The sequence below is a fragment of the Pipistrellus hanaki genome, assembly GCF_964339955.1.
Source record: "Pipistrellus hanaki genome assembly, chromosome: 10".
Classification (NCBI taxonomy): Eukaryota; Metazoa; Chordata; class Mammalia; order Chiroptera; family Vespertilionidae; genus Pipistrellus; species Pipistrellus hanaki.
Window position 1 is genome coordinate 41,871,150 of NC_140512.1, and position 60,873 is coordinate 41,932,022.

The following is a 60,873-nucleotide window of genomic DNA, read 5'->3' on the forward strand; positions in this document are numbered from 1 at the left end:
CCCAATTATAAAAAAAAAAAAAAAAGGTATCATCTCGCCACGTAATATAAATTTATAAGTACATATATATTTACATATATACATATATACATACATACATACATGCAAACATATATACGCATATACATACACATACACGTACGCGTACACGTACACGTACACGTACACATATACATTTCATGGGCCAAGGGAAAAGGACGCGCCCCTTCTAGCCTGCGCCGGCTCCGGGCCGGGACCGCGGCTGCCCAGCGCGCAGGGAAGGACGTGCCGGGCTCGCGGCGCGCCGCCGTGACGCAGCCCCTCCCCCTGCGCCTCCAGAGCGCCCGGCCCTCCGCGCACTGCGCCAGCTCCCTGCCGGCCCGGGCTCTGCTTGGAAGGCGGCCGGTCCCGCGCCGCAGCCTCCCCGGCGCCTCCTGAGCCGGCCTCCAGGCCTCGCGGTGCCGCAGCGGCCGCGCCTCCGCCGCCCGCCCGCGCGCACGGAGCCGGGCGCCGCCGCCGCCGCAGTCCCAGGCGCGGAGCTCGGTGTAAACAGCAGCCCCCGCGCGCCCGGAGCGTGCAGCCCCCCGGCTCGCACCGAGCTGAACCGAGGATGGCAACCTCCGCGGTGGAGAAAAGCTGCAAGAAGAAGACTGAGAAGAAGCTTGCTGCTCGAGAAGAAGCCAAATTGCTGGCGGGCTTCATGGGCGTCATGAATAACATGCGGAAACAGGTACCGCCAGGGAGGGAGTGGCGCACGGCGGGGCGCGGGGAGGGGGCGGCGGGGTCCGGACTCTGATCCCTGGCTCCCTGGGCCGGAATCCGCGCCCTGTGGACCCAGACCCCTCCTCTTCCTCCGTCTCCCCCCCCCCCCCTCCCTCCCATGTTCACGCCAGCCAGCTGCTGTTGGCAGAGGGTCGCTTTACACTGTTGTGGAGCAAGCGTGCCGCCGCCTCCTCGTCTGTCGATGCCCTGGCTCCCAGGTCGGATCCGTGGGAGACTCCCCGGGCTGGCGTTCGGAGTCCCGTGTGGTGGTATAGCAGCTCGGCCCTCGTAGTTATATGGCCTGGGGAGGCGAGGATCCATCCCTCCTCAGCGATGTAAGGTGTCAGGAGATGGGGGGGCTCAGAAGCCCCCCAAAGAGGGGAGAGAAGCATCGCCTGGCCTGAAAATCTAGATCCTCTCAAACAAGCATCCCCGCCCCCTCCCCTACATGTTAATTTCGAGCAGAAACAGTCATGGATCCAAGCCGTGCTGCTGCCTTTTAAAGGCCCCGTGAGCCTCCGCCGTGATGACGGGCTCTTTGTTCTGTCTCGGGTAGTAGGAGGCGCATTGGGGAAAGTCTCCACACGTCGGCGAAAGGTGGGTTGTGAAAAGAACCGATTTTAATACGCCAGAGAATGTAGGCTAGAGAAGTTTTGTGGGGTTTTTTTTTTTTTCTTCATAACATCTTATACCAGTAGAGCATAAAAAGGAAAATCACTTGGTTACTTTTTTATTCTGTAAACTTGATAGAAAATGGGAGTCTAAGGAGAGACGTGTTAAGAATGTTTCGGTGTTGTGAGCCAGGCCCAGTTTTTCAAAAGGACAAAAGCAGGTTGTTAGGGGCACCTGCCAGGTCTGGTTTGCTTAGCTAGTGGTTCTGATGGGAATGGGAATGGCAGTAGAGGAATGTAAGATCCTTATGCAGATATTAGCTTTGGTTTCTGTAAGGGAATTCTGACCGACGGGATCCTGTCTTTGTTCATCCGCTCCCGGTGTGGTGCATGAATGCAGTAGATCCTCTGTGGGAATGCCTTTCCATCTTTCCTAGCCTTTTGTTCTGAAAGAGCTGTGAATGCCTGGATTCAATATTTTATGTAACTTTAGGTTCCTATGTTTGTGTATACATTCATGTTGCTTTCATGGTGACCATACCACCATTTTATGTTTACAGCACCACCGACTTCAAATTCCCGGTGCATTTAACTACGGTGGTTGTACACCACCAGCCTTCCCACGCCTTCAGATAATGCGCTTTCATCCATGGGCTGTAGCGTTATAAAGCATTGCCTCATTTCTTGCATAGACAAGGTGCCCGTGGGTTATAGTATCATGCTTGCTTGAGGAGAGGGGATTGCCTGAGATTGTATAATTTAGCTCCTTGGGTTTTAAAATGGATTTATATACATCATGTAGATTTGGCTTTTGGGCTGTATTAACATCTGTTTGTCTACTGTCAAAATATAAATACAGTTACTGAAAAAAAAGCAGGATTCTGTACTGAGTAGGAAGGGGAAATGGATGCTGGGTGACATTTCTTCTATGGGGGTGAACTCACCTTAATCTGCTGGGTCCTCCTTTTGTCCATGGCTTTGCCTGTAAGTCCAGCAGATCTCCAGTAGCACTTTTCCCAACTTCGTGGAGTCCTGCATCTTTTGTAAGACGTGTAGGTGCGTTTTGCAGTGGGTTTACATTGCCCTTGTGTTGTTCTATTTAATGTCATAACGCAGGAGAGACTCGCCAAGAATGACTGACAAGGGCAGTTGATAGGGATTGGCAGGAATAGAAGCAGGAATGTTTGGGGGGGGACCGATTTCATATGTGTCTTTGTTTTTTTGTGAATATTTTTGTGTGGTGACTATTTTTGCTTACCCTTCTGACCTCAGTACTTTGGGAATCAGGGTAATGAATACCTGTATGACAAGGATTCCTCTAAACATTTTTTAAAAATATATTTTCCTGATTTTTCACAGAGAGGAAGAGAGAGGGATAGGGAATTAGAAACATTGATGAGAGAGAAACATCGATCAGCTGCCTCCTGCACACCCCCCACTGCGGATGTGCAGGAAACCAAGGTACATGCCCTTGACCGGAATCGAACCTGGGACCTTTCAGTCCGCAGGCTGATGCTCTACCACTGAGCCAAGCCGGTTTTGGCAATGAAACACTTCTATAAGAATTTGAGAACACTGAAATTAGAAAACCTGAATTCCAATCCCTGGGCTGCCACTAATTAGTTTTATTATTTTTAGATAATATGATTTAGGTCATTTCACCTCTCTGTAATGTAGTAGCCAATCTTATACATATAAAGGGGGGTTCTGCAGAACCAGCAGCTTCAGTTTTTTTGTTTTTGCTTTCCACTTCTTACGGAGCTTTTTCCTTCATCACCCTCTCAGTCATTCCCGGTCTTTTGTTTTTAAGTGCATTTTCCAATGAAGTAGAGCAGTGTTTCCCAAACTTCTCTCAGAGCACTTAAGTTAAGTATACAATTTTACCTATATGTTCCCAAAAATTCCAGTTTAGCACTTCTTAGTTGGGATTCAGGAATCTGTATTTTAACAACTCCACCAGGTGATTCTCATCATGAGAGAAGTTTGGGAAACACTGAAGTAGAGGATTCACGTAAAAGGATACAAATCACAAAGTGCAGCTCAATGAATTGTTACCAAGTAACCCCACCACCATCACCAAGAAATATAATATGACTAATAAACCAGAGGTCCCTTCTTATGTCCTTCTCAGTCACTACCCCTCAAAGGAACCATTATTCTTCTATCACCATAGATTTTCCTTGAACTTTAAAAAAAAAAAAACTTATATAAATGGAATCATACAGTAAATACTCTTGTCTTAGTTTCTTAAAGACTGTGTTTGTGACTTTTATCTATGTTGTTCTATATAGCTCTAGTTCAGTGGTCGGCAAACTCATTAGTCAGCAGAGCCAAATATCAACAGTACAATGATTGAAATTTCTTTTGATTGTCAAATTTTTTTAAACTTAAACTATATAGGTAGGTACATTGTTAACTTAATTAGGGTCATCCTAAGCTGGCCTTTGCTTAAAAACGTCCTCAATCTGATTGAAGTACATTCGCTGAGATAGACCCCTTCTAACTATCCCATCCACACTGGTCTCCTATACTTGTTTCATCTATCTCCTTTCGTTCATCCTCTCTATATGTCCAAACCTTCTTAACATACCTTTAATTAAACTATAGGTACGTTGAATAAAACTTCATATCATACTTAATAATGATGTTTATTGATAAAATTAAATTCCTTACAATAGCCATAAAATTAAATCATGACAATGACTGACAAACACTAATGTGAACAATGGCCTTGCATCTCCTTGGAAAGTTTGAGGAAGTCAGGTTTGTATGTTGTTTTTAATTTTAGGCATGATTCCAGGTTCTCATCAATAAGATGACTTCTCAATTTACTCTTGATAAGGTTCACGCTTGAAAATGATGATTCGCAAAAATATGTAGACCCGAATAAGTAAAGAACAGCAAACGCTAGTTTTTTCAGTTAATTATATGAATCCAGGTGTTAAAAATCAACATTATCTTCCTTCTCCAGGTCTTTCAAAGCAGACCACTTGTGCTGTGAACTAAGTTCACATTTGTTTTTCTCCAATATTTTCATATCAGCACAAAGACGTTTAAATTTCGAGCTCCACAATTCTTCGTTTTTTTAAATCCAGCAATTGCATTTCAAAGTTGCCAATGTCAATATTAAAGGGAGAAAATTTTAATTCTGTTACAGTAGCATTAAGAGGTTTTTTAGCACAGGCTAACGTCACTTAGCTCTTTCTGAATTTCTGAAATCTGTTGAGAAAAGCATCCCTCATATTTAAATGTGTTGCTTTGAAATAGAAATGTCAATATCAGAATTATTTTCTTGGCGATGTTTTAACAGGCATGGAAAGTGAATCAAAGTTTCTCTTTCAAAATCTTGAGCAAAAAGAGATAATTTGTTTTTGGATGAAATAACTTCTTCTAACATCGAAAAAATTGTGTTTCCTTTTCTTTGTAGTTTACAATTAAGCTGATTTAGATGAGACGTAACGTCTACCACTTCAAGATCCTTAAGGGGCCGAAACCGGTTTGGCTCAGTGGTAGAGCCTCGGTCTGCGGACCGAAGGGTCCCAGGTTCGATTCCGGTCAGGGGCATGTACATTGGTTGTGGGCACATTCCCGGTTGGGGGTGTGCAGGAGGCAGCTGGTTGATGTTTCTCTCTCATCGGCGTTTCTAACTCTCTCTCTCTCTCCCTTCCTCTCTGTAAAAAATCAATAAAATATATTTAAAAAAAAAAAAAAAAAAAAAAAAGATCCTTAAGGGCTAAGTAATGATAGACTTTTTTATACAATTCTGGGTGGAAAAGAAGATAGGAAACTAGTTAAAATTTATATAAATACTAGGAGCTCCGCATGCTATTCGAAATTGCGTGGCCCCTCCCATTCTGGAGTCCCGGGTGCGGCCCGGTACATGAAAATTCATGCATTGGAGGGGGGGTCCCTCAGCCCAACCTGCCACCCCCTCACAGTCTGGGAGCTCTCAGGAGTGGGAGGTGACCCAGGCAATTAGGGGAAGGCAACACCTCATCACACCTCTGCTGCTGCCACTGCCAGCAGTGCAAGCCTTGGCCAGCCCTGGGCAGCTGGGCAGCCTCCATCCAAGGCTTGTCTGCACCTCAGCCAGCCCTGCTTGCCTGAGCCTCAGTCAGTGGGGGGTGCACGAGGACCTGAGGTCCCCAGCGTGGCTGAGGGGACTCCAGCAGCAGGCGCATGGAGCAGCCAGCCCCGGCTGAGGAATAGAGGATACTCTCAAAGACAGGAGTTATAACTTCCAGTTTGTTGGACACCACAGTCAGGCTTCAGCTTCGGGGTAGGGAGGAAGAGAGGGATGGGTAGCTCTTTGGAAGACACTGAGCGAGCTGTCAGTCAGTGGGGGCATGCAGGAGGACCCAAGGCCCCCCGGCGGGGCTGGGGGGACTCCAGTGGCAGGCACACAGAGCAGCTGGCCCCATCCCCACTGTGGGCACCACCATCATCTTGTGATGTTGTGATGGTCAATTTGCATATTACCTCCTTATTATATAGGATGCCCACCTACTTCTACTTAAGCAGGACCATAAGCTGTGTCTTACGGTAGAATCTATAAGCTGGATTGGGGTCCGGCCATCTTCCCCCCGCCCCCCTTGCAGGACATAAAAATATGCAGATTCCAAAATTTAGATTATTGGTTAGCAGAGGTGAGTAGAAAGACCTATCTATATATGGGCTTCTTAAAAAAAAAAAAAAAAAAAGCCCAATTTTTCCACTTTGTTTTATTAGAGAAGCACTGCATATGGGGGATTACTTGACTACCTGTCAATAGTAAGATCTTTTGTATCTCATTTGGACATTGATCCTTATATAAACTTCCTGCATTGGTAGAATTCAGACACCAGACTCCCACCCCACTCCAACAGAAGTTAGCTGGACCTAGTAGCTGTAAGTTCTTATTTCCAAGTTTACTTTGTCTTTTAGGGTTTCTATTTCCTTATTGGCCCACAGAGTGCTTTGTTCTATCTTCAATGCTGACGAGCCATCCTCTGTCAATTACTGTTCTTTTGTGTGTCCTTTGAAGACTAGTTTAGGAAACTATTTAAGTTTTTACTCCAGGAAGCTTTGAAATGGATAAATATCAATTAAGTTCACTTCCATTTCCCATCTCAATTTTTTCTCAAGCTATCATTCATAGTGTTCCAGATAGTCTGCAGTGAACTACATGACTTAAAGCACTGCATCTAATTCTAACTAGCAACATAAAATCCCCCAAATTGGACTCTTATGAGCCCTTTTATTAATTCCCACATCTATGATCTCCTATAAATTAAATTGAATTGCAAATGTCTGCTCTCCCTGGTTTCTTATACTGCTCAGTCTCAGCAATAAAGGCATAGGCCTAAGTGTTTGGGTAATCAGGATAGCTTCCTCAACAGCTGCAGTGTAGGCTGCCTTCCATTGGGATAGATTTCATATACCTCTAAAGCTGAATTTCTCCAATTTCAAGGTAATGCGTGCCATATGCCTCATGTTTTTTTGCAAGTCAAAGGAACCCTAGAACTCTTTTAAGATTAGCACAGCATCTTCCCCATCTCCACAAGCCTGAAATTTCTATCTCTATAATAGTGCAGAGGTTGACATTATTATACAATCCTAACCCACATTATTGTTCCAAGCCAAAAAGAGAACAGAAACTTGCATTTTTGAGGAGGGTTTTCAAAGACAAAATCTTGGCTTTTGTTGTTGAGAGGTTGCCAATCTATCAGCTGTCTGTAATTGATAAACTCTAAGACTAAACTCACTGGGAGGAATCACTTATCAACAGGCTCTCACAGTCTGGGAGCCCTCAGGAGAGGGGGGTGACCCAGGCAATCTGGGGAATGCTACACCCCCATCACACCTCTGCTGCTGCCACTGCCAGCATCGCAAGCATTGGCAGGCCCTGGGCGGCTGGGCAGCATATAGAGAAGGAATTTCATCTATACGTAATGTTTCATTGTTTTTCTTAGACAACATTTTAGACACTTGCCAATGAGATGTACTGGGCTGCTGAGTCTACTAGAGTTCCCCCCTTTTCCCTGTTCACTTTGGGGGCAGAATTATGGAAGAAAAATGAGCCAGGAGGCCTGGCTCCATGTGACACTAACAGACTCTTACCCATCCTATAGTCACGCTTCCACAAGTAACAGTCCAAGAAAAGTACTGGAACTTCCTTCCCAGTGCTTCCGTTCCCCGGGGGAAGAGGGAGTACATTAAGAGCCAGAAATCTAATTTTTCCATAAAAGTGTAATGGTTATCCCAACACCTTTTTTCAATTATCTGATCTCTCACTACATTTTTTAAAAATTATTTTTAGAGCATTTCAGTTTTACAGAAAAATTAAGCAGAACGTGCAGTTTCCATTTACCCCTTCGCCCACAGTTTCCCCTATTATTAACATCTTGCATTCGTGTGATACATTTGTTACAACTGATGAGCCAACATTTTGACTTTATTATTAACCATAGTTTACATTAGGGTTCACTCTTTCTGTTGTACATTGTATGAGTTTTGACAAATATATCGTGACTTGTATCAACTGTTACAGCATCATACAAAATAGTTTTACTGCCCTAAACTTTGTCTGTGCTCCACCCTCTCACCACAGTTTTGAAATGGTATCTTTATCATATATCAAATTTCCACTTGTTTCAAACTTGAATGAGAATGCCTTTCCTGTTTCACCATTAAATTTGATGTTTGCTATGGAATTCTGATATTTGACCTTTAGTATGCAGGCACATTACTTTTTTGAGCCCTATTTGACTAATACCCTGCTGAGTTCAGTTTGCAAATACTTGACATATTTGTAAGTCAGTCTCTAAAGGAAGAAAAAAAAGTGCAGCAAGAAAATGTGTCCAAAATAGCAACTGGCAATTAAAGAAGAAGACAGCAAGAAAGCAAAAATAATTAGCATAAAAGAAGATGGCATTTATAAGGTAAAACGTAAGTTATCAGTAATAAATATGAAGAATTAAACACCACTTAAAAATATGTGCTCGCTTCGGCAGCACATATATAAAATCGGAACGATACAGAGAAGATGAGCATGGCCCCTGCACAAGGATGACTGCAAATTTGTGAAGCGTTCCATATTAAAAAACTAAAATTTAAAAAAATATATATTATTAGATGGTGAGAACTTTTGACTAAGTCACACAAAAATCTGTGCTGTTTATAAGAGACTATTCAAAAACTGAAATTAATACAAAGATAGAACTAATATGAGGGACATAATTAGAGAAATTGCAGGGATTATTTTTCTTGTTTTTATCCAAAAACTTGTATTGTTCAACAGGTACTTTTTGTTTCTCTTCATTCCACCCAAGACTAGTTACCTCTCACATTCTCCAATTTTACTGAGTGTCTTTCTCTTCCAATTTCTTATCTGTGGTTATGCCCCTTCCCCAGATAGCAGGAGGGAACTCTCTCTAGATCAGTCCCATCTCTTATTGAAACCGATCTATTGTAGTACAGTCAAATAAATGTACCCTTTGGGTAGAAAAGATCCCTCCCCTTTCACACACACACACACACACACACACACACACACACACACCCCATCCACACACACAACATTAATATCCAGCCAAAGATTAATTTTAGATTAAGACTAAATTACTCTAAGATCCCTCTGATTTCCCTAATGTCCTCCAGTGCCTATTGATTCGCTTCACTAAAACTCCCTATTGCTGAGTGTGCCTTGCAAAGGTTTTTTGCTACATTTTTGTTTAGCTCTCTACATTTTCTGGAACTTTCCATCAGCAGCCATAGATCCCTCCCTTATCTTATTTGCTGGCTATTCTGTCCATATTCTTTTCCTCCTTCCTTTCCTTCCCTGCTCCCTTTATTTTTCTCTTAAGGAACTTGATCAGCTTGTTTTGGTGGTAACCAAATCATTCGTTTAGTTGTTGGTACCTGGATATTGTTGTTTTTTTTGGTGTGATTTATAGCAAAATTACCTGAGAGTTATGCCTACTCTGAACCTCCTCCCCAAATAAAAGGAAACAACATTTTTAAAATTCAAGGCGTTATTAGAATAACAATAGCTTTAACTTTAAGTAATCTGCATATAATTTCTAAGCAGTAGTCTATAGACTTATAAAAAAATCTTCAAATAAGCCATAAAAGGGAAATTTTGTTCATCCTTTAGCCAACTGTTTAGGGCCCATTTCCTTTCTCAATCTAAGCATTACCGTCTTATTTGGATTTTTATTCCTAGAGTAATAAAATAGGAAATAGCAGTGATTTATCTATCAGAAGCTAGATTAATAGTTACCACAAAATGCCATGTCCTCTGAGCTATTTCTATGAGTGATAGATTTTTTTATTTTTATTTTTTTAGTCTGAAAATACTATTTTCCTCATTTTCCCAGTTCCTAAGAGTGCTTAGCATATCCCAGGCTGCAAATTTTCTCTGATCCTTACCTATAAGTTATATATTTAATTTCAGTAAGAAATTGAAATTTTATTTTACAAAAAGGGCTTTTTTTTCTTCTTGAAATTCATCTCTAATGGTTCTAATAAACCTTACTTTTTTCTTTAATATTCAAATTTTCCAACATTTTTAGTACTTAGTCTAAATCCAGCCTTCTTTGAGCAACCTAGAGTGATGACTGTTTTGGCCTTTGTCAGAAATCACAGTTTAAAAGTGACGGGTATCCAGCTCCTATCAGCAGCACATTTGAGAGGAGTGCTGTTTAAGGAGAGAGTGCTGCATGGACGTTTGGCTCACCCACTCTGAATTCTGAGTTTTTCTATTTCAATTGAGATCTATGAAGGTTAATGTCTTAGGAAATGCAGTGTGTACTCTGGATTTTATCAAGGATACATCATTTTCAACAGCAGATTGCTATGTTTGAAAAGCATACATTTACACAATGGAATGCTATTCTGTAAAGACAAAGGTTTTTATTTTTTAATGAGGCATTTGCATTTCCTTTTTTCTTTCTGTTTTTTGTTAATTCTCATCCAATGATACTTTTCCATTGACTTTTTTTAGGGAGAGTGGGAGAGAGAGGGAAACAGAGAGAAACATCGATGTGAGAGAAACATAAACATTGGTTGCCTTCTGTGAGCCCCAACCAGGGCCTGGCCCGAGAGGAGCCTGCAACCCAAGGCACGTGTTCCCGCCCAGAGCCGAACCCGGGACCCTCTAGTCCCTAGGCAGATGCTCTATTCACTGAGCCAAACCAGCTAGGGCAAAACAAAGAAAGTTTTAAACCTTTTCAACAGCATGGATGGACCTGGAGAACATTGTGCTAAGTGAAATAAGGCAGTCAGAAAAAGACAAATACCATATGATTTCACTCATGTGTGGAATTTAATGAACAAACTGAACTACCAAACAAAACAGAGCAGACTCATAGATAAAGATCAAGCAGCCAGCTCTGTTGGAGGGATAAGAAGTATAAGTGCATAGGAATTAAGCCAGAAAGAAAAGCCATTAAGGGCAATGTCATTATGTCATTTACTGTCCCCATAAAATCTCACTGTGATAAATAGCTTAGAATTTGTCTCAGAAAAAAAAAAAAAAAAAAAATGTCTTCCCTTAAAAAATTAGTTGACTACTTCTTTGCTGATTATAAAGATTTTCCTAACTGTTAGGAAGCTCAGTGCCTGATTTTGGTACAGAAAACTCATGATAGCACTCTGTGAGTTCTTTATAAATAGGTCATATTATAAACAAATTCTGTACTGGAAAAAAAAAACACACAAATTTAAATAGGAAATAGAGATGAAGCATTTGACAAGCACCTGTTTAATATGTTTGCTGAACCAGGCCCAGTGAGCCCCTTTTGATTTTCTTTCTTTCTCTCTCTTGGTTAGAAAACATTGTGTGATGTGATCCTTATGGTCCAGGAAAGAAAAATACCTGCTCATCGTGTTGTCCTTGCAGCAGCCAGTCATTTTTTTAACTTAATGTTCACAAGTAAGTATCTTAAAGTCAAACATATTATTTATTCTATTAGTAGCAATGCTCATGAATCCATGCGCCACTCCCACCCCCTTTACCCCACCCTCCTGCTGATCCATGATCCTGTTGTTATGCAGTCGGTCGTTATGCTTCATGACATAACAACCATTTGCATATTACATTTTTATTATATAGGATGAGAATGAGATGGGTGTAAATGAAAACATGCCTTTTTTTTCTGGTTTATAAAGAAGTTAAGATCATGAAACAGTGAAGAGATTGAAAAGTGGTCATGGTTATGATTAATCAAAGGAGGCATGTCATTTCATTAGCCCTAAAAGCCCCAGTTCTTTATTAATGGGGATACAGCTTCTACTTAAATGGCTACTTTCTGGTAGAAAGGCAAAGGAACAGATAAACCTTATGACATTTTATCCAGCAAGTTTAAGTTAAATAAAAATGAAATATTACATACTAGTGGCCCGGTGCATGAATTGGTGCACATTGAAAGGAAATTAATTAGAAATATTTTAATATCGCTATTTGCCCTTTCTCTGTAATAGAAGTGTCAATCAAACTCATGATCAACAATGACATATTGAAACACACATGTGTGATTGGTGCCAGCAAGAGCTTTATGTGTATCGTACATGTGCGAGTCAACTTAGTCTTTTACATAGATAAAATAAACTTGCTTAATTAGATCTGCTTTCTGATGGAGCTAAACTTTTTCCAGTCCAGTAAAGCACCCCAGCTTCTCTTACAGGTAATTGTCAGCAACACAGCAATAAATATCAACATGAAACATTATTATTGTAGATCACACAGGAGAACAAAGGGTAAAATATTTAACTGCAGCAGTGTTTGACTATATTCTGCACAGTGAGAAAACCTGAAGTCATTTTCAAGGTCTACCATTTCTTACTTTTCAGTTGGGTCAAGTTTCTAAGCTTTCTAATTCTCCATTTTTCCAGCTAATGAAAAGATAATACTATTCTACAGAGACTCCTATCTACCTACTCCAGGACTTCTGTGAGGATCAAGTGAGATGAGGCATGGGAAAATGCTTCACAGACATTTGGTTAAAGTGTAAATGTTTTCACCTGACTATAAAGCAAGTTGGGTTCCTGGGCTAAAGAAACTGCAAGAAGGCTAGTTAGTAGCTAGGGAGAAGAAGCCAGGTGTTGCTACATGAGATCATTACCCAACACCCACAGAAACCATTTCTGGGCTGGCCATGGGTCTGGACAGCATTGGCTGTGATTTAGTGGGCTGTCGCTCCAGGGGGGTGGTGGGGCCTGTGTCCCACTTGGGGGAAGCTGAGTGTTGCTTTGACAGCACCAGGTCCATGCTGCGGTTTCTCTGTAAATGGTCAGTGTGCGTCATAGCGACCAGTCAGGCAGGTGGAAGGACACTTAGCATTTTAGCCTTTTGCATATATACATAATACTAGAAAGAATCCTAGACTTGGAGTTGAGAATTGGGTCCATGTTCTTGTACCTCTACTGAGTACTGTTTCATGAGCTTCATTAAGTTATAAAATGTATCTATCTACCTGCCAGGATTTTGGGAGGAGGAGAGCTTTGCTAGTTGTAGCTGACTATATATATATATAATGGCCATTGTTCTCATAGGTTTGTTCTAGCATCAGAGGCATTTTGCTCATAGCAATTTAAAAGAGTGCTACTAAATTATTTTAGAAGTTGGGAAAATACTAAGTCCAGTTTTATTTCTCTCTGTTCACTTGCCCCCCGCCCCAACCTCACCTGCTTTTAATTTTTTTTAAGAAGTATATTAATTCTTTAATTTCTTAGATAATTTTAATTTCAGGCATATCTCAAGTGTGGAGAATTAATTTGATTTTATTGTAAGAATGTTGGGCTTTCTGGTGTATTTTCCAGAGAAGTGCTGTCCTTTTATTGCTCTCCATATTACATGGCCCGGAATAAGCTGTTTCCGCTGGGGTGGTGCTCATGCCATTTGTGTTTCTCTTCTTCATTTTAGCTAACATGCTTGAATCAAAGTCCTTTGAAGTAGAACTTAAAGATGCTGAACCTGACATTATTGAACAGCTTGTGGAATTTGCTTATACTGCTAGGTAAGTTATGAGGATTATTTCTGAAGTGGAGGGGTAAGGTTGGGATCTATCATGGCAAAGCATTTTAGCAAATCAGTGTGTTCCAGATTCTTCAGAATGAAAAGTTTCAAGGATTTGGCCCTGGTGGTGGGGGAGAAGGGGGAGGTGGAGGGAGGGAGTTGACAGGAGGAGGAAGTTGAAGGTCCTCTGCCATACTAATTCAAGGACTGAAACTTTAATTTTTTGCTTAACTTCAGTGACTAGTGGGATGCATTCTACAATAGCATTATTTAAATAAAAAAGGTAGAGAATTAATATTCACTTTAACTTATTTGCAGAATTTCTGTGAACAGCAACAACGTTCAGTCTTTATTAGATGCAGCAAACCAGTACCAGATTGAACCTGTAAAGAAAATGTGTGTTGATTTTTTGAAAGAACAAGTTGATGCTTCAAATTGTCTTGGTAAGAAATCAGATTCCTATTTAAAAATAAAACTTTTAGTAAAAAAACAAAAAAAAACCTGGTTATAAGTATCCTCGTTTAATCTTAAAGACATGTTCACAAGAAATTTTTCTAGTAATACATTTTAAGAAGAGCTTAGAGAAGTACATGTTAACTTGGGCAGCAATGAGCTCATCAAATATTGTATCAGTATTTTCCAAAATATAAAATAGCTTTCTTAATAATTTTTTTCTTTATCTAGAAAGGAGTATGGATTGCATCTGGAGGTGGTGTGTGATATATGATAACATAAACATGAATGTTTACCTGTGTTGAAGTCCTTATGATTACTGTGATCTGTCACAGATAAGGAAACTGAGTTTATGTAACTTACTGAGGTCATATAGCTGGTATGTGGAGGACCTGAGGTTGGAACTCAAGTAATCTATCCTTGACTGCTGTCCCTCCACAGTCAGATCTGCTAACTGTTGTATACTAGAAGCCTTAAAAAATCCTAGACTGTCCAGGGAGATACTAATTAAGGGGCTGCTATAGCACTCCATTTCAAAGCCATTAATAAAGTAGTTTGTATTTGATACCAGGAGAAGTAGAGAAAGTTGATCAGAGTTTTCCAGAATGCAGTGTGGAATGCTTTCACTCGCTTATCCACAAGAACAAACATCCAGACCCTTGTAATTACATTTCCCTACTCTTGCTGTGATTCACAGAAGAGGATCAGGGTAGGAATCTAGGAAAGAAAGTGGAATCAAGGACAGTAGAGAGAGAGGTCTAGGAATCCAGCCAATGCTGAGATTGTTGACCCACGGGAGAAGATGAGGGGTGCCGATGACAAGAAGCCAAGGGTTGCAGGAGATGCTCAAGAAGTTTGGCAAGCCTCCTCTGTCCCCCCTTTTCTAGGCTCCCTCCTCTGAGACAGTTTCATTACTCCACCTGGCACCCATCCCCCTCACTGTGAGTGCAGAGATAAAGACCTTAGAAGACAGGTAGAAAGGAAGCGGAATAAATTTTGAGGGATCAAAGCCAGGCAAAGGGGATGAGAATGAGATTGTTTCTGGTATCCAGAAAAGGAACTGAACCATATGGGACAGGGCGTGGGGTGGCGGGGGGGGGGGGGGGGGGGGGGGGGGGGGAATAGCTGTGCAGGTGAATATACTAATGGAATTCTTTTTTGAAGGTAGCCATTGGTTTACACAGTGAAAATATTCCTATATTAGGAATAAAAGACCAGCCTTCAACCCCAATAGAGACACTCTTGGATGAGCCCTTTTATCTCTTGGGCCATAAATTGTGGCTCCATATAGCAATAAGATTTATATTCCTGAGATTTATTTTCCCTTATGAAAATAAATTTGCTCAAAATGTATTATTAAAAAAAAGATTTTCAAAGAGGATTTGGAAGATGATGTCTCAAAGTGTGTTTCCCTAACTCACTAAATTTCTTACTGGGGTGATTCATCTATAATATAGGGAGTGGATGTGGCAGTGCAAAGCATAGTGTGGAACTGAAGCAAGTTAGTGCTAACCACATCTTAAGCTTTGGGCTTCTGAGGAGACCATGTAGGAGTTTGACCTCTGGATGCCTTCTGTCAACAGTTGATTACATAGCTGGGGGGAAGGGCAGCCTAGCAGCCTAGAAGGGAGCCTGATAATCTGGCTGAGCCTGCGGCAAAGACAGCGGCCTCCCAGATGAGCCAAGTGCAGCTACTCAGTACCCCAGCGAAGTACTTCAGCCTGTTTTCTTTTTAGCCCTGAGCATATCTCCCCCTCAGGGCTGATTGGAGAACCCCTGTCTTATTTTTCATCAGTTGTCAATTTCTGCTACCCAGAAGATCCCAACAATCTGACTTCTGTGAGTGCTAAAGGGATCAATGACAGCTGATGGAATTAGGCAACGGGCATATGTACAAAGTTAAAAAAAACCTAGTCGTTTGAGGGGCAGGAACTCAAGATAAACAGCCAAAATGAATGGCTCCTATGGCCATTTAACATAAGAAATGGAAGAGAACTTAAAATAGAAAGGATGCATTGGGGGTAAGGGGGGGTTAGGGGGGAAGTATGAAATTCCTTTGAATTTAAAAAATAGAATAGAATACCTAAAAAAAATAAGTAAATAAATACATAAATATCAAACAGGAAATTGCCTCATGATACAAAAGAAAAATGCAAAGAAATGGAAACAATTATTGAAAAGATAAATGACAAGAAAAGAAGATATAGGGACATAATTTGAAGTAGGAATTTCAGAAGGAACGGGTGGAGGAAGAGCAGTAAATTAATGAGAGCCTGAGTACTGTTTTCTAGATTTTATCAATTTCCTTGGTCATGCTTATTTTGAGCTTTTTTCAAATCTGTCTTAAACCTTAAGATTACTTTTCAGCCCTAGTAGGTTTGGCTCAGTGGATAGGGTATTGGCCTGAAGACTGAAGGGTCCCAATTCCAGTCAAGGGCACATGCCCTGGTTGCAGGCTCAATCCCTAGTAGGGGGTTTGCAGGAGGCAGCCAACTGATGATTCTCTCTCATCATTGATATTTCTATCTCTCCCTCTCCCTTCCTCTCTGAAATCAATAAAAATATATTTAAGAAAAAAAGATTACTTTTCATAGAAACAACTACTTTTCATATTCATATTTTATTAATTTGTATGGTATTTAAATAAATTGCATAATTGCAAAACACTCAACTATCAAAAACTAGTCAATAAACAAATACTGGTTCTTGGTGAAAATGACATCTTGATGGGAGCCTAAGTGTACAGTTATCTCCGACTGTTCAACATGAAAATCCCATGTGTGGTATCAGTCAGTACATTTATAATGTGACAGGTTTATTAGCAGGCATCAGTTATTAAAACCTTTAGGGTATAAATATTAAAGCTTCAAAACTCATCTGAAGACAACATGAAGTTGAAACATGGAAAATCACGATAATGAATTGAAAATTTGATATCGTGACTTTGAAGGGAGCTTACATGCAATAACCAATGGTTTTATATAGGAGAGAGATTGGCAAGCTTTTTCTGTAAAGAGAGAGATAGTATGTGGCCCTTCTCACTCCTCCTTGTCCTCCTCCTTCTCCCACTTCCTTCCCTTCTCTTCTTTCTCCCTTCACCTTCCCCTCCTTCCCTGGTCATTCATACACACACACACACACACACACACACACACACACACAATGCTTCAAAAACATTAAAAAAATATTCTTAGCTGCTGACTCTACAGTGGAATGTAGCTAAATTTAGCCAATTGACAGTAAGGACTTTGTAGATTCCTGATAATGTAACATTAATAATCAATTAATAATTTCTCTCCCAAACAAAAATTAAATTGCTTAGGAAAAGGCTGAATGGAAAATATAGGGTTTCTGTGAAGAAAATTGTATAATTACATTGATAATCAAAAATCTGAATAAATGAGCTATGTCATGTTCCTAAGTGGAGCGCTTCCTGATTGCAGAGCAGTCACTGTCCCCAAAGTAATTTAAAAATTAAGCCCAAAGCTTAAGATGTGGTTAGCACTAACTTGCTTCAGGTTCCACACTATGCTTTGCACTTCCCAGTTAAAATTATATTAGGATTTTTAAAGTAGGATGTGATAAGCTTATTTTAAAATTAATATGCAAGAGAAAATGTTTAACCTAGCCAAGAAAAGTTTGAAAAAATGTTGAAGGGGGTCTGTCCTACAAAATATCAAAATCAGCCATACATAAGATGGCATAAAATAGACAAATCAATGGAAGAAAAAATAACCCGGGTTTATGAAATTCATGCAGACTTCTTGGAGTCAGATTTTATCTTCAGTGTAGGCTTAGGCTTTTTAAAAGTGATTTTCTATTCGTTTTCTTTCTGTGTTTAGGTATAAGTGTGCTAGCAGAGTGTCTAGACTGTCCGGAATTGAAAGCAACGGCAGATGACTTTATTCATCAGCATTTTACTGAAGTTTACAAAACTGACGAATTTCTACAACTTGATGTCAAGCGAGTTACACATCTCCTCAACCAGGACACTCTGACTGTGAGAGCAGAGGATCAGGTGACTAAACTGCCTTCTCACGTTTATCTTAGTAAGAATGTATGAAATCTTATGCTTCGTGTTGGGATACATGACAAGAAGAAGAATCAATTAGAAAATAATGTATTTTTCATATTAGAGTATCCCAAAGTTTGTTTCATAGGAAAAGTTTGGCCACGTGGTAGAGATAAAGCTATTCGGGACCATGGTAGGCAGAACAGTGCCTCCCCCAAAAATGTCTATATCCTAATCCTTGGAATCTATGAATAGGTTGCCTTACATAGCAAATGGGTCTTTAGAAATGTGGCACGAATAACAAGCATCCTTAAATGCGGAAAAGGAAAACAGAAGGGTCAGTGTCTGAGTGATGCGATGTGAAAAAGACTTAGCTGGCCATTGCTGACTTTGGAGATGGGAAGAAGGGGCTGCAAGCCAAGAAATGTAAGCGGTTGCTAGATGCTGGCAAAGATGGGGAAATGCTCTCTCCTGGATAAAGCATTGGATAAAACCTTAAGGAATTGTCTAAAAGTACAAAGTTCAGTTAATATGTATCAATGGTGGTTCATTAGTTGTAATAGGAGTATCATACTAGCCGAAACCGATACTAGCTGAAACCGGTTTGGCTCAGTGGATAGAGCATTGGCCTGTGGACTGAAGGGTCCCAGGTTCGATTCCAGTCAAGGGCACGTACCTTGGTGTGGCCACATCCCCAGTGGGGGATGTGCAGGAGGCAGCTGATCAATGATTCTCTCTCATCAATGTTTCTAACTCTCTATCTCTCTCTCCCCTTCTCTGTAAAAAATCAATAAAATACATTTAAAAAAAAAAGAATATACTAATGTAGCATTTTAACAACTGGGTGCAGGGTCATTGGGAACTCTGAACTATCTTTGTAACTTTTCTGTAATCTAAAACTATTTCAAAAGAAAAAGTTTATTTTAAAAAATAGACCAATTCCCATAAAAAATGAACTCATAGGGAGATTAGAGCTTAGGCTTTGTTGTGTTTTTTGTTTGTTTGTTTGTTTTGTTTTTAAATTTATTTTATTGATTTTTTACAGAGAGGAAGGGAGAGAGATAGAGAGTTAGAAACATCGATGAGAGTCATCGATCAGCTGCCTCTTGCACGCCCCCTACTGGGGATGTGCCCACAACCAAAGTACATGCCCTTGACCGGAATTGAACCCCGGACCTTTCAGTCTGCAGGCCAACGCTCTATCCACTGAGCCAAACCGGTTTTGGCTAGAGCTTAGGCTTTGTTAATGCCAACCCAAAATTAACAACTTTATGTAGCTCAATGTTTATATGGTAGATGTGAAGGTATATAAAATAATGTTTGTTTTCAGTGTGTTTAAACTGTGATTTGTTAACCAAGTTATATTAATAAACTTGGACTTGTTTGATACAGTGTAATGAATGCCATACTATTATTTTAGAAAATAATTCTTTTTTTTTTTTTTAAATACATTTTATTGATTTTGTACAGAGAGGAAGGGAGAGAGATAGAGAGCTAGAAACATCGATGAGAGAGAGTCATCAATCAGCTGCCTCTTGCACACCCCCTACTGGGGATATGACCGCAACCAAGGTACATGCCCTTGACCGGAATCGAACCCAGGATCTTTCGGTCCCCAAGCCGACGCTCTATCCATTGAGCTAAACCAGTCTCGGCTAGAAAATAATTCTTATATAAAAATTTTGTAATTTACTTTTTAAATATAAAAGTTGTATATAATAAAGTTTTTGGAAAGCAGATAAGTCTATCATTTCACAATTCAAGAATATTAGATTAGCGTAGGGAAGCATAGGGCTCAGCCCTGTGATGTACAGTCCCTTTCCACAACGTTGGAGAGAAAGCCGGACCTTGAGTCTGCGCCTGCATATTCCTACAACTTCTCAGAGTCCTCTGGACAATGACTGAGGAGACAAACCATGCAGGAAACAGCGATAAAAAAATTAAAATTAAAAAAAAAGAATATTAGATTAAATAAAATCATAGGTGACCTTTATATCTTTTGAGATGGAACGCCTCTTAGGAAATTAACCTGTTTTCCTGTTACCAAATGTATGTTCAATACAATGATTTTTTTTTTTTCAATAGAAATACACATCCTATCTCCTTCCAAAAAGGGAACGTAATTTGTTTTGAAAAGTCACAAATTCAACATTCTCCTTGTCATTACATTATGTAGTAGTAATTCTAAAAAACATGTTACCTAAGAATCACTAGAGCAATGTGTAAACTGTTCTAAAATATAGGCTTTGTTTTGTTTGGGTATAAAAGCAAATATTTGAATAAAATATTGGGAATAGTGATTATGAGATTCTTCCCCTTCGATGTGAGTATAAACCTAGGTAACTGTAAATGTTCCTGCCCATCTAAGAACGTCACTATGCTGTTTTTCCTCCCTTAGGTTTATGATGCTGCGGTCAGGTGGTTGAAATACGATGAACCTAATCGCCAGCCATTTATGGTTGATATCCTTGCTAAAGTCAGGTTTCCTCTCATATCAAAGAATTTCTTAAGTAAAACAGTACAAGCCGAACCACTTATTCAAGACAATCCTGAATGCCTCAAGATGGTGATAAGTGAGTTGCTTTACTCCATTTACAGCCTGATTGTGTAACAGTTTTTCATGGGCTTTAAAGACTCTTTAGAACAGTGGTTCTCAACCATTTTAATCCCCCGACTCTTTAATACAGTTCCTCATGTTATGGTGACCCCAACCATAAAATTATTTTTGTTGCTACTTCATAACTGTAATTTTGCTACTGTTATGAAATCATAATGTAAATATCTGTGTTTTCCCATGGTCTTAGGTGACCCTGCTAGCTGTTTTCAACATGTAGGTCGGGACTGTAGAGCCTAAGACCATCGGAAAACACAGATATTTTCATTACAATTCATTAACAATAGCAAAATTAGTTATTAGGTTTTCGGCTCTCAAAAGAAATTTCAATCATTGTACTGTTGATATTTGGCTCTGTTGACTAATGAGTTTGCCGACCACTATGGTATGGCCCTAGCTTGCTTTCATAGATTTTCTAGGTGATTTCTAATATATGTTTAAGATGGGTAACTGCTGGGTTAGGAGATCTGAATTTCAATAATTAATATTTTGGCAGCTATTGCTTGAAAAGCCAGATAATTCACTGGTATGTAATAGTGGGTGGGGCAATCAGCTTAATGGTAATTGCTGAGAACAATAAATTGGTTAGGACTCAGATCCTAACATATTTCTCCTGTCTCTCTTCCCCCTCATAGAGGGCTGATAGAAAAAACAGTTTCACAAATAAAAGCACTATTATGTTTGGGTGAATTTCCCCCCAAAGCATTAAAGTGCCTGAAGTTATTAAAAGAGTTGCCATGTATTTTTCCACAGGTGGAATGAGGTATCATCTCCTGTCTCCAGAGGATCGAGAAGAATTGGTAGATGGCACAAGGCCCAGAAGAAAGAAACATGACTACCGCATAGCACTATTTGGAGGCTCTCAACCACAGTCTTGTAGATACTTCAACCCAAAGGTAACTGATTTTTCCTTTTCTTTCGGAAAGTTTTGAGCAAGTGGACACTCACCTACTACCAGTAGTAATAACTCGTGCTAGTATGATGTGCCTTTACATACCTTATGGGAAACATAGTTCTCATCTTCTTTTTGTACATTGGGAAATTGAGGCTTAGTCAGGTTTCAAAGGTTTCCATAATTGCTCTGGAGTGTGGCACAGTGACCACTGTCAAAGGAAATGGAGTACTAGTTCTCTTACCTCATTTTGATAGCAACTCCCTGCTTTTGTTACAATTCCTTTTCTTATGTGCCATTTTCAATGAATATTTGCTTCTGGAGTACATGTATTGTTTTTGTTTTGTTTTTGTTCAGTAATTATGTTTAATATAAAATAATATACAGTCATTTTAGAAAATTTGGAAAACCTAGAAAATCGCAGAGAGAAAAGATAAAATTACCTTTAATGCAACCATCTGGAAAGGATCACCAATTTTAATGTATTTTCCAGGACATGCTGTGCCGGTTGGGCCAGCAGAGCCTGAGTCATAGATGTATGGACACGATTTTAAAAATGGATCTTTAATTATAACCTTACTGGAGTCCACTCACATTTCTATCCCTTGTGTCTTGGACCTGGGTTTTTGGCTGTGTGGGAGATAAAACAATATTTTGCTGATCCTGTGATACAGTGAGTATTTACTGGGACACAGAAAATGCCAGTCCTAAAAGATAGCACCCCATCCTGGCAAGTCTGTAATTGGTGTTGAGTCTAAGCACGTAAGGGTCTCTTTCATCATTTTGTAGGCCTATTTTTTGTTGATGAGAGGTACTTGAAGAGTCCAGAACATCCTGTTGACATCAGGATACTTATCTGATCTTTCTCACTGAAGTGGGTGCTTGGAGGCATTGTGTGTAATACTGTAGTGGTGATGTACAAGGCATTTATCAAAACACTTGGTGGTGGTGGTGGTGGTGGTGTTAAGAGTGCAAAAGACTACAAAAGCCAATCCAAATCCAGAGTAAGTATCAGTTCCAATAAGGGGCAGGCATTGTCCCTTCAACCATGGAAAGGTCCCAGTATAGTTAGCCTGGGATTAAGTAACTAACTGGTTCCCTCAAGGTATGGTATCAAATCAATATTGGCCAATAATATTGACAGAGTGGGTCCTGGCCAGTAGAGGATAGTCACGTGGTGTGGGGGAGTTCTTTAGCTTCTGTAGCCACTGGCTGATGCAAGCCTCTGTCATTGCCACTGTGGTCACTCTTAAGGCCATTGAGCAAGTATCAGATTGGGGTCAGGGGGAGAGATACAGATGCAGCCCTGTCCACATGATGATTAAGAGATTTTTGCTGCAATTGTGGGCACTCTGGATAGAATTTATATTGGACACAAATTTGTATCCTTTCCAGACAGCCATCTGCTTTATCTTTCCTCAGTTCTCCTTGTCAGCAATCTTCCATTCTTGCTTATTCCAAATCTGTACCCATTTGGATAAATCATTCACCACTGCCTAAGAATTGATAAAAAAAAAAAAAACAAAAAAAAAACAAAAAAAAAAACTGACCAAAAGTTTCCATCCTGAAAGGTATAATGGACAGTAAAAGGAACTGCTTGAAATTTAGCCAAATCAGAATATGGTCCTTCAGTACCTCCCCTGCAGGGACTGTGATGCTTTAGCAGTCCTCTTTGGGCCAGTTCTGTCACAAATGGACCAAGCTCAGATTTCTCAAATTTATCAGCTGATTTTAGGGACTGCCTCCATGAAGACATAATCCTGGTTAAGAGAAAAAGCCTTCTGGGTAAGGGTTGTAATTAGCTGTTCAGGTATTCTGTGCCTTTGGGACCTCCATAAGCCCAGTTGTATGTTTACATATCAGATTATTGGTTAATCGTATGCTATTTATGATTTGGCAGATCAGATAAACTCTGAAAAGGATTAATGATATGGTCACCTGGATTCCCTTAGTGTTAGGCATTTGCTGTGTGTTAGAACTAGTGGCCAGCCATTAGATGTTTACTGAGAAAATGATACCTGCTTAGCACTGGCTGGTGTGGCTCAGTTGGTTGGACGTTGTCCCATCAAGAGGTTTGATTCCCAGTCAGGTTCATACCCAGGTTGTGGGCTCGATCCCCAGCAAGAGGTAGCCCATCCATGTTTCTCTCTCCCTTTCTCTCTAAAATCAATAAAAACTTTTTTTTCAAATGGTACCTGCTTAAAGTAGGTTGGCTTGCTCCAGAATCCCAGTGGCATGCTCTGTGATCAGATTGGGGCATGCTTCAAGCCATAGGCAGCACCCTGATGCCCCAGGATCACAGTGTAGCCTGAGCGGCTGAGCTGTACTACTGTAGCCTGTCTCACAGAGCCTTCTCCTGCTCTGACTTTTTCTTGCAGTTGGCAGCTTTTTTGTTTACCCAGTTAAAGTATAAAAGTAGGACACCCAAATCCAGGATATGTGTCATCTGTAATATGTAGGAGATTCTTGGGGCAACAAACTACTCTTCATTTCCACAGAGGTCCTCAAGGCCAGGCCTCCTTTCCTTGCCAGTCGAAAAGAAATTCCATCTAATGTTCTGGGTAGACAGTAACAGAAATGTTCCTTAGCCAAAGTGTTAGCTATGTGCCAAGTTTTAGTGGTTGTTTCAATCTGGTCCAATAAGGCCACATCTGGCCTGGCTGCAACGGAGCCACCCTTCCCGGCAGTTCCTCCTCTGGTTTGGTAGAGAAGACCAGCAACAGCTTCTCCTTGTTATTATAATATACTTAACATCATAATGCGCAGAGTAAATATGCCATCCAACATCAAAAAGACCTCTTCAAGGAAGGAGGATCAGGTTGGCAATAAAATCTAATGAGCACAATGTCAGTGTACTTAAAAGATTGTTACACTTGCACATCTGTTTCATATCAGCTAAGGTTAAGATTATTGACACTAATTTCAGTGTTTTTAAATTTTTCAGGATCTTTTTGAGTCAAGAGCAGGACATTTATAAACTCTTTTTCCAAACAAAAACTGAAATCATAGGAGTTTTGGTTGTAATTCTAGATCCACAGCTTTCAGTTGTTGATAATAGTTTTATACCCATGTAGTTCCCAAAGCCTAACCATAATGTTGGATCTGATAGTTAAAAAGACTTAAACATGTTTTGGTGGGAATATTTTATCTTAGCATAAAGTAGATAGCTATTTTGATGTACAGAGGGGCAAGGAGAATCCTGATTTCATTTAGGAGACAGTGAGCATTGTTTCTAGAATAAGACAAATGTGGAATGACTCTTAGCACTTTGTATGTTTGGTCTGTAGTTCTAACACTTTCCTTGATTTTTTTTTTTTTTTAATTGAACAGTCGAAAAGAGAGAAATATTCTGCACCAGCCTGCAGATGAGAATGTAATTTCAGGATTCTCACTTGATGTCTTACCTTACTCCTATAAATAGCCCCTACTTACTGCTATTTTGTATATTCAACCAAAAATGTTTAGACTTCTGGTGGGAAATTTAAAATAATTGAGGTAATAACTACCAATAAAAACATCCTCTTTTTATCAATTCTCTCTTATTCCCTGGTGCTAACACCATTAGAATCTCATTACATTATGTATTAAATGTTTCTGTTAGAAGTACCAACCCATTCCTTATTTTTGCTATAAAACTTCATCTTGAAAAATTTGCACCATTTACCATTATTTGTAACTTTTTAATATTAGTTGATTAGTCTTTAAAACAATTGGGTAGGCCGATTTCATTATAAATTATTATTTACCTTAAGTTTCCCAAAGTGAACATAGTATTTCATTATTCAAGTAGACTGCTTAATAAAATATACTCTATAGGAATTTTTTATTTTAAAATTCTTGAAGTTACTATTTTCACAAATGTTAAAGTGGTGTTCACTATCATTAAAGGGGACCCATTTTTGTGTGTGCTCTACCAGCCAAAAATGATCATTTTTTTTATCTCCTTCAAAGGGGACAATTTAAGCATTGTTACTTAAATTGGATTATCTAAAATTAAGCCAGTGTCTCTGTAAACTGTTCTCTTTAGATATCCTTTGGATGTCACTGGTGAGAGGAGGCAGATATTTGTATTAACTGCAAATACTTACATTAATTGCTGAATGAAAAATGACAAGAAAGAAAATCTTAATATTTTTTCTGAGAATTGACGGAAAAGGAAATCTTGGGCTGCTGTATTGACTTGAAATGATGTTGTCCAATTATAAAGCCTGCTGAGCTTTCCCTTCCCTACCTGTACCTTTTTTATTTTTTATTTTTTTATTTTATTGATTTTGTACAGAGAGGAAGGGAGAGAGATAGAGAGCTAGAAACATCGATGAGAGAGAGTCATCGATCAGCCTCTTGCACATCCCCCACTGGGGATATGCCCACAACCAAGGTACATGCCCTTGACCGGAATCGAACCCGGGTCCCTTCAGTACCCAAGCCGACGCTCTATCCATTGAGCCAAACCGGTTTCGGCCCTTTTTTTTTTGTTTTTTTAAAATGTTCAAGTGCTTAGTGATTACTGAAAGAGTTATTTAGCTATAAACAGTACTCTACTCTCTGAGTATTGGTGTTCTCAAATAGTAGCATGGGAATGTCTTATGATATTGATGCCTAAATAAAAGTTGATTTAATTGACCAGTTTTGATTTGGACTCTTCTTGTCAATGAAATGATGCATTCTGAGAACTTAGAATTTTGTAAGGGTCTCAGCTCACCACTTATATATGGTAGAGAAATAAGAGAATGGGTATTAGAGAAAAGGGGATTCTGCATATTTTTTGTCAAAAACAAAGAAGGAGTAAATCCACAGGTGAGGGCCAGATCCTGTAAATCACATGTGTCAAACACAAGGCCCGCGGGCCAAATCCAGTCCGCCAGGCCTTGCAATGTGGCCCGCACCGCGCTGTCATCACTGCACTCCACTGTCAGTTTATGACATTGTCAGTTTATGACTGTTCAGTAAACCATTCGGCCCGCGATTTAGGCTGGATTTTAGATTTTGGCCCCTTCTCTGATTGAGTTCGACACCCCTACTGTAAATGATAAAGACAGAAAACCATAGGAAGCCGTGTTACATGGAGCCATCAGGTCCAGTGGGTTTACCCTGAGTACATTTTGTTTTTCTTTTTAAAAAAAGTACCATTGTTGTTTTTTATTTGTTTGTGGGGTGTTTTTGTTGTTGTTTTTAATTGATTTTAGAGAGAGAAGAAGGGAGCGGGATAGAGAGAGAGAAACATTGACACTCAACCACAGAGCCACACCACTGGGCTACCCTGAGTACATTTTCTTGCTCAGAACTCTGAAGTAGATTCATCACTGAGATCAGTGTCTGGCCCACTATGGGTGTAGACACACCTTGTTTTTATTGTGCTTTGCTTCATTGCACTTCACAGATGTTGCATTTTTTTTTTTTTTTTTTACAAATTGTTGACTACACTGTCCACCAGCAAAAATATTACAAATACTTTATTAAGACACTTGCTTTATTGCAATGGTTTGGAACCAAACCCATGATATCTCTGAGGCAGGCCTGTATTCAAGAGTGAGTGAACCAGTATATAACATTTCTCAGGCAGTTTTGTCAGTTTGTCGTATAGGACTGAGTTTAAATATTGGTTGGCTCTAAATCAAAAGACCTGGGGATTCGGGGGAGGGATGAAGTTACCTTCAAGTCAGAGCTTATGAAGTATTATTTAATTAAATGGAAACTAACTTAAATTTGTGCTTTAAAAGGAAATTAGGCATAGGCCATTGGTCAGCAAACTCATTAGTCAACAGAGCAGCAAACCGCAGCTTGTGAGCCACATGTGGCTTGTGAGCCACAGTTTGCCGACCACTGGCATAGGCAAAAGAACTGAAGGACTGGGCCATTGGTCATTTTTCTTTTGTGAGGCCTTTTTTGGTTCCTTTTCTTTTAAGGAAAACAACTACTGTGAAGAAAGAGAATTTTACATCTAGATTTATGACTTAAGTCAATTAGCCTTGATAGACTTCAGTTTTCTGATCTATTAACAAAAAGTTTAAATCTTAAATGTGAATATCCATTATGTTCACTTGACTCCTTTTTTTTTCTTTTTCTTTTTTGATCTGTGTTCACTCAGGTTCTCCTTGCCATCCTTAGTTTTTCCATATTCAAATGTAAAAAGATTCACCATCTTCATTTTTTTCTGTTCGCCTTCCCTACCTCTTCACACCTCTTGGCCATCTGCATTATCTCCTGTACTCTGCACATCTGAGACAGAGTCGGTGTTTGTCCCACTGGTGAGAACATTTTATTAAATGAGTATGTTACTGCATTTGGGGATTTGAGATAATCATTTAAAGTGTAATATGCCTTCCTTTGACAAGATTGAAAATTACACGTCGAACAACAAAGTGTGGTGATTACGGGAGTGGAGGGGGGTGAGTAGAGGAGGTAGAGGGCATAGAGGGGATAAAAGGTGACGGAAAAATAAAATTAAATTTTTAAAAATTACATGTCAAAGTTTATCTAAAGACAAGTCATGTGTTGAAATATCTGGCATGTTGCTAGCAGTGGAATTTACCTACTATCTCACCTATTTATACTCAAAGGAGAAGGGCTATTATTGAGCACAATATTCATGTCAGGTTTGATTTTTGGAGTGAGTTTCATTTCATACTTAAATTTCTGTGTAGTTCAGGTTTGAGTTTTGTTTTTTAGTGACAGGTGTTTAGTTTGAGAGCAGGGGGAAGAATGTTTTGTGACCTAAAGCAGCAGTGATTTTTAAAAAAGTATATTTGTGTTGATTTCAGAGAGGAAGGGAGAGGGAGAGAGAGAAACATCAATGATGAGAGAATCATTGATTGGCTGCCTCCTACATGCCCCCTAACCCCCATCTGGGGATCGATACTGCAACCCAGGCATGTGCCCTTGACTGGAATCAAACCCTGGACCCTTCAGTCCACGGGCTGATGCTCTATCCACTGATAGAGCAAACTAGCCAAGGCAGTGATTCTTAAATTAGTAATTCCCTTTGAATTGGTCTCGTCTCAGACTCCTTGCTTATTTTAACTAATCATTAACAGCTGAGAAATACATATTTATTTTTTTATTGTTCTTAATTTTATCTATCAGCTTATAACCACAATCATTCCCTACCCACCCCCAACTGTGGAAGCTTTTTTGTTTTGTTTTTTCTCTAGCCACAATGCTATATTTCTTAAAGAGCTTAAGTTATAAGAGTATTTTCTCCTAATGGCTGATTACTAAATTCCTTTCTGGACTTCGGTGGTTAATATATTTCCAGCAATGTTTGTGTGACAATGAGTGCACTTCACAGTGGGTATAGCCCATGAAATCACTTGGCCTGATTAAGTGTTTGCTTCTGGAAAACTGGAGTTCCCTCACTAGAGTACTGCTACGTGGCAGGAAGGCAGAGACTATTTCTGATTCATCCTGTAGTTGAAATCCAGCCTCATAGTATAACTCTCTGTGTTTTTCAATTCACAATTAACTTAGTTTTAAATTTCATATTTCTATTAAAACATTTAGCACTATTATAAGTGAAAGGAGGTGTTCTTTTCCTTGCACCATGCTTTTGGAACCATTTGGTTCTCATATTTTTTTCTGTTTAAAGAAAAAAAACACATGCTTATTGTCAAAAATTCAAATATACCAAGATGTAAAGGAGACAGCTAAAGTGCTCCCAACATCAAAAGACAGTCATCAATAATTAGTGAAAATCTTTCCAATCCTCTCATTTTACATATATGACATCATTTGTTGGTTGGTCACAGGTCTCCCCATCCCTCGGCACTGGAGTCTGTGTAATTTATGTTCAGTGCTATAGTGAGGAACTGGTTTAAACTAGGAGTCATTCCGTGGCGCAATGGATAGCACATTGGACTTCAAAACTAGGAGTCATGTGTCGTAGCTACAACCTTTGATCTTTAGGTCAATTGGATGAGATATACTTTTCTACTAATGTGGCCTGTCAGCCAATACAAACATTCCCTAAAACGTGCTGAGCCTTGGGCGACATACCACACCGAGACCTGGGGAAGTCCCTGTTTTCAGAGAAGCTGTGGTTTTAGTGGTTCAGCATTGTGTTTATAAGCGGTAAGATATGGAGGCAGGGCCTCAGCGGCCATCCTGCCAACTTCCTGATTTTATAGATGAGACTCTTGAGGTTTCTCGATGTTCCTAGGCATTTAGCTAGAAACACAACAGGAATAAGAAGAACCCAGATGATTTCACTCCCAACCCAAGGTTCTTTCAAGATATTTCAACATAATTTCTGCAAAAGGGAAGTGCTCGATAATGAATAAATTAATAGTAGCTCTCTGTTATTGACACATTCTAAATCATTTGGACTCCAACTCATTGGATTTGGGGGCTGAAAAGGAGGGGCCCTGAGATAATCTAGTCTCTTGGTTTTACAGATAAGGAAACTAACACCGTGAGAGGTTATCTGACTTATGTGAGACCCATAGCTTCATGTAGAGCCTAGCTCAGTGCCCAAGTTTATTAGTATCTTAGAGCTATATTCTTTGAGACCTTGTAAAATAAATGAAGCCAAAAGTGGGCCTATGTATTTTTCATGAAACTACTTCTTTTTTTTTTTAATATATTTTATTGATTTTTTTAATATATATTTTATTGATTTTGTACAGAGAGGAAGGGAGAGAGATAGAGAGTTAGAAACATCGATGAGAGAGTCATCGATCAGCTGCCTCTTGCACACCCCCTACTGGTGATGTGCCCGGGACCCTTCAGTCCCCAAGCCGACGCTCTATCCATTGAGCCAAACCGGTTTTGGCTCATGAAACTACTTCTAGGGATGTTCTGGCATCTGACATAATCTATGCTTTCGATATAGATTATTGCCATAGTTCTGTGATTTTTTTTTTTTTTGACAGCTCTTAGAAACTAAGATGTCAGATAATGGCTTAAGAGAAAGTGCTTATAATTTGGTCATCTTAAACTCAGATTAACTTCTTGAGGTTTCTGCAAGAAATCTTCAAGTGGTTTACCATTTTTTTCATTTTGCTCTCCTTTTCTCTAAGGCCCTATCTTCCCTAGTTTTGCATGGCTTCCTCTCAAAATAATTCAAAATATAGCTCTTAAGTCTTAAAAATAAAAGGTATTTCTTTCCTTTTGGATTTTGGTTATCTTTTTTTTTTTCTTTTTCTTTTTTTCTTTTTTTTTTTTTTTAATATATTGATTTTTTACAGAGAGGAATAGAGAGGGATAGAGAGTTAGAAACACCGATGAGAGAGAATCATCAACCAGCTGCCTCTTGCACACCTCCTACTGGGGATGTGCCCGCAACCAAGGTACTTGCCCTTGACCGGAATCGAACCTGGGACCTTTCAGTTTGCAAGCCGACGCTCTATCCACTGAGCCAAACTGGTTTCGGGGGATTTTGGTTATCTTGATTATTAAAACCTACATCTTGTCGTGATTCTGTTTTTTGAGGATTTGGGTGTTTTCAGCATACAGACTATATAAAGTTAGTCTTGCACTCAGGAAAATTGGTAGACTGATGTTTTTGCCTTGAGGCATTTAGAGAAAACATGACAGCCCCCCACCTCAAAAAGCGTCTCACTATTCTGTAGCATTGCACCACAGCCGAGAACACACAATGTGCTACGTCAGTGTGGTGCGGATTCAGAGAAAGGATATCTAACAGAAAAGCCTACAGAAAGAAAAGGAGACTTGAACTCAAAAAAGTCTACATTGTGGTGTATTATTACAGCAGAAGCAAGAAAAGCTAACTAGGTCTGGGAAGACAGAACTTTATACAGGGGAATGTCTGCGAGTGTATAATTATAATTAGGCCGCTTCCCGGCCTAAGCTGGCAGTTGGACATCCTTAGCACTGCCACGGAGGCGGGAGAGGCTCTCACCACCACTGCGCTCGACAGCCGTGAGCCCAGCTTCTAGCTAAGTGGCACTCCCCCTGTGAGAGCGCACACCAACTCCCAGGGGGCAGCTCCTGCATTTAGCATCTGACCCCTGGTGGTCAGTGTGCATCATAGTCACCAGTCATTCCACCATTCAGGCAATTTGCATATTAGCCTTTTATTATATAGGATAGTTAGTATTTATCAAGCTTATTGTCTAACATGTACAATGACCAATGACAGTATTTGGAGAGTTGGAAGATTTAAAAACTTGAAGATTTCTGGAGAAATTATAGCCCAAATTGCAAGTATATAGAAGCATATGCCTTGTCCTGTGTCACACACATGTACTAAACACATAAAGGTTAACCACATTGGCCCTCAGACTGAAGGGTCCTAGATTCAATTCTGGTCAAGAGCACATACATCAGTTGTAGGTTGCAGGTTCAATTCCCAGCCCCACTCTACCTAAAAATCAATGAGAAAAATATCCTTGGGTGAGGATAAATTTTTTTTTTAAGATATTTTGAGAAGACTCCACATTCAGTTAGATTTTTCATCCTATATAATAAAAGGCTAATATGCAAATAGACTGGACGGGGGAACAACTAGTCGCTATGATGAGCACTGACCACCAGGGGGCAGACGTTCAACACAGGAGTTGCCCCTTGATGGTCAGTGTGCTCCCATAGGGGGAGCACCGCTCAGCCAGAAGCCCTGAGCTGGGCTCATGGCTGGCGAGTGCAGCAGTGGTGGTGGGAGCTTCTCCTGCCTCTGCAGCAGTGCTGAGGATATCCAACTAAGATTTCCCGGACTGTGGACTGCAAGAGGACACAGGCCTAGCTGAGGGGGACACACACCCCCTCCCGAGTGCACGAATCTCATGCACCAAGTCTCCCAGTGCACAAATTCATGCACCTTGAAAGAAATTGTGGGCTACAAGGCTGCGGTGGGCATAGGGGCGGGTCTTGGCCCATCCTCTGTGCCCCTGCCAGGCCCCTCCCACCACAGCCCCCGGTCCCCTGTCTTCCAGCAGCCCTGCTCCCACTGCCGCCGCTCCCATGCGCGGACAGTGCCACCCCCCACTCGCACCCACTGATGGTGTGGAGCGATTGGGGCCAGCGCCAACAGCAGGTGTGAACATCAGTGGTGCGAGCAGTGGCTTCTGCCCCCATCACCCCTCAGGAGCAGAGGGAGGTGGAGAAGCCCTCAGGGGAATCAGGGCCGGCAGCCACTGCTTGCACCCACTGACCACACCAAGTGATCAGGGTTGGATGTCAGCAGGAAGTACAAGCAGCTGCTCCGGCGCCTGCAGCGAGTGCAAGCTCCCAGCAGGACCACAGCATATGGGAGCAAAGAATTTTCAGTAACCACCAGAGGCTCACCCTAATGACAGCAACCAGCACCCTGCCTTGGTCTGAGTCTCCCCCACCTCCAACCCCCACCCTCATCTCACCTATTCAGCCATCCCACCAGGGCCGATACTCCACCATGTTCCATGCGTGCCCCCTGATGATCAGTGCACGTCATAGTGACCGGTTCGGTTGTCCTGCTGTTTGGTCTATTTGCATATTAGGATTTTATATAGAGAGATTATACTATTTTATTTTTAGTTATTGTTAATCCCTTACTGTGCCTAATTTATCAATTAAACTTTATCATATGTATGCATATGAAAAAAACATAGTGTATGACTATCCACAGTTTTAGGCATTCACTGGGGCTCTTGGAACAAATCCATCATGGATAATGGAGAACTACCATACTCAAGTATTTCATAGTAAATATCATGACTTTAAGCATCTGGCTGACTACACTGACTGGCTCAACTCAATGTTTACAGAAAATATCTCACAGCAGTCCCCAAAATACCTTCTAGCTTTAGACATTGGTAGGACAATGGCAGTTTAAACTTCATATTAACCAGTGATTCTTTTTTCTTTTTTTTCAATCCTCACCTGAGGACGTTTTCCATTGATGTGAGAGAGAGAGAAAAAGAGAGAGAAAGAAAACATTGCAGTAGTCGGTTGCCTTCTGTACACACCCAACTGGGGATTGAACCCATCACCCTTCAGTGTATAGGAAGCTCTACCAATCATACCAGCGTATGAGCCCCTCTGGCCAGGGCTACCATTGATTCTTTATAACACTCTATACATCTAGCAGGGATGGGATGAGGATATTCACATTTAAAGAAAAGTTGTTTTTTTAAATAATGAACTATTTTGCTTATTTTAGAATTTTCCTGTTTTATTACCCTCAGTAACAGAAAGAATGGAAGACTGGGTGATGATGATACATTGACATTTATTTTAGAGCCAGAAAAACCCAAAGCAGCCACTGTCTTCTTGCCCTCTGCCAACAGATGGGGGGGGGGGGGGGGGGGAGCCACATGATTGGATAATAGTCTCAAGCCAAACATTTTTATATGTATTCTAGTAAATTAACATATTCTTATGTTTTGTTTTTTCTCAACTGTCTTTGCTTTATCCTTTTCGATTATACTTTTCTGTTACTGAAAGCTTCCTGTACTTTCCTGTTACAGGATTATAGCTGGACGGACATCCGCTGCCCCTTTGAAAAACGAAGAGACGCAGCATGCGTGTTTTGGGACAATGTTGTGTACATTTTGGGTGGCTCTCAGCTTTTCCCCATAAAGCGAATGGACTGCTATAATGTGGTGAAGGATAGCTGGTATTCCAAACTGGGCCCCCCAACACCTAGAGACAGCCTCGCTGCCTGTGCGGCAGAGGGCAAAATTTATACATCTGGAGGTTCTGAAGTCGGTAAGGACTTTCTCAGTGTTTTTGTTTGGGGCATGTGTTTTAAAGCCAAGTATCTTGGCTTTCATATTTAAATAAACAGTTGGTGTTATTTATCCAGATGTTTTTTGACATAATTTAAATGTATATGTAATATTTTAGAGCCCATTTCTTGAAGGCTTACCATATTCCTTTATAAATCAGTATTTTTTTTATTTTTTTTTTAAATATATTTTATTGATTTTTGTACAGAGAGGAAGGGAGAGAGAGAGAGAGTTAGAAACATCAATGAGAGAGAGTCATCGATCAGCTGCCTCTTGCACACCCCCCACCGGGGATATACCCACAACCAAGGTACATGCCCTTGACCGGCATCGAACCCGGGACCTTTCAGTCCCCAAGCCAACGCTCTATCCATTGAGCCAAACCGGTTTCGGCTATAAATCAGTATTTTAAAAGAACTTCAACTTCCTGCATTATGTCCATTTTTTTAAAAAAATGTCCAGTTTTTTTAAAATGTGTTGTTATTTTTAGAGAGAAAGGAAGGGAGAGGTATAGAGAGATATAAATATTGATAAGAGAAGAACATCATCAATTGGCTGCCTCCTGCACGCCCCCTACTGGGAATGGAGCCCACAACCCATGCATGTGCCCTGACTGGACATTGAATGAGAGGACCTTTTGGTTCCTGGGTCAATGCTCAAACACTGAAACATACAACCGTACCTTGATAATATACTCAAGAATGGACCAGCATGATTTCAGGGTTTACCACACAACCACTGAGAGAAGTCAGGAAGAGTAGCATTGTTGGTGATGCAGTGGCTGATACAGAATACTGGAGGCCCAGAGCATGGATTTGTGCACCAGTGGGGTCCTGTGGGATCAGGCCAAAACCAGCTCTCTGACATCCTGAGGGGTCCCAGATTACGAGTGTAGGCCAGGCCGAGTGACCCCACCCGTGCATGATCGGCGCTGGGAAGGGATCCAGGAGGTTTGCAGACTCAGTGGGGAGGAGGATGGGGCTCCAAGGTGTGTCCGGCCTGTCTGACTCAGTCCCAAACGGCTGGACCCCAGTAACAAACTAACCTACCAGTTGCAGTGTCTGCCCCCTGGTGGTCAGTGCACGTCATAATGAGCGGTTGAGTGGTCTTAGCATATCATTGCATATTACACTTTGATTGGTTGAACTGCAGACTGGATGACCAGACACTTAGCATATTAGGCTTTTCTTATATAGGACTAGTGGCACAAAATTGGTTGGAGGGTAGTTCCCTCAGCTCAGCCTGCACTCTTTCCAATTGGGGACCCCTTGGAGGATGTGGTATTGGGCCTAAACCAGCAGTTGGACATCCCTCTTACAATCTGGGACTGCTGGCTCCTAGCCGCTTGCCTGCCTGATCTCACCTAAGTGCCTCTGCCTGCCTGCCTGATTCCCCCAAACCCCTCTGCCTGCCTCCCTACCTGCCTGATTGCCCCTAACTGCCCTCTGCTGACCTGATCTTGCCCCCAACTGCCCTCCCCTGACAATCTGGTTGCCCCTAACTGCTCTCCCCTGCCAACCTGGTTGCTCCCACTGCCCTCCCCTGCCAGCCTGATCTTGCCCCCAAATGCTCTCCTCTGCCGGCCTGATCGCCCCTAACGGCCTCTGCCTTGGCCCCCACCACCATGGCTTTGTCCAGAAGATGTCTGGTTGACCCAGTCTAATTAGCATATTACCCTTTTAGTAGTATGGATAGAATATATAGGTTAGGATTGCTTAAAGCGGGGGAGGGAGAACCTTTTTCATCATGAGGAGATGCTCTTGGCAGACAAAAATACATAATCCCTTTATCTGGACTGATAGCCATATACACTATTCTGCCAAACCAGTCATTAAAAAATTGAACTGCTTTCTTACACCTTACACCAAACAGCTGTTGCCCTTAAAATCCCTCCTCAGCCCCCACCTTAGGTTCTGCCTTCACAGTTCATCCAGTTTAGGTTCTGATTGGTCAATTTCTATGCCAGTCAGCATCTTCAGGCCTATCAACAGGCATGATCAGAGAGGCAGGGCTGATCAGCAGCCCCAGTGGATGTGCAGCTGCTGGCCAGGCCGGGAGAGAGAAAGAGAAGCAAGTGCTCATCAACAGCTGCCTCAGAGGCTACAGATCAGACCCTGCTTTTCTCTCCCAGCCTCTCTCTGGGCCTGATTCGCAGCTCTCTTGGCAGTCAGTGCTGGGTCACAGTGCCCGCGGCAGCAGCAGACAGTGCTGTGTCACTACGGCAGCCCAGCCCTCACTACAGGACTGACTTCCAGTCAGTTGAGCCTTCGGTCATTTTGGATGTTATGGACCCTTGTTCTTTATATATATAGATTATATGGTAAGCCTCAGAATATTATCAGATAGCTTTCATATTTTAAGATATGGGTTTACCACCTGTAAATAAATTGCTTTCCCCCTCTATATAAACATTTCAAGTTTGGATAATTCCCATCATGCACTACTGGGCTGGAGAACATCCATAAAATTCCTTATTGAATTTTCTTTTGAAATCAAACCAAATCTTTTTTCTAAAATGTAATTACAATATATAAGTCTCTCCACACATCCTTCTGTGAATATTTTCCAAGGTCTGTACCAACTGTTCCCACATTGTGATGCTGTTATTGAGTCTAGAAAAGACTCTATAACCTTAAATTTTTTCTTCCAGTAACTGACTCCCTCTACAGTCAGCTCACTCCAAGCCTACAATACACACTCCATCAAGAATGATGGGGCCTTCTTCTTTTCCAGGAAACTCAGCTCTGTATTTATTTGAGTGTTATGACACGAGAACTGAGAGCTGGCACACAAAGCCCAGCATGCTGACCCAGCGCTGCAGCCATGGGATGGTGGAAGCCAATGGCCTAATCTATGTTTGCGGTGGAAGCTTAGGGAACAATGTTTCTGGCCGAGTGTTGAATTCCTGTGAAGTTTATGATCCTGCCACAGAAACGTATGTATAGATTTAAAACTCTGTTTCACAGTATTGTATTTGTTAGCTCAGTGAAAAATGTGTCCAAAAGAGCCCAACGGAAGAATTTAGCTCTTATATTAAGAATGTACACACAGCTTTAAATGTTTACAGCCTGGACCTTCCTCTGCACCTTAAGAAATGGCTTCAGTTATACCCTGTGGCAGCCCCTCTCTTTCTCTTCCTCTGACTGCTTGATCAAACTCATGAAATAACTTCCTTTTAGAGGTCAGGAAATGTAGGGGAGGAGGGAAGAAATTAGGATCAGTAGTAAATTTGCCTTTAAGAAATATTATATGTTTAATTGGAAATAGTATTGAATTATAACCCTAGGTATAATGCCTTTTGTCAGTTTGTGCTTATGAAAGTATGTCTGTATTTATGTTTATTAAGTAAAATTATTCTTAAATCAACTGGGAAGTAACTGCTTTTTAAAAAACAAAATAACTTAGGCAGAACCTAAGTGCTAAAGAAATAAATGATTAGCCAATTTTTCTGATCTTGTAATTGATGAAACCATAGCTATCGGTTGGATGGTTGAGCAGTCAGCCAGTCACTTAGGCTTTTATATCTATAGATATGACCAGTCTTCCCTCCTACTTTTTTTTTTTTTTTTAATATAGTTTATTGATTTTGTACAGAGAGGAAGGGAGAGAGATAGAGAGAAACATCGATGAGAGAGAGTCATTGATCAGCTGCCTCTTGCACACCCCCTACTGGGGATATGCCCGCAACCAAGATACATGCCCTTGACCGGAATCGAACCCGGAACCTTTCAGTCCCCAAGCCGATGCTCTGTCCATTGAGCCAAACCAGTTTCAGCTTCCCTCCTACTTTTAAAGGGTTTAAAGAAGCATAATTAGTAATTCCTTTTTGAAACAAAAATGCAGTTACAATAGTTTTTTTTACTTGTACTTTCCTCATCTGGTTACCAATGTTAGAAATAGAATTGAGCGCAACATATCTTGAAATTTGTCTTTTGCCTAGTGTTGAGACTAGGCAATCTCATGAAATCATCCAGATTTATTACTCCTTTCAAAATGTACCTTTGTACTTGCCAGAACACACTGGCTTATCCTCATCTTATTGTCCACCAATTCAACTATCTATCCCTTCTTGCCGCACACCACTGGAGTGTATATTAGCTGTCCTCCCTCCTAGATCAATCTCTACTTTACCTACCATAAGGTAAAGTGTTCAAAAGTGTTGCAGCATACTGACTGGAAAACTAGTCTCATTCATCCTGCTGCCTAATTCTTTTTTCATTTCTAACAAATCTCTTAAAGTAGGACCCATACCATATAAACTCCAGGCTTCTAAATTTGTTCAGGCAGTATCAATGTAAATCAATAAATTATTTTTGTTCATATTTGCAGAGAAAACATTAAAGTAATTCTGCAACCTCAATATTTTTTTAAAAAAAACAAGGTGACTATATTCAGTTTAGGAAATATTTTAAAACTTATACATCTTAGCATTTTTTTTAAATATATATTGAGCTTATATATTAATCTAGAGTCCCAGTGCACAAAATTTGTGCACTGGAGGTGGGGCGGTGGCGGGGGGGGGGTCCCTCAGTCTGGCCTGTGACCTCTCACAGTCCAGGAGCCCTCAGGAGACGTCTGACTGACTGCTTAGGCAGTACCTTTCCCTTGTTTTTTGTTATCATTTTACAAGTTATTGTGTACCAAAGGAAATGGATTTCTTCCAAAGACATGTTAATAGTCTCAGGTATGTTTTTATGTCATATCCTATCAGAGTTGAAGGGAATAAAATCTATATTTTCCCACCTATAAATAAATTACTCAAAACCACTGTAAAGCTTTTGTTTTCTAGTCTTTCAGATGTGTGTGTATGTATGTGTACGCGCTCATGTGACTGGTAAGTGAGCACTTAGTTGGGTAACAGATCTTTCTTATAAATTAATATTGTCTGTGAACAGTACACTAAAAACTTTTTTATTTTTTCAGATGGACTGAGCTGTGTCCAATGATTGAGGCAAGGAAGAATCATGGACTGGTGTTTGTAAAAGATAAGATATTTGCTGTGGGTGGTCAGAATGGCTTAGGTGTGTGGTGTTAATTCGCTGTTCAACTTTCCCAATAATTTGATACTTCCTTATCTTAAATTATGGAAACATTTCTCAAAATCAAGATATAAGGGTTTATTCCATACATCATTATACTTATTTTTATGGTATATAGTTTATAGAGCCCTAACCGGTTTGGCTCAGTGGGTCCCAGGTTCGATTCCTGTCAAGGACATGTACCTTGGTTGCAGGCACATACCTGGCGGGGAGTGTGCCAGAGGCAGCTGATTGATGTTTCTCTCTCATCCATGTTTCTAGCTCTCTATCCCACTCAACTTCCTCTCTGTAAAGAATCAATAATATATATATAACTATTGAATAACAAATATTTGAACTTCTAAAAATCTTTAAAAACTTTTAAAATATAAGTTTTAGGACTTGTAGCCAGGCTCTGAATGGCAAACTTTTGTAACATTTTTAAACATTGCATGAAAATACTAGTATTACTAATTTATTAAATGGGTCAATTTGACCTTTTTATTTTATTTTTTAGATTTTATTGATTTTTAGAGATAGAAGAAGAAAGAGGGGGAGAGAGAGTGACACATCGATTGGCGGCTTCCTCCTTATTCAACCCCTTGAGCCCCCAACCAGGGCATGTGCCCTGACTGGGAATCGAACTGGCAACCTTTTTAAAAAATATATATTTTTATTGATTTCAGAGAGGAAGAGAGGGAAAGAGAGATAGAAACATCCATGATGAAAATCATTGATTGGCTACCTCCTGCACGCCCCCTACTGGGGATGGAGCTTGCAACCCAGGCATGTGCCCTTGATCAGAATCGAACCCAGAGGCCCTTCAGTCCCCAGTATCCACTGAGCCAAACCGTAGGGCTAGCAACCTTTTTGGTTGGACAATGCCCAGCCAACTGAGCCATACTGGCCAGAGCTTTATTTTCTTAAATAATATACTAAAATCTTAAATAATTGCTTTAAATAATGGACACTCTGGACTGAATCTATAGATTATTCCACAAACCTCATTTTAGTCAGCACCTTTAAGCATTACTTAAATGTTATCTCTATTCATTGCTATTTTCCATAAACTGCTGAAAGATAAATAAATAATACAAGAACAAAATGGGACATTTGAATAACTAGTATTAAAGTTAATCTAAAGGAAAATCCAGATTGGTTTACTTTTTAATTTTGCATAATTATTTATGATTCTAAAATGACAAAAATTGAATGTTGTGTTAAGGTAAGAATAGATATGTGGCATTATAAGATTCTTCACCTTTTCTGCATACTTGGACATTATCATAATAAAATGTAAGAAAAATGAAAAGAAATATTATTTTAAGAGATCTTAGAATTGTTTATGTAGCTCATGTTATTTTATTCATTCTTTTGAAGGTGGTCTGGACAATGTGGAATATTACGATATTAAATTAAATGAGTGGAAGATGGTCTCACCGATGCCATGGAAAGGTGTAACAGTGAAGTGTGCAGCAGTTGGCTCTATAGTTTATGTCTTGGCTGGTTTTCAAGGTGTGGGTCGATTAGGACACATCCTTGAATATAATACTGAAACAGATAAATGGTTTGCCAACTCCAAAGTTCGAGCTTTTCCAGTAACAAGTTGTTTGATTTGTGTTGTTGATACTTGTGGAGCAAATGAAGAAACCCTTGAAACATGAAAAATGAGTGGACTTCAAGATTTATTGGAGACTCAAAAATATGGCCACCAATACTTTGCTCCAAGAATTGGTTACAAAGTTTGAGTTTGGTGGGTTTTGTTTTCTTTGTGTGTGTGTGTGTGTGTGTGTTGCTATTGTTGTTGTTGTTTTGTGTTTAAGGAACTTTCAAGTAAAGTAAGATCCCTATAAAATCAGAGTTCCTTACTTAATTCAAAGACCACATTTTAGCTGTCCACATAATCATGAATATATCTAGCAAGAAAACTTGAAAAATACTAAGCATTTGGTAAAAATATGAATTTTTCTTAAATGAATTTCGCACTTGTAACTATAACTATGGCAGAGTGGGAGATTGGCTCATCGGTGAACAGTCTCATCTTAGCTCTAGATTCTATTTTCATACATCACAGAAGTGCTATGTAGTTAGGCTGTTTGTTTCAGTTCAGTCAAGAACTAAAAAATAGTATGGAGCAGCTTAGCTCCCATAGTTTTGCTTGTCTTCATTTGTTCCCTTTAATGCCAAATGTGTTCCATTTTTAAAAGCAAGGCAAGTGAGTCGAGGCATGTGCACGCTCTCTCACAAACTTCATAATTGCATTTGGGACTTAAAAATGTACCCAACTCCTGATGAAATATATTTAATCCACTTAAATATATGCCATCTTTTAAACAGAAATGTCAAGCTTAGCACCCATTATTAATTTGTCACTGTGTTATCCAGGGCTTAAAAAATGATTGTCTCTTTAGTCCTCACTTCAAATAAAATCCAATTATAATAGGAATGATTGACTAGCCAAAAATAAAGCTATTTATAGCAAACTTATAGGTCACTAGAATAGTACTGATAATTATACAATATCAGTGTTGATTTTGAACTTCTAATGGATTAAAAGGTACATGATTTATTTTCCTTAGCAAGATGCATCAGAGATATTTGATCCCATTGTATCTAAAAGTTTTGTAATAATTTGAATTGTATATTTGTCATCTCTTATTAATTGCTTTTGTGAGGTCAACAGGTCTTTTACAAACCCATCTACTCCATTTCTTCCTACTAATGTTTTGCCCGTTTACATTATATGTATGGAATGAGCTATATAAAGCTATCACCATCAATGTTTTTATCTGGTAACATTAAATATTTTTTAACTTAAAACACTGCTAAGTTCTATTCATTCTTTATTTTAGATATGTTAATGATTTTTTTTTTTTTATTTATGAAACAGTGTTCCTGTTTTAATTTTGTTTTCTCTGTATGGGAGTTGTATAATCTTAAACACTAAAAATGTTTAAATGAAAACGGAACTGTAAAAAAGCATTGTTTGTTTACATAGGTTTTTTTTTTAATGTACATAATAGCTTTATCTATATATATAAAGGCTAAGCGACTGTCCAACCCTCTGACACACATTGACCACCAGGGGGCAGATCCTCAAAGCAGGAGCTGCCAAACTGCAGTGACTTGGCAGCAGCAGAACTTTGCAGAGTACCCTCTCACATTCTGGGACCCCTTGGGGGTTGTCAGAGAGCCGGTTTCGGCTGGATCCCCACAGGCCAGGCTGAGAGACCCCACCTGCCAGAGGGACCCCACTCACCCCACAGACACCCTTTGAGCTGTGGTGCCACCCCAGGTGTGGCCGGCCAAAGAGGAACCGTGGGAGGTTGGCTCCAGGGTGTATCCAGCCTGTCTAGCCCATTCCCGCCCTGCTGACCACCTTGTAGTTAATTTCAATGTGCACAAATCTGTGCACTGGGCCACTAGTTAAGATATAATGTACATATCAAACAATTCACCATTTAAAGTATACCATCCAATGTTCTTTAACCCTTTGCACTCCGAACCATTCTGGACATTGGCTACCAGCTACTCCGAACCATTCTGGACATTGGCTACCAGCTACTTGACGCTACTTTGCGAAACGTGCGTTGAATTAACTCAATTCGCTGTAATCACTAATAAACTGCAATGTCCCCTGAGAGGGGACATCCGAGTGATATGCTAGAATTCCGATGTCCCCTGAGAGGGGACAGCAGAGTGCAAAGGGTTAATATATTCGCAGAGTTGTGCAGCTGTCACCACAATTTTGAAACACTTTCATCACCACAAAAAGAAACCCCATACCCATTAGCAGTCACTCACCATTTTCCCATGTCTCATTTCACTATGGCTCCTGCAACAAATTACTACAAACTTGGTGGCTTAAAACAACAGAAATGTTCTCTTTTTTAAAAAATATATATATATTTTATTGATTTTTTTTTTTTTTTTTTTTTTTTTTTTTTACAGAGAGGAAGGAAGAGGGAAAGTCAGAAACATCAATGAGAAAGAAAGATCAATCAGCTGCCTCCTGCACACCCCCTACTGGGGATGTATCCGCAACCAAGGTACATGCCCTTGACCAGAATCGAACCTGGGACTCCTGAGTCCTCAGGCCAACGCTCTATCCACTGAGCCAAACCGGTTAGGGCCAGAAATGTACTCTTAATACAGCAGGCAGAAGTTCTACATCAAGGGTCAGGGAATTTCCTTCTGAGGGCTCTGAGGCAGAAACTACCCAAGCCTCTTCCTACCTTCTGGTGGGTGCTGGCAGTCCTTGCTGTTCCTAGACTTATAGCTGCCTCACTTTATTCACTGCCTCTGTCTTTACCTGGCCTTTCCCCCGTGTGTCTCTGAGACTTTATATGGTGTTATAAGGTCAACAGTCATTGGATTTAGCCCACCCTAACCCCATCTACTATGACCTCATCTCAGCTGATGGCATTTGCAAAGACCCTATTTCCAAATAGGTCACATTTTAAAGTTCTGAGTGGGCATGAATTTTGGGGAGATATTATTCAACTCAGTTATATCCCTCAAACACCCAGTCCTAGGCAACCATTAATCCTTCTTTCTCTAGATTTGCCTATTCTGAACACTTTTATGTTGGGTTTTAAAGTTTTCACTCTATTGGGGGGTAGGGAAAGAATGTGTCATGAGAACACAGATAAATCTGCATTGAGGAACTTCTACAAAATAAGTTGTAGCCTTCAATAGTGTCAAGGTCATGAAAGTCAAGAAAAGACTGAGGAAATATTCCAGAATGAAGGAGACTAAAGAAATATGAGTAAAGCAATATATGGTCAATGACAGGAGACAAGAACATACGATAGGGTAAAGATAGTCTATTCAATAAATGCTGCTGAGAAAATTGGACAGATACATGCAAAAACATGAAACTAGATCACCTCACACTATATATAAGAATAAACTCAAAATGGATTAAAGATTTAATGTAAGACTCGAAACGGTAAAACGAGAACATAGGCAAATCTGGCAACTCTCATCAATATGTTTTCTGATATATCTCCTCCAGCAAGAGGGGGGAAATGGAGTCTATATCAAACTGAAAAGGTTTTGCACAGCAAAGGAAATCAAGAAAATGAAAATACAATCTACTGAATAGAAGATGTTCACCAATGATACACCTGATAAGGGGTTAATATCCATAAATTACACAGAACTTACATAACTCCACACCAAAAACTCAATCCAACTTAGAAAAAAAAAAAAAAAAAATGGGCAGAGGACCTGAATAGACACTTCTCTGAAGAGGACATACAGGTGGCCAATAGACATATGAAAAGATGCTCAATGTCACTAATCATCAGAAAAAAGAAAATTAAAACAATATCACCTCACACCTATTAGAATGGCTATCATCTATGAATAAATACCAAGTGTTAAAATAAATTAAATAAATACCAAGTGTTGGTGAGGATTTGGAGAAAAGGGAACCCTGCACTGTTGGTGTGAATGCAGATTGATGCAGCCCCAATGGGAAAGTGTATGGAGGTTCCTCAAAAATTTTAAAAATGAAACTGCTTTGCTGAAACCAGTTTGGCTCAGTGGATAGAGCATCTGCCTGCAGACTGAAAGGTCCCAGGTTCGATTCCAGTCAAGGGCATGTACCTTGGTTGTGGGCACATCCCCAATAGGGGGTGTACAAGAGGCAGCTGATCGATGTTTCTGGCTCTCTATCCCTCTCTCTTCCTCTGTAAAAAATCAATAAAATAAAAAATAAAAAAACTGCTTTATGACCCAGCAATTCCACTTCTGGGTATATATCTGAAGAAATCCAAAACACTAATTTGAAAGAATCCATGCACCCCTGTGTTCATTGCAGCATTATTTACAATAGCCAAAATATGGAAGCAACCCAAGTATTCATTAATAGATGAGTGGATTAAAAAAAAAAATGGTGAAATTACATATATACCACTCAGCCATAAAAAAGAATGAAACCTCACCATTTGTGACAAAATGGATGGACCTAGTGGTTGTTATCCTAAGTAAAATAAGTCAAAGACAACATGATTTCATTTATATGTGGCATGTAGAGAACAAAACAAATGAACAAACAAAATGGAAATAGATTCGTACATACAGAGAACAGACTGATGGTTGCCAGAGGGGAGAGGGGTTGAAGAGCTGGGTAAAAAAGGTGGAGAGATTAAAAAGTACAAATTGGTAGTTACAAAATAGTGATGGGTCCATGGGAGAGGCAGTATTTGCTGGGGGCTGGGGGCTGCCAAAAGGCATACATTCACCAAGAACTAAAGGCTCCACAGCCTAAAGGGCGAGGGAAATACCCATTCATAGAAGACAACGGGGAAAACAAACGGGACAAAGAGGAAAACAGATTTTCACAGGGAATAGAGGATTTTACCACAGGAGGGGGAGAAAAATAAAGGGGGACCCCATGTAGGGTTTGAGCTCTATCGCTGCTACAGTGACCAATTAGAGGAGAACATCAGGACATAAAGACTGCAGGCTTTATAATCCTGAAGAAAAAGGGGCTTAGTGGGCTACCCTTTGGGACCCCTTCCCCATGTGGGAGTCTGTGCTTGTTTCCCAAAAAATGTCCCCCTTTCCCCAAACCACCTTTTGTCCGTGGCTTCATTCTTCATATCCACCTGAACAAGAACCTGGAAAATCAGCCTTGCATCCTGCTCAGAGGAAAACCACGAGTTTCAGTTTAATTTCCGCGTTTCAACACCAGAGGTGCTGTAGGGTGTCTCACTCTACAAAAGAGAGTTGTAGGATTTGTGAGGAAGGTGCACGTTAGGTAAAATTTAAGTGAAACACAGGCTCAAAGCAAAGCCGTTGTGTGTAAAAGCAACATCAGATTTGTTCTGAGAAGTGGGTGTGTAGGCTCACCTTTCATTGGAAACTACAAAGTGAAGAGAATATGAGATGTTCTTTACAGGAACCCCTTATCTGAGCTCCACTCCTGGATAGAAATCGGGACTGCTCCGCTGTTCGTGTCTTAGATCCTCCAGGCTAGCCCTACAAATACCAACTTTTGGGTGGACTTAAAAGGTTTCCCCGGTATTTTACATTATATATTTTTTTTTCATTGATTTTTTACAGAGCCGAAGGGAGAGGGATAGAGAGTCTAACACCGATAAGAGAAAACCATCGATCAGCTGCTTCCTGCACACCCCCTACTGGGGATGTGCCCGCAACCAAGGTACCTGCCCTTGACCGGAATTTCAGTCCGCAGGCAGACGCTCTATCCACTGAGCCAAACCGGTTTCGGCGGCTTCCTGGTGTTGAAGAACACAGTATTCGTCCAAAACTGGGGGCGGTTATAATACCTTTCATTCAGATTGTCCTTAACAGAAACGCCGTTCCCTGTTAACGTTACAGATGCCTTTCCCTGACATAGGTATCCATCCTGATGAACGGCTGGGCACCCTTTTCCTTTCTCAGCTGTTGCCAGTGTTAATGCGGCCTCTCCAACCACAGCTAATGCTCCTCCCGGGGCCTTGCTCCGGTCCCAGCTTTGCTGGACTCGCTGTCATCTCCTTCCGAGCACGAGCCTCCCTCACAGCCGGAGGCGCCACATCAGATTCATTAAACCCGCCTCTTTCCCTAAGGACGGGTTCAAGCTTTCCGCCTTCCCAGGCTCCCTGGGGGCCCTCCGCTCTTCTCGATTCCTATTGGGTGACTCCCACGCCTCTCATCGCCGGAAGGCGGGACGCGGCGCCAGGAGATGACGTCACGGAGGCGGGGCCGGAACTTTCGGTTTGTTTGGGCTCTGCACTCGGGTCCGGTGCTCTGGGACCGTTCCGTCGGCGACGCCGCCGCCATGACCGTCTGTCAGTTCTTCCTCCAGGGCCGGTGTCGCTTTGGGGAGCGGTGCTGGAACGAACACCCTGGCGCCTGGGGTGCGGGCGGTGGACGGCACCAGCAGCACTCAGGTGACCTCGCGCTCCGCCCGCCGCCGCCGCCGCTGGCCGGGTCGGGATGGGCCGGGCTGGGGTCTGGCGGTGAAGGAACGGGCCTCCCGCCTGGGACTCCGCGCAGCGCCCGCCACTCGGTTTCTTTCCGACGGTTTTATCCGCCCTTAGGCACTCGGTCGGCCTCTGTTGAGCGGGTGACGCCGGGGGCGTGGTCCCGGTTCTGAGACCGAACAATGAGGGTTAAGTCAGAGGTCCGTGTCACAGCTACCCCTTCGGTGGGTGGCAGTGGTTCTGGAGGTCGGCCCAAACGCTTCCTTGCCTTTCTCTACCCTTCTGGGTATTTGTTCTCCTCCCCGCCCTTGACTCGAATATAATTTTTAAAGTATATTTTATTGATTTTTTTACCAGAGAGGAGTGGAAGAGGGACAGAGAGAGAAACATCGCTGAGAGAGATACATGGATCAGCTGCCTCCTGCACACTCCTCATTGTGGATGTGCCCCAACCAAGGTACATGCCCTTGACCGGAATCGAACCCAGGACCCCTCAGTCCGCAGGCCTACGCTCTATCCATCGGGCCAAACCGGTTTTGACTCGAATATAATTTTTACTAAACATTTTTTTTCCGAGGGAGAGGCTAGCAACTTAGATCAGTCAGGGCTCTTAACTTCGGGGAAGTCGCGAACTCCTTTGGAAATACAATAAGTTTACAGAGCCATAAAATTGGTTTGGAGTAATTTTATGCTCATCAAATGTGGGGTAAAACTGGGAGGATGGGGTGCCCAATTAAGAACTCGGGGCTATGAGGGAACGGAGTGTAGAGGACCAGGTGGACCTGCTCCCTGGGCCTAAGTCATTAACGAAGGTTTGGGAATGTTTTCATTAAACCAATTATGAATGATGCAAAAAAGAACCATCTTCAAGGAGAGGAGAGATCGGATATGAAGCCATAATACAACACAAGCTCTTAAAGGGTCAGACGAAGAGGTTTTCTCTTCTTAGAATTGGAACTTAGTCCTTAAAGGATCAAAAGATGCTGACCACCTCCCACACCCTCACCCCCCTTCCCTTTTTTAGGGATGTTCATCTTACCTTTCAGCTTTAAGTTGCATTGTGGCTTCATACCTGATCCCCCTTCTTGAAGGCAGTCTTTTTTGCATTACCCACAACAGCTGTAATGAATTACTCCAAACCAAAAATTAGGCCTCGGAATCTGATAAATGTGAGTGTGCTTCCATGAACAACAGAATGTATTGGATAGATTAATTGATGGAAAGTGTAATAAAACTCATCACATAGTGTATTTAGCTACCTGAAACAAAATGTTTTTGAAATCAAGAAGTATGAAGACCAAAATCTATATACAAAAGATTAATTGAACTTCTGTGGTGTCATTCCCCAAAGGATTTGGAACTTTAGAAAAATGAAATATCATTAATCCCTGCTTGAGGGATCTTTCTGGTCCAGCCATCTGCTGCCTTTTCTCTTTGGTTTTATTAAGGAGTTTTAGAGTTGGTAGATGAATTTTCATAAAGGAGTATATCTCCCATCATTCCAATTTTTAATATATTGAATGGAATATCTCTAATTCAGTGAATTATCTTGGACCCAACTAGGAAGTTGGGTAATTGAAATACTTTAAGTGATAAGATTTTTTAAATATAGAAACAGGTTAGAGTCCTGTTGGCTCATTTTGATAATTATGAAATATTAGTAATACGCTCATAATAGAGGAACTCAATGTACTTTTTCATGTGCAAATCATCTTTATAATCTTCCCCTGAAAGATAGGTGGCTGTTTTCCCAGAGAGAATACTGAGTCAAATAGATTTAAGCATCTATTCAAAGACAGAGGGTAGAATCTAATCTTTTATATTCAACAGACTTTTTAGTACATTCCTAACTTTTCAGACTTTATTACCATTTTAAGCCCACTGGGAGAGCAAGAATAATAAAGATAGCTTTTTATCCTGAAGGAGCTTATGATTTAGCATAAATGTCCTCTATTCACACTACTATCAAGCAATTGTTTACCTAATAAGCTTATGTCAGCTGAATCTAGTAATAATATCATTATTTTTCTAAGGATTTACAGTCTTCTCAATTTTATTAACCAGAAATCCAATTAGACTATTATTTGATTGGTTGATATTACACTGAACTACATAAGTAGATTCAATTAATCTTTTGTATATAAGAAAAAAATGAAGAGTTTTGTGCTTTAAAAATGAGTGGAAATGTTGAATCTTTGCATGATGTCTGTGTGTAATAAGACAAAATATAATTAAATTTTTAGATATTTAAAAGATGAGTTGCTGGAAAATTTATTTTATTTTTTATTTCAGGTGGTAACAGACGTGGATGGAATGCCACCAGTCAGAGATACTCCAATGTTATCCAGCCATCCAGTTTCTCCAAATCTACGCCATGGGGGGGCAGCAGAGAGCAAGAAAAATCATCTTTTGGTTCTTTTGATTCTGGAGATTCAACTAACAGGAACAGTGGGTTTGGATTATCTCAGAACCCATTTGGTACTTCACCTACCTCTGATGCACAGAAAGACGAAAAGAAACTTCTGTAAGTGAAAGCATTCAGAAAAATTATCTATTTTCTTTTCGTTTTTAAATTATGTATATTTTTAAAGAAATAATACATTATTTAAAAAATCAGAATAATACCTTAGTTTAAAAAAATGAGAAAAAAATAAAGAAAAATAAATAAAGAAAGAAAAATAAAAAATCAGAATACTAAGCAAAAAGAAGAAAAAGCACTGACGATCCTATCACTCAGAGATAACCACTATTTTGCATAGATACCATGCTAGATTTTATTTCATTTAAAAATGTGTCATCATTCCATATCAGTACAGAGCCTTCTTAGAGCTAATTATGTTCTTCCCACTTTTCTGTTGATAACACTATATTGTGAATGTCTTTCGAAGGTAGTCCTCTTAAGTTGGTTGTAAATTATGAGACCTTTACAAACTATGAGGTAATTTAAAGCAACTTGTGATCTTGGAGGTCAAATAGCATCTCATATTTTTCTTTTTAAAACTTTTACTTCATTTATGTCATTCAACTTGATTTAATTTGATTCCCTTCCCTTTTGTGGAGTTAAATTCCTTAACATTTCTTGAGAACATTTGTAGCAGAAGTTACAACTGGTGCCAAATCAGTGCCTGGCTATGTGTAACTTCCCTCAACTTCTGGTTCCCAGGACAAAAATATACTTGTTAGTCTTTTACTTTCCATATAACCAAATTAGAACCAATGGTAACATTTTAAGCTATGTACCATTATACTACTGTTGTGTGTTTTTTTTTTAAAGAAAAAACAAATGAGCCTCTCCTTCCTTTATTTGATGTTTTTGTAAAAATCCTAAATTTAATATAGATTCTCTGTGATATCTACCGTTTTATTAATTGTAGCATTCTGGACAGGGTAGGAGGGGATTTAATTTAGAGCTGACTCTGTCCACAGCTTTGCCAACAAATTAGCTTTTGAAAAACGTGAGAATTAGACAAAATGATCTCTAAAGTCCTACCCATTTAAAAATGTTATGCTTTATATCACACTAGAGGCTCAGTGCATGAATTTGTGCACGTTGAAAGGAAATTAATTAGAAGATAGCCTATGGGGCGGGACTAGGCAAGATGGGCTAGACAGGTGGAGCCAACCTCCTGTGGTCCTTCTCCAGCCAGTCGCACCTGAGGTGGCTCGAGGGCTCAAAGGTATCTGTGGAGTTAGCAGGGTCCCTTGGCCTGGCCTGTGGGGATTGAGCTGAAACCTGTGTCCAACAACCCCAACATCCCCCCCTGGAATGCAAGAGGGCACTCTGCAAAGTTGCTGTGGCTTGACAGCTCCTGCACTGAGCATCTGCCCCCTGGTGGTCAGTGCACATCATAACACACACACACACACACACACACACACACACACACACACACATATATATGTATGTATGTATATGTTATGTTATTATATATTCATATATATATATATATAAAATACTTTCCCACTTTCCCAGTTAAATGATCATTTATGTTTATGATAATGAGCAAAAAGATTAAAGTATATTAGATTGTATTTTAGTTCCTTAATACATATTGTACAGTAGTGCTCAGTTAATTGAATTGGTTAATGGTTCCATGTACTGGAAAACCAAAATTATGAACTTTTTTTTCTTCTTTTTTTTTAAATATATTTTATTGTTTTTTTACAGAGAGGAAGGGAGAGGGATAGAGAGCTAGAAACATCGATGAGAGAGAAACATCGACCAGCTGCCTACTGCACACCCCCTACCGGGGATATGCCCGCAACCAATGTACTTGCCCTTGACCGGAATCGAACCTGGGACCTTTCAGTCCACAGACCAACTCTCTACCACTGAGCCAAACCAGTTTCGGCTATGAACTTATTGTATTTAGTCTTATAATATCTATAACATGAAGTGTAGTTTATATTCTATAAGCTTCTACTTTAATAAACACTTGAGGAAACGTAATGGAAAAAATATAAAATTACGTATTTACAACAACTTAAAATTTCAGTCATTGAAAATGATAAATAATAAATTTGAATCAGCAGATGAAAAAGATTCTCTTTTTTTGTCAGGGAAGGAATTGTGAAAGATATGGAGGTTTGGGAATCATCAGGGCAGTGGATGTTCTCTGCTTATTCACCAATGAAAAAGAAACCTAGTATTTCAGGTAACTGAGAAATTGTATGTTTTTTAAATATGTTTTACCACTCTTATTTTCTAAAACCAGGACCATGCCAAATAAATAAATTAACATTGTTCAAAGTATTTGAGTATTATAGTAGAATCTCTTGATTCAGAGGCTGAGTTTGGAAGGTACAGTTCTTTTAAGATATGTAATTCTCAGTACAATCAGGACCCACCAGTCCCCATTCTGTAAGCCCAGGCAGCGGCTCTGTTTTCTCGGTTCCCTTCAGGTACAACTTCAGAACCTCTTGGCTGCCCCTGCAGTGAACAGAAGAGTCATAGGCTGCCTGCTGCTAAGGCCTTGGCAGTCTGATTCTTTCTTCTCTTGCTTCCCTATCTTTCCTTTTAAGGATAGTTGTTTTCATAAAGCATGTGAAGACCTACACTGAAGGTAATGTCTGAAGGTAAAGAGTTTTAGCTGGGCGATGGGGATAGCATTTCTGTAGATAACCCTTTTCTTCCCATTTTCTTTGGTCCACAGTTTCTAAGTCCTTTCTGGGCTGAAACCTAGACACCACACTTCTCTAAGCCCACTCTGGGTGGTCCTGGGCTTCTGCCCTATTGCGTAAATAGCAGGTGTCTCGCCGATGAAAGCCCGTGCAATCCCTCAGAACTCTGGGGCCTCTGCTGTGTGTCAGCTCCACCTGCTCATTCTCTGTGAGCATTTGTGCACACAACTCCTTATGGTTATTTACTCAATCATTCAACAAATTCTTACTGAATTTCTTTTGTGCCAGGCCCTATTCTAAGTGCTGAAATATAGTGATGAGCAAGATGGACAAGATCCCTCCCTGTTGAAGCTTATGTTCTTGAGGGAGGGAGCCAATAAGTAATACAAATAAATAGGAGAATTTCAGATAATGATTTTTCTATAAAGAAAATAAAGAACTACTAAGCCTTTTAAAGTCATTTCAGAATTGAACCTAATGCTTACTAAATGCCCTAAAGCAGTGGTTCTAAAAATGTGGAATGTAGATTTCTAAGTAGGGTTACCAGATAAATTATGGAGTGCCCAGTTAAATTTAAATGTTAGATAAACAAAGAATAATATTTTTAGTATATGAATAGCCCTTGCGACATACTTACACTAAAAAAGTATTTGTTGTATGTCTGAAATTCAAATTTAACTAGGCATTCTGTATTGTTTACTAAATTTGGCAATCCTATTCCCGAGACCCTTTCAAGGGCTGTAAAAATTTAAAAAGTATTTTCATCATAATACTAACACATTAATTGCCATTTTCACTGTTTTGACATTAGCACAGTTGGTGCAAAAGCATTAATGCATAAAACACATTGCATCGTAGTAAATATACATCAAGGCCAAGATAAACTATATTAACAAACTACATAGTAGTCAATTAAAAAATAATTGACTTAATTATTTTACTTAATGTCCTTAAATAATTAACTCAATGTCCTTGATGAAATGGTGAAAGTTATTGCTTTTATTAAATCTTGACCTTTGAGTGCAAACCTTTTTGCTATTCTGTATGACAAAATGGGAAGCGCAAATGAAGAGCTTCTGCCATGTGCTCATGTGTGATGGTTATGTTGCGGGAAAGCACTCATGTGGTCACTGACTTGTGAGCTGAACCAGCCACTTTTCTTCCCCCACAGGACAATTTTTATTTGAAAGAATGACTGAGAACTATGGTTATTTAGACTTAAGTGTTTGGTAACATTTTCTTTTAAAAAAATAAATGTAGTGAGCCTATCACTTCATAGAAAACAACTGACTGTGTTTATTGCCAATGATAAAATTCAACCTTTCAAGTGATAGATTATGGAAAACTTTTCTGCTAATGTGAGCTTGATGACTTCTTGATACTTAAGTCTCGTCTGATGAAATGGATAATGACATTAATAAATATCAATATTTTAAAATTATACAATGACATTTGCCAACATTTGGAAGTTCTAGATAACTCAGTAGAACTTCCAAATGCTCAATCTATAACGTTACAAAATTATACATGGCTGAAAAAAATCTTTTCTAAGTGCAAGATAAACCAGTGGATTTAATATAATTGTACAAAAAATTTGCATCCACATTGTAGCAACTAGCCTTTAGAAATTACTACCTGTTGCCCTAGCCAGTTTGGCTCAGTGGATAGGGCATCAGCCTGTAGACTAAAGGGTCCTGGATTTCATTCTAGGGTTGTGGGCTCCTCCCCAGACCCAGCCCTGGTTGGGGCACATGCTGGAGGCAACCAATCATTGTGTTTCTCTCACATACATATTTCTCTCTGTCTTTCCCTCTCCACTCTCTCTAACTCAGTGGGAAAATATCCTTGGGTGAGGATAAAAAAAAAAGAAAAAGGAAAAGAAACTACTACTTGTCAAGTTTTGATACAATATCAAAGAAGAATATTCACAATTATCTGAAAAGGCCATTAAATTAATCCTTTCCCAACTACATATCTGTGTGAGAACAGGTTTTCTTCAGACACTGCAACCAGGCAATATATTGAAACAGATTCCATGCATTTAATTGTTTCCTGAGGTTATATCCTAAAAATTATATTAAGGTCAGAAGGTGTGAACATTTCTAAGGCTAGTGATGATTATTGACAATTTTCCTCCTAAATAATTTGTATATTTTTAATTCCCTTAATGTCAACTTAAGAGAAAGTCCACTTCACCACATTCTTAATAACAATAAATATTCAATTTTCATTTTTGCAATTTATCTCTATTTTAAGTTATATTTTTAAATTTAACTTTATTTCATTTATTTACTGGCTATTTGAATTTTTGTGACTTGCCTATTATACTTGCTCAGATTAACTTTTTTTTTTATTGATTTGATTCATATATTAACATTAGCTCTTCTCTTGTCATGTTGCAATTATGGTTTTCCCAGTTTATCATTTGCCTTTTAATTTTGCTTATTGTTTCTAACATATAGGATATTTTTTAGACAGAAGTTTGAATGAATATGTAGTCAACTTTCTTTTTCTTCTCTTTCTTATTCTTTCCTGTCCATTTTGTTATTCTTTCCTCTCTGTTTATCTTTATAAAAAGTTCCCCTTCAAAGATCAAATAACCAACTACATTTTATTTTAATTTTATACTTATTTAAACGTGAGAGTGCAGGCTCCTTATAATTATGTAAAATTTCTAATGATCAGCATTAGCATACTTTCTTGTCTAGCACCTCTAGCTTTTCTATACTGTTGAAAGTATTGGCATTTATTTTAAAGATTCAAATTGATTCCTCACTTCAGGTTTTACAGACATTTCACCAGAGGAGTTGAGGCTTGAATACCATAACTTCTTAACCAGCAATAACTTACAGAGTTATGTAAGTTTATTTCCTATTCATCTATCTCAATAACAGATTAGCTGATAATTACTATCTTCTCTATTTGTAGTCAAGGCTTGCTTGTGTTGGCAAAGTGGGTGAGGTCTACAAGTTTTTCAGGACAAGTTTTTTTTTTCTAAATTACTTTCCTTAAAATTGATTGGTTATCTAAAGTAGTAACTGGGAATGTCATTATTTCATTACAAATTATCCAGCAATCATTCCCTTTCATCATTTGACAAACATTTATAGAGCATTTCTTAGGTGCAGACATCGTGATAAAAGTTAGAAAGACGGTATGTATGGGAGGGAGGGGGGCAAAAAAAAATCAATAAAATATATTTTAAAAAAATAAAAATAAAAAAATAGATTTTAATTACAAAAAAAAGTTAGAAAGACAAAGTTAAATAAAGCAATCTGTTATCTGGATTAACATTCTCACATATCATATATCAAAAAATAAAAAAGCTGGGCTTGAATAAGTTTGGTACTAAAGGAAATAAAGTCTGTATTTTTGTTGTCATCAGTCATGATCATGCGTTTTAACTAGCACACATGTTTGCCTCCTATCCAAATATAACGAACTCTCTGTTGCCAAATACTTAGGATTCTTAACCAGAAAATACAAGGAGTTGAAAAACAGGGTGAGGGGACTGTAACTGGAATATCTTTGGAAAATAGGGGCAGGTCAATACGAATTTTACAAGTTATGGACAATAAGAATGTTTCATAAACTTTTTGTGATTTTGGCAAAGACATGAAGTTGTCATTTAAGAGATTAACTTAAATACTCAATATTGACGCATTATTTTTCTGTCTTCTCTCTTCAGCTAAATTCTGTTCAACAGTTAAAAAATCAGTGGAGGAACAGGGTAAATGAACTGAAAACGCTAAATACATCAACTAAAATAGCTTTGGTGAGTATTGGAGAGTTTGCTACGGGAAGTGACTTATCTATTGCTTTTTTGCAGAGAATTTTACTTTCTATTTGGAAAGCAAAGTTAAGCTCATCTGGTGTGGCTCGATGGTTAAGCATCAACATATAAATCAGTAGGTCATGGTTTGATTCCTGGACAAGGTGCATGCTCAGGTTGCAGGCTTGATCCCCAGGAGCAGGTGTGCAAGAGGCAGCTGATCACTGACTCTCATCATTGATGTTTCTATCTCTCCCTCTCCCTTCCTCTCTGAAATAAATAAAAATATATTTTAAAAAAACAAACACAAATAGTGATACACACATTTTCAAGAACTGTATCATCATTTAGAAGCAAGGCCCTGAAATTGCTTTCTCTCCATTCTTCAGTCAGAAAAACACAGGAAATCATGCTTTTTTAAAAAAAATTTTAGAGTGAATTTTAACTTTGGTAGTACTAATTTTGAAATTGGAAAATATTACATACATTCAAATATTTCAAGTTACTAGCAATTAAAAATAAATTGCTTTGGAAAATGACATGAATAATGAATGTACATTGTTTATTCATTTACCTATTAATGAATATCACACTACAAGAGAGAAGCTAAACAAATAAAAGAGTTCATACTAATAATTCATTTATACGAAACTAAAAAAGACATACCTGTCTATAGTGATATTAAGCTGATGAGTGGTTTCTTGGGGCCAGGAGTTGGGGAAGAGCTGACTGGAAAAGGACACAGGGAACTTTTAGGGGTGATGGAAATGTTCTGAATCTTGATAATGGTAATTATAAGTTTGTCAAAACTCATTGAAATATATATATTTTATAAATATATAGATATAAAATGGATGTATTTTATTGTATGAAAACTATATCTCAACAGGGTTTAATTTTTAAATATGCTATTGGGGCTTCCAAATGAGAGAAATTATATCTGTTTGAGTTGATTAGGAAAGGCTTTTGAGGAAGGGGTAAGTGAAAGGTTTCTTAAAAGGGAGATTAAGATTTCAGTAAGCAGCCGAGACCGGTTTGACTCAATGGACAGAGCGTCGGCTTGGGGACTGAAAGGTCCCGGGTTCGATCCCGGTCAAGGGCATGTACCTTGGTTGCGGGCATATCCCCAGTAGGGGGTGTGCAAGAGGCAGCTGGTCGATGACTCTCTCATCGATGTTTCTAGTTCTCTTATCTCTCTCCCTTCCTCTCTGTACAAAATCAATAAAATATATTTAAAAAAAAAAAAAAAGATTTCAGTAAGCAGAGATGAAGACATTTCTAGAGCAGGAAGTAGCAAGAGCATAAAGTATTTGCAGGCAATGGGAAATGTTTAATAAATGTTAGTGGTAAGGTTCAGTAGTGTGAATCAACTTCAGTTCAAGTGTTAGAGTGAACAGAATGGGAACTCTAAAGGTCCTTACCTAGTAACTAGGTTTCTTTTCCTTTTTTTTTTTTTTTTTTTTTTTATTGATTTTTCATAGAGAGGAAGGTAGAGAGATAGAGAGCTAGAAACGTCGATAAGAGAGAAACATCGACCAGCTGCCTCTTGCACACCCAGGTGTGCGGGATGTGCCCGCAACCCAGGTACACGCCCTTGACCGGAATCGAACCTGGGACCTCTCAGTCCACAGACTGACGCTCTACCACTGAGCCAAACCGGTTTCGGCGTAACTAGGTTTCTTGATAAATGCAGATCAGCCTATAGACACTGAAATATATTATTTAAAATTGTTTTATTTTAATATGTGTTCATTTGAAAATTTAGAAAATATTTAAAAGCAAGAATAAAATTAAAACCATAACTCATTAACCAATTAATCTTTGAGCTTGGTTTACTTTTTTTTTTTTTAATGTGTATTCATATTGTGGGAATTTTTCTATGTTAAACATTTAACTTCACATTTTTAAGTGCATATTTTAAACATTGAATTTGGCTCTAAAGTTTATAGAAAAAGTACTTGAAAATTATTTATCAAGTACTTTATTATTTGCCTGTTTTTACAGCTCTCCGATATAAAGGATGGAATAAATCAAGCAGAACCTGCATTTGGATTTGGCAATAGGCAAACAGCAACATTTGGGTCACCAGGTGAGTGATACAATAATGCAGGACTTCGTTGATTTAGAAAAATAGGACTTTATAGGTTTCAAATCATTAAGACTGAAGATATGTTAAGTACCATGGAAGACCCTATGGCTCAAGCTTTAAAAGTATATTTTAGGCATGGTTTTCAAGATTTTGATGGTTAGGGAAGCAGCACCTTTGAGGACTTTCTTGTCACTTGTATAATACAATAACATATATCATCCTCAAGTGACAGCTCTGGTGAGATTTGGATGGGCGGCAGGGAGTGGAGGTAATTATGGTGCAAATGGGATCAGTGTAGCAGTAGCAGAAAGACAGAACAACAAGGTCTGGTGGGTTTGTTCTAGCTTCTCATTTTCCTTCTCTCCTTCTACAATAGTAATCTCTCTTCCCAACACTCAAGCAGGGCAGGAATAAGGAAGAAATTGCCCCCGGGGGTGGGGAGCTGGCGGGAAATATGGCTACATTTTCTGACAATCTGGTTTATTTTTAGGTTTTCCAGTGAATAACAGCACGAGTGATAATGCTCAAAATTCTAGTTTTACAAGCTCTGGATTTGCCACTGCACCTTCTGGAAGCCCTTCTGTGTTCGGGAATATTCCAGCATTTGGAGCTGTTCCCTCTACCAGTCCTGCCATCACTACTTCTACTCCAGCTCCTGGATTTGGGAAACCCGAAATCACATCTGCTGCTTCATTTTCCTTTAAAACTCCTGCAGCCTCGGGATTTGGCTCAGCCGGGTTTTCTGGATTCCCAGCTCCCATGGCAGCAGGCCCTGTGGGAGCTCCAGGGGCCCCAGCCTTCGGAAACAACAGTTCTGTGGCTGGCTTTGGTAGTCCAGGCTCACATTCTCACACTTCTTTTTCCAAGTCATTCAGTGGCACTCATGATGGACATAGCAGCACATCCACCTCTGTCCCCATCTCAAATGGCAGCACGACAACAGGTAATGAATTATTCACACCCAAGCATCAACTAACAGCAGAAGAACTGGGGCAATTTCAGGCCCAGAAATTTACCCTGGGGAAAATTCCATTGAAGCCGCCACCTGTGGAACTTCTACATATTTGAAAGGACAATTTTAAAATACAGAAAAGAATGACTTATAAATTGTTTTGAATGGTTCATATAGAAGAGTAGATATATGCACACATCTATGTATATATTTATATATTTATATGGAATATAGCTTTAGAGGTTTGAAATTTAACATTTTTTTCCTTGAACCTAACTATTTAAGTAAAACATAATAGCCAGCAAGAGATTTTCTTTTACTATAATTACAAATGGAACTGAAAAACTATCTGCTGAATAAAGTATTTATCATTCTACATCATTTTACTATCTTAACCTTTAAAGTTTTTCCTTTAAACATTGTTTTAGGAGATAATTCATAGAACTATTAGGGAGGAAATGCTTAAATATTTAGCTTACTTACCAAATAAACATAAGTAGAATGACCTTCCTTCATGCAAAAGAAGATTCTCTTAAAGATAAATAACAGCTTTTAAAGAGTGAAAACTTTTATTTTTAGGACCTAGGAGGCATTTTTCCCCTCATAACTTTGTCTCACCCCTACCCTCAATTTTGGCTGTCTCACAGGCACCTTTTGAGTTTTCTTCAACAATTTTAGGCTAATTTTTATATAATTGTACTTATTCCTTATATTATCTTTTCAAATGGTTGGATTGTAAGAATAGAAGTTGTGATCATGTGAATAAATAGTATATGTAGAGGGGTCAGGATTCTAGCTGTTTCTAGAACTTTTATAATTCTTAGACATACTTAGATCTCCCTCTGTCCTCAGATTGAGGGGTTAACATCTTGAAATCTTACATATGGTTGATCCAAAAAAAACCAAAGAGGGTTGAGGTTCATATGGGTTGAGGCACATATTTCAGAGCTCTGTGCTCCTTTCTTAAACCTCAAAACTTACACAGCTATTACTGTGAGAACAGTTGTCTAACATAGAACTGTTTTTTTTTTAAGTGAAAATAAAACTGTGAGGCGCAGCTACAGTGTTTGGACAGGTTCAATCAAGCCTTGGACTCAGTCCTCTTTCGTCCATGTGCAAGTCCCAGCCTGGAGGGCAGAGCCCTCCCAGCACAATTATTGCCAACAGCTGTAGTTTTAAGCTTGAACCTATAGTCAAAACACGTGCCTAAGTGATATAACCTTCACCTGTCCTTTGGATTGTCAATCTTTAACATCATTCTGACAAATACATAGATTTCCTTCCTTAGAGATCTTCAAGGCCTAAAAAAGTATTCTTTGTAGCACGACATGTGGTCCTGGATTATCTGAACTAATCAGCTGGGATTAAGGGCGCTCTACCAATCATAGTGTCTAAACAAAGGAGAGGTGCCACCTCTGGTTGATATGTTCCTGTCGGTATAGCCTCTTAGTCAATGGTGCCTTTGTGCAAAGGAAAAGACCCTTGCCTCTAGGGCCTGGGTATGTGAGCTGGCTGTCAGTGCTGACTGGCTTCTTGTCCATGTACTTCAGTTGTTCTGGCCTGGGATATGCATTAAAAATGCAGACCATTGGACCGAAACTGATTTGGCTCAGTGGATGGAGCGTTGGCTGTGGACTGTAAAGGTCCCAGGTTCGATTCCGGTCAAGGGCATGTACCTTGGTTGTGGGCACATCCCAGTGGGGAATGTGCAGAAGGCAGCTGATGGATGTTTCTCTCTCATCGATGTTTCTAGCTCTCTATTCCTCTCTCTTCCTCTCTGTGAAAAATCAATAAAATATATTTTTTAAAATGCAGACCATTGGGACCCTCCTGAGAGGTAGTGAATGACAATTTTGTACAACTAAAGTTGCAGAGCATATGACCTAGTGAGTGGAGAGACTATAGGAAGGAAAACTGTTCTTGTAACAGTGACTGGAAGTTTCATGAAAAAATAGAGCATTTACATTAAAGTATCAGAATTATGATCGGCTTTTTAAATTTTTT

General features: G+C 39.7%; 2 protein-coding genes across 3 annotated transcripts; both read left to right on the forward strand.

The window, feature by feature from the left end:
• Positions 1 to 308: 308 nt before the first annotated feature.
• Positions 309 to 41,815, forward strand: KLHL7 (kelch like family member 7). Of its 2 annotated transcripts, none has more exons than XM_084896539.1 (11): positions 309 to 709; positions 11,163 to 11,265; positions 13,255 to 13,348; positions 13,666 to 13,790; positions 17,643 to 17,818; positions 20,211 to 20,385; positions 21,180 to 21,322; positions 33,717 to 33,957; positions 36,711 to 36,912; positions 38,901 to 38,998; positions 40,376 to 41,815. In XM_084896539.1, the coding sequence occupies exons 1-11, from the start codon at positions 590 to 592 to the stop codon at positions 40,657 to 40,659; spliced, it is 1,761 nt and encodes a 586-aa protein (XP_084752665.1). In that variant the 5' UTR covers positions 309 to 589; the 3' UTR covers positions 40,660 to 41,815. The 2 variants fall into 2 exon arrangements, with proteins under 2 accessions (XP_084752665.1, XP_084752666.1); XM_084896540.1 differs by lacking the exon at positions 309 to 709 and adding an exon at positions 1,111 to 1,338.
• A 4,896-nt stretch (positions 41,816 to 46,711) lies between these two features.
• NUP42 (nucleoporin 42) lies at positions 46,712 to 59,245 on the forward strand. The gene is made up of 7 exons (XM_084897254.1): positions 46,712 to 46,902; positions 49,228 to 49,459; positions 51,496 to 51,590; positions 54,838 to 54,914; positions 55,745 to 55,831; positions 57,833 to 57,917; positions 58,408 to 59,245. Exons 1-7 carry the CDS (start codon positions 46,791 to 46,793, stop codon positions 58,983 to 58,985), a joined length of 1,266 nt encoding a protein of 421 aa, XP_084753380.1. The 5' UTR covers positions 46,712 to 46,790; the 3' UTR covers positions 58,986 to 59,245.
• Positions 59,246 to 60,873: the final 1,628 nt, after the last annotated feature.

Bases quoted from the DNA above. Each gene is read 5' to 3' on its own strand.
- NUP42 (XM_084897254.1), top strand. From the start codon at position 46,791: ATGACCGTCTGTCAGTTCTTCCTCCAGGGCCGGTGTCGCTTTGGGGAG. The intron at 54,915-55,744 runs GTAAGTTTATTT...TTCTCTCTTCAG, and splicing joins GCAATAACTTACAGAGTTAT to CTAAATTCTGTTCAACAGTT. The intron at 57,918-58,407 runs GTGAGTGATACA...GTTTATTTTTAG, and splicing joins AGCAACATTTGGGTCACCAG to GTTTTCCAGTGAATAACAGC.
- KLHL7 (XM_084896539.1), top strand. From the start codon at position 590: ATGGCAACCTCCGCGGTGGAGAAAAGCTGCAAGAAGAAGACTGAGAAG. The intron at 20,386-21,179 runs GTGAGTTGCTTT...ATTTTTCCACAG, and splicing joins ATGCCTCAAGATGGTGATAA to GTGGAATGAGGTATCATCTC. The intron at 33,958-36,710 runs GTAAGGACTTTC...CTTCTTTTCCAG, and splicing joins ATCTGGAGGTTCTGAAGTCG to GAAACTCAGCTCTGTATTTA.